The sequence below is a fragment of the Catharus ustulatus genome, chromosome Z (genome assembly GCF_009819885.2).
Source record: "Catharus ustulatus isolate bCatUst1 chromosome Z, bCatUst1.pri.v2, whole genome shotgun sequence".
NCBI classification, from domain to species: Eukaryota; Metazoa; Chordata; class Aves; order Passeriformes; family Turdidae; genus Catharus; species Catharus ustulatus.
In genome coordinates, this window is record NC_046262.2 from 2,214,188 (window position 1) to 2,279,567 (window position 65,380).

The 65,380-nt window shown below is 43.8% G+C and overlaps 3 protein-coding genes across 13 annotated transcripts; 2 read left to right on the plus strand and 1 right to left on the minus strand.

The window, feature by feature from the left end:
- Window positions 1-10,341: 10,341 nt before the first annotated feature.
- IER3IP1 (immediate early response 3 interacting protein 1) lies at window positions 10,342-14,364 on the plus strand. Its single transcript, XM_033086093.2, has 3 exons — window positions 10,342-10,527; window positions 11,979-12,080; window positions 12,870-14,364. The coding sequence occupies exons 1-3, from the start codon at window positions 10,437-10,439 to the stop codon at window positions 12,923-12,925; spliced, it is 249 nt and encodes an 82-aa protein (XP_032941984.1). The 5' UTR covers window positions 10,342-10,436; the 3' UTR covers window positions 12,926-14,364.
- Window positions 14,365-16,049: 1,685 nt separating this feature from the next.
- Window positions 16,050-28,931, plus strand: HDHD2 (haloacid dehalogenase like hydrolase domain containing 2). Its single transcript, XM_033086092.2, has 8 exons — window positions 16,050-16,067; window positions 16,384-16,455; window positions 18,054-18,274; window positions 20,577-20,785; window positions 23,014-23,098; window positions 25,687-25,903; window positions 26,645-26,708; window positions 27,854-28,931. The coding sequence occupies exons 3-8, from the start codon at window positions 18,174-18,176 to the stop codon at window positions 27,955-27,957; spliced, it is 780 nt and encodes a 259-aa protein (XP_032941983.1). The 5' UTR covers window positions 16,050-16,067; window positions 16,384-16,455; window positions 18,054-18,173; the 3' UTR covers window positions 27,958-28,931.
- KATNAL2 (katanin catalytic subunit A1 like 2) lies at window positions 18,249-58,481 on the minus strand. Of its 11 annotated transcripts, none has more exons than XR_004420796.2 (18): window positions 58,344-58,481; window positions 52,350-52,420; window positions 51,801-51,967; window positions 49,736-49,778; window positions 49,200-49,323; window positions 48,142-48,237; window positions 47,526-47,624; window positions 46,672-46,749; window positions 43,931-44,029; window positions 43,296-43,359; window positions 41,950-42,068; window positions 39,827-39,918; window positions 38,171-38,281; window positions 32,701-32,863; window positions 31,228-31,330; window positions 30,650-30,860; window positions 19,823-19,933; window positions 18,249-18,313 (listed from the first exon to the last, which is right to left on the minus strand). XR_004420796.2 is itself a non-coding variant. In XM_033086087.2 (17 exons), exons 3-17 carry the CDS (start codon window positions 52,412-52,414, stop codon window positions 30,721-30,723), a joined length of 1,563 nt encoding a protein of 520 aa, XP_032941978.1. In that variant the 5' UTR covers window positions 52,415-52,420; window positions 52,549-52,631; window positions 58,344-58,430; the 3' UTR covers window positions 30,449-30,720. The 11 variants fall into 11 exon arrangements, 7 of the variants coding, with proteins under 7 accessions (XP_032941978.1, XP_032941976.1, XP_032941975.1 ...); XR_004420797.2 differs by lacking the exon at window positions 18,249-18,313 and adding an exon at window positions 18,354-18,370; XR_004420795.2 differs by lacking the exon at window positions 18,249-18,313 and adding an exon at window positions 18,484-19,688.
- Between the last annotated feature and the right edge of the window lie 6,899 nt (window positions 58,482-65,380).

The following is a 65,380-nucleotide window of genomic DNA, read 5'->3' on the forward strand; positions in this document are numbered from 1 at the left end:
CAGAGGAAAATTCACAGCTGTGGTCATTCTCTGGACTGTGGATGCCTGAAACCCTTCCAAAAAATCTCCAGGGGACACGGAGAGGTGCTTGGGTCCTGTTTGTTACTCTTGTACTGACGTAAGAGGAGCTGGAATTGTTGTGCCCCTATTTGTCTAGGCACAGCAAAAAAAACCTGTCAACCTCTATTGTTCTGAAATACCTGCCAATGTGGATTTTATTAATGTTTTCTTTATGCCTGCATTAACGAAGAAAGGGTCTCCACCCTGGAGCACCACTCCTTCTCTGACCACAGAGCACAGGCAACCGCAGCCTTCCATGAGATAACTCGTGCAGCTGCCAGCTCAGCCCCCGTCTGGCAGAGGGAATTGGGGTTCTGCAGAGCAGAACGAGGTCCAGAGCTGTGCAGATGTGACCTCCCTAGCAAAGGCATGGAAAGGGGTAGGTGCTTTGGAGATAAAGCCATGTTGTCCTCCTGCCCGTGGTGCAGCGAAGCCAGGCTGCAAGAAACACCAAAATGAAACATTTTTTGAAGCCCTGAACTGGCCATCTCTGTTTGACAGCTCAACAACAGCTCCTTAAACTCCTGCCTGGTTCCTTTCAGTGCAGAGAGCCAGGTCAGACCATGCAACACCCAGGCTGGGCTCAGATTTGGCGCAGCTGGTGGGATTCCCCTGCCTGGAGAGCAGCCAAACCTGCCCTCTCCACCAATCCTTCTAGAGAAAACCTAAAGGCATCCCTCCTGGCACACAGCATGTTTCTGCAGCAAGTCCTGGCCACCAGCTACAGAGGTGGTTTTGCTGGAGGAGTTCATGCCCATCCGAGAGGGTCCCGTGCCCCAGGGAGCCCCGAGAGGCTCCTGGGTGGAGCCCAGCTGTGCCTCCTGCTCCACCAGAAAGACTCTGAAAATAATTGCTTACCCAAAGGATGGTGAGTAAAGCCTCTGTTAGATCCACCTCCACACTTTATTGATTGTGTACACACGGAAGAGATTGCCCTGCCCTATAAAAACCACGGAGAGAAGGAAGCAATCAACAGAGGCAAATGAAGTGAGCAATTAGCCTGCAACCCTTCAGACCAGCTTGACTTTCAGGCAAGGTTTGAGCAGTGTGATGCTGACACAAGGATCTTCAGCAGTCACAAGGTAATGCCCAAATTTGTAATTTATTTCTGCTTTATATTTTAAGTTCCATTTTCTTGACTTCTTTTTAAGCACAAGGGTGACACTGAGGTTTTCCTTAGGACATCTTACAGATGGGGCAAAAAGATTTGGTGTCTTGAGGGGTTGGAGGACTCTCTAGTAAGCAAGTTGATTTTCCATTCTCAGTAACACTCACCTCCTTGGGGAGAGGGAGAATTTCTCCAGGGAAAATTTCAAATGACATCCTGTAGCAGAATCTGGGCTGACAATTCATTTTATTCCCATGCACTGGTGGACAAGAGCCTGGACAGTTTACTGAGTGAACACTTTTGGTGGCAGTAAAATAAAAGGCTCTGTGTCCTGGGGCAAATTGGCCAGGATTAGATAAAGGCATCTGCTAGACATGTCAGAGCATGTTGTTGCTGTTGTTGGGTTGTTTGTCCATGCCGAAATTCCATCCCTGGAGTGTCCAAGGCCAGGCTGGACAGGGCTTGGAGCAGCCTGGGACAGTGGAAGGTGTCCCTGCCCATGGCAGGGAGTAGGACTGGGTGAGCTTTAATGCCCCTTTCAACACAAACCATTCTGGGATTCTGTGATTCCATAAAGATAAAATGCCATGGATAAACATGAAGTCAAACTCAAGACAGTGGAAGCTCATTGCCTTAACAGAAGCATTCAGGTTTTGTGTGGAATTAACTTCCTTCTTTTGGATCTGCCCCTTAACATGTCTTGCTTTAATTTCCAGTTAGATAGTGAAATACTCAGGTGTAATAAGGGAATCTGAACTGAATGCACTGGTTTTGAACATTAAACTGAGATCTGATTGCCTCTTTGCTTGATTTTTCAGGATGGCCCACGCTGGTGGCGAAGATCTGTACAACTCTGCAGTTTCCCAGGAAGAAGGTGTTTTACTCTCCAGTTTGTTTCCATCAGTGTTTAAAATCAGCTTTGCAATGTTTATTTGTGTGGTGACACTGCTGAGCATGCTAGCAAGTCTGCCAGGTTATAGATGCAGGGTGTTGAGTGGGCTCAGAAGGAGTGGAGGAATCAGACACGGCAGACATGCTTCTGCTGGGGTTTAGGGTCGAAAGAATGGTGGAACTGAAAGGAGGGGCTGCAGCAGAAAAGAGTTGGAGCTTTGGAAGCAGGGGTGTAAGCCAGTCTTCATTCCTTTAAGTTTGGAATTATATACAAGAGTAAAGAAGGGTGGAAACAGATTGGAAGGAGTGGAAGTGGATGGAAAGTGCTGGCTAGACAGGCAGTAAGATTCAGGATCCTGCTTTACTGTAAGGAGGTGGATAACATGTGAAATGAATTTGTGGGCTAACAGTGCAGGGCAGACTTTCCCACCCAAGATCCAAGGGGCTGCATTTCAGTCTCAGTCCTGAAAGGCAGTTCTGCTTTGTTCTTTGGTGCCTAAGAAGTTGTTTAACTGAGCTGTGAGATTTTTAAAGTAAAAATAGCTCGAGGAACACACAGCTGGTCACCTCCCTTCCACTCATGGTTTGAGCAGAAGGAGTGTCAGTGCTCTCATCCTGTGATTTCACAAAAGGCTGTCTTTCCTCAAGCTGCTTGTTGGCAAAACTCACCTGTGATTTCCCTCCAAGGCTCACCACCCTCCACCTATGCCATTGTCATGGTGTCTCTCAGTGGAAGCCTCCTGCTGCTGGTTGCCATCAGCATGGCAATAAGTGTTCTCCGGAGGTGAGTGTCGGGGGAGAAGAGAGAAACCAGGGTTGCCATGGGGATGTGTGCAGGGATGAATTCCGAGTCAAGAGTGATCAGGCAGCCCACAGCCACAGCCTGCCACGTCCCAGTGGGGCTTCTTGGGATCTTCCCAGGCTCCTCCATCAGCCCAGAGCTGGATGGGATAACAGTGGATGGAGAATCACTAGAGTGAGTGCTTGGGTAATAGCAATTTAGGGCAATGACATTTGGTTTTCTTTTATATTTGGTCCAAATTCTTCTCCCCACCTTCAGATTTTTTATATTTATCTATCTATATCTGTATCTATATCTACACCTATATATATATCCATAGCTATATCTGTCTGTGAATATATAGATATACAGCTATATAGATATATAAAGATATAGATATAGATATAGATATATAGATATAGATATAGATATAGATATAGATATAGATATAGATATAGATATAGATATAGATATAGATATAGATATAGATATAGATTAGATATAGATATAAATATAGATATAGATATAGATATATAGATATAGATATAGATATAGATATAGATATAGATATAGATATAGATATATAGATTTAAATTTTATAGAGAAAAATTAAGACACCCAAGCTTCTGATTCCTCTATAATGACAATGTTTTCATTGTTTTCAATGACCTGAAGTCTTAAAAAGAGGAAGTTTTCTTGTGGTGTCTGTTTCTATAAAGAGAGGGGAAATTATGTGTTTTGAAGGGTCTCTTCAGTTTTAGTTTGAAGGCGTCTAGCCAAATGAAGCAGGGTGATGAGGTCATAGGATGTGGTTTTTTAAAAGGCAGAAGATAAGGGAAAAAGGAATTTGCTACCTCCATAATTAATTAAATCACCAAATCAGCTCTACCCAGCTATCAGTTTTCTCTACTGCCATAAATTACATTCTGTTATTGTCTTCAAGACACCAACAGCTCCTCACGCTGATCAGACACCCAGTTATTTGTTCTTTCTTTTATTTCTGTTGTGCCAGGCATTGCACATCAAATTATTCCTCCAAAGACCTCAGAAGACCTGGGATGGTGGAAAAAGTGACAGTGGCAAACTGCAGCTCTGACAAGATTTCGACAGTGGATTTGGCTGGCCCAATATGCATCAACTACATTTGTTACAAACAAAATGTATGCCCAGCCAGAGTCTGCCATCTCTGAAGAGACAATTCCCATTTCTGATGCTTTGACAGCACCACCTAATTGAGTGCCAGAGCAACGAGAGCCCACAGCTTCTTCCATTTGCAGCTTTCTTATGGAGAGAAAAGGGGATAGAGGACTCAGGGGATGTGTGATAGTGGGTGGATGGACTGACAAGTTGCACTTCATTTTCTCCACCAAAGTGCTGGACTGTGAACTCATGCCACAAAAGTATTAGAAAATGCAGGAAATTGGGTTTTTTAATGGAAGTGGAGAAATAGCACAGATACACATACCTTTTTCTCTGTGACGTGTTGAGTTAAAAATTTACTGCAGAAATTTGTGTCTTTTTCATATTGCCTCTTTCCTGCAGGGTGAGTCATGGGGAAAAAACACAGGAGGGGGAATTCTGGTTATTTTTACAAAGATTTCCTAACCTCTGTGACTCACTGAGAACCCCAGACCTTATGCTGAGACCAAGGTTTCCTATTATCTGCATGACTCCAACTTGTTAATGCTAACATTATTGGACAGGTTGCAGCCTCCAGAGCCACCAGGACTGTGATTTGGCTTTCACCCACCCACTTTTACAGCCTGGAGAAAGAGACCATCTATTAATCTTTAAACTGAGTGCTGAGACTTTCGGGGCACTGATGACCTCTGGTGTGACACCTGCTCACCTGGCTGTTCTTCTGGTTCAGGTGGTGGCTCCAGGGATCAGGCTGGGCTGGGATCTGGCTCCAAGAGGGATCAGTGTGATCCCTGGATCTGGCCAGCCTGTTCCAGCTTTTTGCTAACTGCTGCTGGGAACCCCTAGGCTGCAGCCTGTGATTTTCCTCCTTCTCCAGGCTTAGATGGGGCCACCATCTCCTGGGGAAGCTTTGGGATACACTAGTGCCCCAGAACATTCCTATGTATGATACCTATCAAAAAAGAGACTTGGGGCAGGCACAGGAAGGTGAGGCTGCCCCCACACAGATTCACATTTCATAGCCCTGGGGGGAAATCTGTGCCACAAAGGTGTTCAGACTTTGGTCACACCACAGCTCCTTGTGCTTGTCCCCAGGAGGGCTCTTTGAGTGACTTTTCTGCCAGTGGAGGTGGAAGCCAAACCTGATTCCAAAGCTGTGGACACACATCAGCCGTCCCTGGCCCTTAGATGTTAGCTGTATTCCCACTCAGAATATTTTTACTGGCATCATTTCCCTGATCCAACAGAAACATATCTGTGCAAGTCCACGGTGGCAAACACCAATCCTGAGCCTGTAGGAGATGTGTCCCTTGGGTGTCCCTCCCTCTTTCCTCACCTGTGTGTAGTGAGCTGCTCCTCAGACACCCTTCTCTTTGCACTCCTTAAAGCCCCTGCCTTTTCTCCATGCTGCTCACTGCACAGAGACTAAATCCCCCACCTTTCAAAATTCATGGAGCTGTTCCCCATCCTCTAAATCCCTCCCTAAGACTCTCTGCTGCCTCCATGCCTAAAAATCCTGCCTGTCTGTCAGCAGTGAGGCAGGGCTAGGCAGAGATTTTAATTCCCTAAAAAAAATCCATTTGTTTCCTTGCTGCCCCACTCCCCACATTGCCCTGCTTTTGATATCCACTGTCTTCCAGCTGAGACATGGACTGGAAAATTCCTGTGCCTACCTTTGAAAAATACCTGCATGGCACAGAACATGACAGGATTTTGTTCTGGACTGGTGTGTTCCAGTGCAAGTGCAACACAAAAAGTGCCAGTAATAACAGAACAATGTCATGTCACAGAGATGATCTTTGAGCTCCCTTCCAGCTCAAAGTGTTCCCTGATCCTATGACCATTCTGTACTCCTGGTGGTAGCAAGATGAGCAGCAGCATGTGTATGTCTCTGTCTGTTTCTGTGTCTGAGACAGAGAGTACCAGGCAACAAATTGCATTTAAAGGCTGTTATGGTTACGGAGTCAAGTAACTTAGGAAAACAGCATCGATAAATTTAGGTGTAAATCCAAAATTGTCTATGGTTTTTCATTTTGTTCCTCAATCCCCAGGCAGTCCTTTTGTGTATGAAGCCCTATTAATGTCATCTCAAACCTAAGGAAGGCTGTCAGGCTGTGTTTTTGGAGGGGTGGCTGTTCACTTCTCGAATGAGCAAGGGCAGAGGTGATCCATGAGTCATGGATAAGGCAAGGATCTTTCCTGTTCATAGCTGCTGACAGGTAAGGACCAGGCACACATCCTCCCAAATGTACAAAATCTTACTGCATTCCCAGTTTTGGTGCTTTTTTTTAAAAAAAGAACCAAAAAAACATCTGGACATTAAGCAGTGCTTACCAGGGACGTGTTCCATCAGCTGGATGCACCATTAACTTTACAGCTCTTCAACACTGCTATGGGTGTGATGAGTAAGGGATGACAAAGGCTTTAGTCCAACTGTGAAATTTAGCTATTGGATTTATTTATAGCACCTTGCTGAGGCACAGAACCTAATTTTTTTTCACATGCACAAAGTTTTTCAGTTAATGAGGTTACTTATGGCAGGTGCAGGTAAAAAAGCTGCCACCAGCAAAATGCATTTCTTCACGTCCAGCTTGGGATCGTTGGGCTCAGTTTTCCAGACTCTTCTGTGTCCCCAAAGTTCTCTCACTGATATCTGTATATCTGGGTATGTACAATGCATGAAGATTGAAATGGTTAAAGCTAGTTCAGAAAATAAAGTCAGAAGATGGTGGCAAGCGAGGTGAAGGGTATAGAGGCTGAAGTCATAATAGATGTTCCTTTGTCCTGTTATTTTCTCATCAGGATTAGACTCAGTTAACCCCAAAATCTCCCACGCAACAAGCATGGTTCATTAAGTGTAGGGGTCAGTGAGACCCGGGGAGATGTGCTCTGAAAATGTTGAACAAGAAATGGAATGCAAAAAACACCAGTGCCTCCACAATATTTCACCAGCCTGAAGTTTAATCCTTTGACAACTGTAAGGTGGTTTAAAACTCTCCTTTATGGTGATTGACTGCACCCTACAGAAGACACCACGGGAATTTACTGCACTGAAACACAACACCTTAATGAAGCAAAAAAAAAAAATAATAAAAAAAAAAGCCCCTTTCCTTCTAATGCAAACAACTTTATCTGTTTTTCCCTTAACGTGATTCAGAGAGAAGACTCCTGTGGTTGCTAAGTTGCCATGATGGATTTCACTAAGGGGAAAATCATGTCAAGTTTATGTCAGCTTGATGGCAGCTACTCTTTGGAAATACATCTTAATTATGGGTAAAAATACTAAGCCATAACTTGTGTACTTATTGCAAAAACCTTGGTTTTTTTTTTTTTTTTTCAGGGCCATAACTCTAAGCACTAGCTCTTCACTGAGAATAGCATTTATTTATTTATAGGTTGGATACCATAAGGAGGTAGCCCAGGAAACGCTGCTTGACAATGGTGGTTATTAGATCTCTATGTTAGTGACCCCCATATTTGTCTGTATTTATAGAATCACTGTCAGAACACCCTAAGCTATAGATGAGTACAAAACATAGCTCTCTTTGTAAGATCATCGTATCTCACCGCTCAGAACTTCTTGAAAAGTAGTAGTGACCTTCCAGATGAAATTTTTGAGGTCAATATTGACTTTCTCTGCCTGTATGCAGTTTGGTAAACTCAAGATAAGATTTGTTGTTGCTGTTGTTTTTGCTGTTTACCGAAGGGAAAAGATTATTTGAATTATAAACTTCCCCAAAATTTTTGGGAGGAGGGGCCCTGGGCAACTAGGAATTACTCCATCTAAAATTGTTAGAATGGTGGGGTTTAGGAGTTTTGCAGTCATAGCAAATTTAAAAACCTAGATGAGAAATAAAGAAGCTGTGCTGTGTTGGAACTGCAAGTGCGAGTGCACATGTGCCACTACACTCGAGTGTTCCCACTGGCTGGTGACTTACAAAGTTAATCATACACACAAGAGTTTTCAGAACCAAAGCCAGCACTTGGGAAAAACAATGAGTTTTCACGTAAGCAAACCCTCCGGTACAGGCTTCAAAAATATTGAGCTCACTGGAACTGCAATAGATGTTTTAGTCACTACCCTGTATTGAGACTATGTTCCTTTTTGAAGCTGAAATGACAAATGCTTTTGACCAGATGATAGAACTCTGATGAATACACTTGATTCTCTATCTCCCCTGCATAATAGCAGCAATTTTGGGAGTAAATTACAAAGAAAATATGCTGTGGTTCTGATGGCGGGGTGCTCCATCTTTATTCTAGCATTAAAACTGTAACGTTATTTAATAGTAATGATTATTAAGATGCACAATGTTGTGACACTGACTGTGTCAGTGAAACCGGTGTTTCAAAACACCAAAGTGGGTGTTTTGAAAAGGAAAGATGAACACAAGAAGCTGAGCTGAGGGTTTCTTCACAGATATTGATAAGTGGTGAATAATTTGTCCAGACTGTGGCAGAAGTCTGTGGCAGGGCAGGGAATCGAGATGGGGTCTGTCCAGTCCACCACGCTGAACACAAAATTATCACCTCTATAGCAGCGGATAATAACCATCACCATACAGTGATTATGCAAATCACCGTGCCCTGATTGAGTAATAAAAGCTACCAACCATCCGGAGTCAAGGGGTTTGCGTACTGCGTGATTACTGGGAAATAAAATCAGGGGGATTATGCAAATCACCCCCTTCACCCGATGGGACTCAAGGAGGTAAAGGGAAAATAAATATCTATTTGTGCATCAATAACTAACTACACTGGGATAACTGTGTGGCTAGAATACAGGGATAACTGTATAACTACAGTAGCTGTAACAGGGATAGAGTATCCCTGAGTCCCAGTTGTGATTATTTTGTTATTTGACTGCAGAACTGCTGAGCAGCCCTGATCAATCCAGTATAAAAGGTAAAATTGCTTTCTTTTGGATCCTTCTTTGGATTCTGCAGCATTACTGGGATCTGGGCTGACTTCCTGCTAGAAACCTCGCTCAGGACAGAAGGAAAACCAGCGTATCGGGAAAACACACAGCGAAACCCCGCTGTCCGCAAGACTCAGGGTAAGCTTAAACTCATGTATTTTTTTCACTGTATATGTAGTGTTTATGTTTTTTTTTATTAATTCTACTGGTGCTGGGTCGCTGGTGACGGATGGCCACGGGGGCTGCCCCACGCCGGGCGAGGTGTCCCTGCCAGCTGCCAGCACGTCACCGCGCTACCGACGGGGAGGATGAGGATGAGCCTTACTCCCGCTCCGAATCCAAAGGGCACTTGCTACGAGGAGAGCAGAGCCTCCCATGTCACAGCCTGCGCTGTGAGGTCCATGGGGCTCCGAGAGATCCACGGGCCTGAGAAATCCACGGGGCTCCGAAGGACCCACGGACCTGAGAAAACCACGGGGTTCCAAGGGATCCATGGACCCGAGGGATCCACGGATCCAGCGGACCCAAGGGGCTCCTAGGAGCCCATGGGCATCCGACGGATCCATGGACCCGAGGGACCCACAGGGTTCCACGGGTTCCATGGACGCGAGGGATCCACGGGCCCAGTGAACCCAAGAGGCTGTGACGGATCAATGGACCCAAGGGATCCAAAGGTCTCTGAACGACCACTGGACCCGAGGGATCCACGGGGTTCCATGGGATCCATGGACTGAAGGCATTCATAGATCCGACGGAGCCAAGGGGTTCTGGCTGAACCACGGGGCTCTGGGGGATCCATGAACCCGAGGGATCCATGGACCCGACAGACCCAAGGAGCTCCGAGGGACCCACGGGGTTCTGAGGGATCCACGGACTCGAGGGCTCCACGGGGCTCCAAAAGATCCACGGGCGCGAGGGATCCGCGGATCCAATGGACCCAAAGGGCTCCACGGGACCCACGGGGTTCCGAGGGACCCACGCAGTCGAGGGATCCACAGTCATCCAAGTGATCCACTGGCCAGAGGGATCCATAGATCCAACGGACACAAGAGGCTCCAAGGACTCCCGGGGACACCGAGGGATGCACGGGGCTCTGCGAGATGCACAGATCCACAGGGTTCCGCCGGACCCCAGGGGTTCGCAGGGATTCGGGGTCCCGAGGGATCCGCGGGCGAGCCCAGAGCGGAGCGCGGCTGCCGGCTCCCGGAGGCCACGCCCACAAGACACGCCCCCGCCTAACCCCGCCCTCCGCGCTGCCGGGTGACCACGCCCCCACAAAACCACGCCCCATAGGGCTGGACGCACCAAGCCACGCCTCCTAATTACCCCGCCCCGTAGAGCCACGCCTCCTCCATGCACAGCATAGGAGAGGCCACGCCCCCATCAAGCCACGCCCCCAACGCTGAGTGAGGCCCCGCCCCCTCGCGGCCCGTGAGGGGAGGCTCCGCCCCCAGCCCCGCCACGTCTCTCTCGGGCGCCGCTCCCGCTCCTGCTCCCGGTGCGGCTCCCGGTGCCGCCCCGCTCCGCCCCGCCGGGCCATGGCGTTCACGCTCTACTCGCTGCTGCAGGCCTCGCTCCTCATCGTCAATGCCGTGGCCGTGCTGCACGAGGAGCGCTTCCTCCGCCACGGTGAGCTGGGAGGGCCGCCCGGCCTGGGGAGGGATGGACGCGGCCCCCGCCGCCGCTCCCTGCCGGAGGGGTTTGGGATTCCGTGTGGGTTTGGGGGTGAATTCCCAGCCGCTTCCGTCGTACCTTGTCTCCCTGTCTTCCCTCCCCCCACCCCACACACAATAATTGTCCTTTTTTCCTGTCCATTTTTAACTGTTTCACGCCCCTTCGTGCCGCGCCTCGGAGTGTTCGGTGTCGTGCAAAGGTTTTTTTTTTCCTTGTCGAGCCTGGTTCTTGGCGAGATGGCGCCTCTCGGTCCGTGGGGTTCCCAGGGCTGGGCAGCCTTGCCCTTCAAAAGAAGCCAAAGCCCTGCAAAATAAACAAAATTCACCCACGGAAGTCTGCAGAGCCGTGGGATCAGAAAAATGGCCAGTGATCCACGGTTTCTCAGTTCATCCGTGTGGAGAATCCTGGCTTGTCCACGTCAGGCTGAGCCAGGATTTTTTGGCAGGAGTGCGGAAGGGCATCCCTTTCTCCTGCTCCACAGTTGGATCTGCTCAGTTTGGGTTTGGGCTTTCCTTTTGCCCTCCTGGAATTAAGAAAGGGAGATGTGGGGACTGTGGGATGGCTGAAGCCACCTTTGAGACTTGGGACTAAAACTCATCCCAGTGGGAAGCAGCAGCTGTCAATGAGCCCAGCTAATTGTGAGGGAGAGTACTCACCCACCACCCTCAGTTTGGTGCCAGGGAGGCGAGAAAGGGAGAGCAAAAATCACTCAAATGTGGTCTCTGGAGAAAAAAAATGCCCAGCTCGGGCAGGGGAGTTGAGGGTATTGAGAGCTGCTCCCCACCCCCCAAAATGGTAAGGCCTGAGACCAGCAGGTCTTAAAAATCCCTGGACACATCCCATGTTCCAGCATGCTGTGTCTAGGCATTGCAGAACTTCAGGACTTCTATTACACTCAGAAAAGATCCCAATTTTTTTTCCTCAAAAGTTCCAGATTTTTTTTTACAGCCATTGCAGAAACCATCACCCCGATTTTGGAATTTGTGCTGTTTTTCTCTCGAGTGGCCCCTTTCTCAGCGCTGAAGCATCATCACTTCACACCCAGCAATTATTTGCTGTTTTATTTTTCAGGACTATGAACAGGTTGCAGTTGGTTTATTTTGACAGCTATTTTTTTTTTTTTAAGCCCAGATGAACTCACATATTACTCTAGGCACGGAGAGAACAGTGGTGTATTAAAAAGTTGAGGGTTTTCTCTACAGAAAAATGGATTTATGATCGTTTAATGTGAGGTTTAACAGCTTTCAGCCTTTTGTATTAAAATATGCTCGTGAAAAAAGGCTAATTGGGCTGGCTGTGTTAGTATAGACTACACTCAGGATAGATTGCTTGTTAAAATTGCAGCCTTTGTCGTGTGGTTTTGGGGTTTTTTCCCTAACGTGTGTGTCTGTTTTTATGTGACCCAGTTGGCTGGGGAAGCGATCAAGGGATTGGAGGATTTGGAGAGGAACCAGGAATTAAAGCACAGCTGACAAACCTCATTCGATCAATACGAACCGTTATGAGAGGTAAGGGCACAACATTTTCTGATTATTATTATTATTATTGCAATCTGAAATGTGTTGTTTCTGCACTGCTCTGCTCTTCCTCTGGACCTGGACTCTGTAAGAGGGTGCAGGCCTCGCCTGGTAAAAGTGTAAAAACATTCCCTGGCTCTGGCTAGTGTTTCTCCTGCTGAGGTTTTGCCTTCCCTTTGGAGTTTGGCAGCTGGCAGGAAGCTTGGTGATCAACCAAAGTGTGCAGTTAGTGTCAATCACCTTGTCTAAATCCAACTTTATGGGAAGTACCTGTGAGGGAAATGTAATTCCGGGGTTTCTGAAAGGCAAGACAGGCTAATGTGCCTCAGAAGATGGGGAGAAAAATACGCTTGATTTGTCAGTTACTGATAGTTCTTCATTGTGAACACCAAAAATGCATTTTGTAGATGATGATAGAGAGGGAGTAACTGAGTAAAACCCAAAACATTTATGCTAAACCACAGCAAAGCCAAGGATAGAAACTGAATTTTAGATGGAGTTATTTGTGTTAAAGTTAAAACAGAACTGAAGGCTCTGGGTTAAAGTTAAAACAGGCTGTGGAAAAATATTTCTGCTGTTGCATTCTACTCATGTCTAGTATCCTAGGATTTGAGCCTGGCTCCTTCCACTGGTCCCAACTTTATAGAGAAAAATTAAGAGTATTTCTAAAATTTTGAATCGGTACTGCTTCTTCTCTGAAGGTTATATGAAGCTCTGTCATTTTGTGATGTGGGAAGGAACGTTGTCACTATTAATTTCTCTTTCCTTTCCCCTCTGCAGTGCCATTAATAGCCCTGAACTCCATCACAATCGTTCTCCTCCTGTTGTTTGGCTGAAGACACCCGCTAGAAGTCCTTGGACATCCAAAGAAACCAGTTGCTGACCACCACTGCTCTGATTTCCCTGGGACGCAGCACGGTTTAGCTGTCAATCTGACATCCAACTTAAAATAATAAAAAGACACTGTTTCTATTTATCCCATTTCCTAATGTTCCCTTGCAGTTTCATTAAGCAGGATCACGGGATCAATGCAACAACGCTGCAAACACATTGGACTGTGACCAGTTCTGTTGCTGCCTGTTCATAGTGTTGATTAATTATTAGAGTTAATGTCATAGGATGTTGCAGTGACTGGCAATGGGATGCAGCTTTTAAATGCCTCGTTACTCAGGGATGAATTTCCTTCAGTACGCTCTCCAATTTGTTTTTAAATTGAGGAAAACAAAAATGTGGTTTTTTCATTTCAGTTACTACCATGGAACTGTTTAAGAGAACATGAATTAGGCTCTGAAAACGTGTTGTAAAGAATACTTGTTATAAAGGATTGAAGTCCAGCTGTGATATGAAGGGAGATAAAACCAGCTGGGTAAAGTCCTGATTCAGGTTATCATTGAAAGCTGAATTTTCCTGCTTTGACTGGGGATTTTTGTCTTCAAATTAGTATTTCATACTGATGGTAAAGTCAGTTGCAAATGGGTGCAACTGCAGTGCAAAACTTAAAATTAAAAATTAAGAAAAAAAAAAAAAAGCTGTACCTAAAGCTGGGTAACTCTGTGTTAACTTTGGGGATATTAGTAATTAGCATTTGTTACTCTTCTGTCAAGGATTGTTATTATACTTTTTAAAATGTGTATTAAACTTCTGCGTGGTGATTACTGTGGTCCAAGTGGGGAACCATTTGTATTCTGAGCTTCCTGGGACACGGGGATGGGAATTCCAGGGGAGATTAACACCCTGCGCTTTTCAAATGCATTTCTTTGTTGAAAAACCCGCGAATTCGCAGCCTCTTCTGTTACTGCTTCTTCCCCTCATCATCATCATTTGTTACATTAACTGCTGTGAAAGTGCAACTGTGTGTGTGTGACTTTGCAGTTCTGTTGCAGAGAATGCTCCTAATTGCTCTTCTACCATTTTAAGACTGCTGAGTTAGGTCTCAGCTGAGAAAAGATGATTCTCATGTATCTTTTTAGAGAAGTTAGAATTCTTTGCCTGTTCCTCTGCTAAAGTGTTTTACCTTAATTTCAAAAAGGGGAGGCCAAGGGAAACCTGGCAGTTTCAGTATTTTAGAGCAGCTTAGTCGACCATCTCTTGATCTCTTGTCTTGATGACTAAAGCAGATGCTGTTGTGTACGAAGAAGAGTCTGTGAAACATGTACATGCATTTAATGGTCTTCAATCAGTTTTTTGCAGAGTAAAGTACATCCAGGAGGAGAGTTTCATGTTTCCTTTTTCTTAGTGACTTTTGTAAATAAATCCTGAATTTCCAAGTTAAGCACTCTCTTTCCTAACTCTCTCTCTGTGTGCAGTGGGGATATCTCAAAACTCTGCTTCATCCTGTTACTGCTCTCACATGAAATGTGTCATTTTTCCCTCATCCCTGTGGCACTCGGCAGTATCATCTCTCTGCTCTGGAGCTGTATTTTGGTTTGTGTAGCAAACCCGATGCGACGTGGGAGAAGGCAGAACAGGATCTTTAAATTTAAAAATGTGTGGGTCTGTTAGAAGTAACTTATTCATGATCTTTGTGTCAGAGGTGACGAGGGTACAGCCTGGCACAGTTGTTTTCACAGCTCTGTCTTTCGTGGAAACGCGGCAGTGTGTGTGTGTAACATTTTGTATCCCTACGAAATTTTTTGGGAAGAAAAGCAGTGGTTGAACGATTTGAGGTGCAGAGTGTCTGTAACTCCATTCCCACATCTACTGACTGTCAAAACTTAATTCCTTCTTACCGAAATAAAAGCCAGTAAAGACTGAAAGCAGCGGCTTTAAAATAAATCGGGTGAACAGTGATTTTCTCCTCCTTGCTGTGCTTCCAGAGGGGCTGGGCGAGAAGGAGCAGCGGGAACCCCGCGCTGGAGGCAAAACTGGGACGAGCTTCACCTGACAGGTGAAAAATAGCGATGCAAAGTGGGGCAGAGCCGAGGATGGAGCAGGGAGAGGGCGAGGGGATGCAGGGATGGCCGGGAATATCCACACTGCTGCGGTCCCGCAGGTCTGGAACGGCTCTGCAAAAACAGGAATGTGCAAAATAAAGTTATCACATCTATATACACCTCAGTAATAGCTTAAATAATATATATGAATTTTATATGCCTCAGATTAAAATTCATAATACAAAAATATACAAACACATACAAATGTAGAATTATAAATATAGGTATAAAAATATATTTATATATGGATATAAGTGGATTAGTCACTATGGACGTATTATGGATGTAATTTAAAATATCTAATTGTAGATATATAATGGGAATAATTTATTTCCAATATCCTATATATATTTATATATAAATATATACTAGTTATTATGGGTATAATATATCCATATATATATCATATATATGGATATGATAATGTATGTTGTATGTAACATGTATGTATATATATATATATATCGATATATGGATACATTATTATATACAGAATTCATGCGGGGCATAATATGTCCATAATATACAGATTATTGATCTATTATTGACAAATATTTTATGGATATCCATAATGTACGGCTACAGATATAAACATGTCCATATAGAATATAAGGGATATAATTTATATTGTTTATTATCATATCCACATAGGATATTATTATAAACTATACATAGGATAAAGAGGCTGTAACAGGTACAATAACAGGGATATAATGGGTATAACGGGTGTAATTTATACAATTTAGAACCATACCCTCGTCACGATGCGCCCCGCGCCCTCAGGCCCCTGCGGGCTGTCCCCGCGCTGCCTGTCGCGACTGCCGGACACCGACCGGCGGCAGGCCCGCCAAAGGCTGAGGTGGGAATTTATTTATGACAATAACCACTACACTCTATTTTTTATTTTCCGTGCTGGCTCACTACACTCTATTTTTTATTTTCCGCGCTGGGGGCGGGCGGACCCGGCGCGGGGCTGGGCGGGCGCGGCTCCCAGAGGACCCCGCGGGAGGCGGGCACAGCGCGGCGGCGGCGGCGGCGGGAGCAGGTCGGTGCCGGGGGGAGCCGCGCTGGCTGCTCCCCCCTTTCCTCCACTTGGGCGCGCCCGCCGCCTTCGGCCGCGAACGGGCGGGCGGAACCATCCGCGTCAGGGAAAGGGGAGTTCGCCGCTGTCGGGACTCCCCCGGTAGGGAATGGACCAGCCCTTGTGCCTGGTGTGAGCTGGCGGGAAGGGGCGGTACCATCCCCGCGACACGGGGGTTTTGTGGGACGGGGGGGGCACACACCTGTGCCGTCAGCATCCTTCCATCGAGAGACAGATATAATCATTACATTTTTATAGAATATATCCCTCTTTTCCTTAGGTTGTGTCTTGTTGTGTTCCTCGTGTCCTTGTCCCAGAGACCGGGGCTGGGGGGTCCCTTTGTCCTGACAAGGTGAGTTTTGGTTGGGAGGTGATTTTGAAAACTGAGCTTCCTCTGGGAAGGCCTTTCAGGACTTCTGGCCAGTCAGCGAGCTTTTTATTTAAAATTCGGCTGTGCTGGACACTGGCTCTGCAGATAACTTCCATATTTCCCAGGTAAATACAGTGTGGACAGGAGAACCGATGGAAATAAAAATAAAATAACAGTAACAGTAGTGATGGTAATAATAATAATAATAGTAGTAATTTCTGTTGAAAGTGATGAAGCTCCTTTAGGAGTTCTGTTTTCATCTATCTGCCGTTAATATTTAACTTTGGTTTTCGTATCAACAGATGTACAGTAAAAAAAAGCATTTTTATTTATTTTCTTATTGCAGGGGTAATGGTAGTGGAATATCAAAGTTTCCTGTTGTGTACCTGAGACACCAGGCTCGTATGATTCTTTACAAAACTGCAAAGTTAAAACTGGCAGAAATTTATTAGGGCAGGTCCAGTCGTGGTGTTGGCTCTGTGTGCTTTTTTAAAGTGCAAACATGCTACGTGATGTCTGTAACCAAACCAAAACACAAAATTGTGATTCCTTGTAGGGTTGGCAGGTCCCACAGTGGTTTGGGTATGAAGAGACCTTAAAATCCATCCAGTGCCACCCTGTCAGTTTCCACTGTCCCAGGTTGTTCCAAATTCCATCCAGCCTGGCCTTGGACACTCCAGGGATCCAGGGGCAGCCACAGCTGCTCTGGGCACCCTGTGCCAGCCCTGCCCACCCTCCCAGGCAGCAATTCCTTCCCAATATCCCATCCAGCCCTGCCCTCTGGCACTGGGAGCCATTGCCTGTGTCCTGTCCCTCCATCCCTTGGAAATTCTCTCTCTCTGCCTTTCCTCTCAGCTCCTGTCAGGTGCTGGAAAGCCAAAATCAGATCACCCCAAAGCTTCTCTTCTGCAATCCCGGCTCTCTCAGCCCTTTCAGATGGTTGTCTAATGAACAGGAGAAGATCTTGCTGCATTGGAGCTGTGTTGGGCATTTTCTGAGAAACAGCTCCTCATGGAGCAAAATGCAGCTCTTGCAGCACAGTGAGGGGAAGTGTTTGTTTCTGGATACAGATCTTTAGCCAGGTGGCTCAAACATCACCTCTCTGTTCCTTCTCTGGTGCCTTTACCCTTCGAATGCTGGCTTTTATTTTGAGTCTGTGCCTTTTGGAAGAGCGTGGAATGACCCTTCAAGGTGCTGGATACACACGAGCCCTGAGAGCTTGCAGCCTGAAAATGTGCAAAGTCCTGTCTCTCACCCCTGAGTGGGCTGTGCATCACCTGAGGTCTCCCTTACAAAAATAAAATCAGCAATATCCACTTTGGCAGAGCATTTTGAGCTTTGCAGCCAGAGCACTGTGTCTTTATTTTCGCTGTTGGTGTCAGTGGGGACTTGCTGAAATGTTCCTTCTGAGGATTTGAGCCAGCAATCCCAGACTTAATGACCCTCATTCAGATTATTTTATTTTATTTTGATGCACTCAAAGACCAAACAGCACCTGATTCCCACAGAGCCTTTGGGAACACCACGCCACCAATTCCACGGGGTGATTTCTGACATCCTGCCTTTTATCCCCGATGCAGGGGGGTCCATCTCTCACGGTGAGCTGTGCTGTGGGTGGTGAGGTGCCCGTGGAGCTGTCCCTGGGTGCTGTCCCTGCTCTGTGCCCGGCAGCTGAGGCTCCTGTGCCCGAGCAGGGCACGATGTCGGCGCGGCGGGCGCTGAAGGCTGTGCTGGTGGATCTCAATGGCACCCTCCACATCGAGGATTCGGCTGTGCCAGGAGCACAGGAGGCTCTCAGAAGGCAAGTTTCACTCTTTTTTAGTTCTCTAGAAGGTGGTGCCTGCACAAAAATGGTGGGGGAGTGGAGCAAACTCCGTGAAAAATGAGGTTCGCCCTCCTGGTAAATTTTAAAAGGTTTACTAAAATTAGAAAGGTTTAATAATTAATTTAATAAAATTAATTAAGGTTTAATAAAATTAATAAGAGACAAACAAGCAAAAGGTTACACAGACAGGTGTTTGGCCTTCGGCCAAGAGCACACACTAACTCAGCAAACACTTCTTTAAATGCATCAACATGTTGCATATTTATAGACCTTAATGCATTATTCAAAATCATCCCCCCCTGAGCCTGTAAATCAAAGTTTTTTTAATTTCTCCTTGTGGCTCCATCCTGTTGGTACTCCCTGATAAAAGAAGATCAATACATTCCTTCCCTGGGGTTCTGGTGTCCAATAATCCAAGAATTTCCTGGTTATCTTTTTTACCATTCTCTGAATTAGTTACATGAGCAAAAGCTTTTCACATCACCATGTTGTAATCCAAGAAAAATATATTTATCACACTATTTCTAAGTTTTGTTAATAGCAGAACTAAAAGAAGCTGTGTTCATACAGCAAAGTTTTCCAACATTATACATATAGCATTAATTTTAATATTTGTGAAAAGCCAATAATATAATATGTACTTATAACACAGCCAAATTTATTACTTTTTTAAAGTTTCTTTCTACAAGGCAGACAACCTCATTTTTTTTTTGTTTTGTAGGAATTTCAACACATTAATAAGCAAGATAGTTAATTCTGTCTTGTGGTGAAAGGGTGCCTAAAGACACTGAGGCACAGCAAAATTATTTATTCCTTCCAAGTCAGTAGTGAAATAGGACACACAATCCTGCCAATATTTGTGGTGTTTTCCTGGAGAAGACATCTTGCAGTGGATGAGGAAAAATCCCAGAGTGATAGGTGATATTTTGGTGAATGAAGGAGGACACTGAGATTCTGGGGCACTTAATTAATCAGCATATAGGAGCAGAACTGAATTCTTTTGGAGCTGAGTGGGTTTTACAAAGCTGGGCTGTTGCTCAGAGGAAAGGTTCCCAGAGGGATTAGGAAGCTGCATTTCCCACAGGTAATGCTGTGGAAATTATTATATCCTTAAGATGTAAAATTGCAAGGAAGTAAAAACTGCTGAAACACTGGGTTTCATTTGTTGCATTTTCACTCTGCACCGTGGTTCCTGCTGCAGGGGCAGCTTGTGCCAGGTGAGAGTCAATGTTCTTGGAAATCCATATAGTGTATATGTGCTGCCACAGGTGTGGAGAGCAGGTGTCAGGGAACAGCCAGCTCTCAGAGGTTTGAAAAAAATTATTGTCCCACTCTCTTTTCTGCCAGTCCTTGTTGTTCCCAAAGAGAAGCTGGAAGGAATGGCATGCAGCTTGGGGAGCAAATGGAGAGATGCCAGTTTTAGGGTTACTATGCTCAAAGTTCCCTATTGAGGTCCAGAGGGGAAAAAAATCATACTAATTTGTATTTTATTGTCAACCAGGGGGTTTTCTTACTAGCTCTTACCTGTGAAGGATCAGTGTGAAGCAAGAGATAAAGAGGAGAAGGAGGTGGCAGGTGCAGGTCTCCAACTTTGTTCTGATGTTCTCCACACAGCCCTGGTGCCTGTGTTTGTTCCTATAGCAACAGAGAAAGTGATGGTGGGGGAATAATTAAAGGGAACACTGTTGAAACTGTCACTTAAAATTATTTGATTGTTTGGTAGCATTTACTGTCAGCACAGGGCAATAACGTGGTTTTATGTGATGCTGGTGTTCCTCAGGAAAGGGGGAAATGGCTGCAGGAGCTGACATAAAACCACCACCAAGGTAACACAGGCTCCTGGAGCATCCTGAACGAGCCACAGCTGCTGGGAAACTCACCCAGCAGTGGAATTCAATATATTAATTCACCAACAAGCTTCTTTTGTTTGCTTATTTTGATCAAGAAGCGGGGCTGACTTATTTATTGTGCAGTTTGAATAAGAAGGCTTTTCAGACTGGTTATCACAGATGTGCTGGCTGCTGCTGTGAAGATGGAGTTGGAATCAGTGTTCTCCTCAGGAATTTTTGTGGTAGATGAGGGGAGGATGGCTTGTCTTGGTCTGGGAGGTGTAATTCTTGCTGTCTCCTCCACATCACACAAGTTTTTGCGTGGCACCAGTCTTCTGCTTCTGTGGCGTTTTCACCCTCAGCCTTTAGGGTGTTTTCAGCCCCAGAGGGAAGCACAGAAGTGAGAACAGGAGGAGCCTGTGTCCAGTTTGCCCCTGTGTCCCCTGCAGGCTGCGCAGTGCCCCAGTGACCGTCAGGTTTGTGACCAACACCACCAAGGAGAGCAAGAGGGACCTGCTGGAGAGGCTGACGGGGCTGGGCTTCGACATCGCCGAGCACGAGATCTTCACCTCCCTGACAGCAGCCAGGAACCTCCTGGAGCAGCAGCAGGTGCGGCCCCTGCTCCTGGTGGATGATAAAGCCCTGCCTGATTTCACAGGTGAGGTGCTCAGGAAACAGCTAATTGACAACATTTAATGAACAGATAAGGAAATGTTTGTGTCTCGATCGTGTACAGACCGCCAGCAGGGTCATAAAGGTCCTTCCTTCATTTTAAATCAAACATCAAACAGCATAAAGCATGAAGTTGTATCTTCCTGAGGAGCAGTGGAAATGGCAGCCAAGGCCTTCAAATAGTCAGGAATTTAGGTAAAACTCAATACTTTCCATTCTTTAATCACCAGGTGATAACTTTATTGGACCTACACCAGTGCTGATTTTTTTTTAGAGCGAAGATGTGTCAATTTGTGCAATACCTGGCTTCCAACAGAGATTTTACTTATAAAGAGCTGAAAAACCAGTGTGTAGGCACACAGCAGGCTGTTTCTCTGTTAACAGATTATTACTAAATGCAAAATCTCCAGGCAATTATTGCTTATCTTATATCGAACATTTAGGTTTCACCCCATGTACTTGGTTCACTGCCCTGACTCCTCTAAATTGTCATCCCTAAAGATTTTGTTAAAACCTGCTTTGCTCCCATTTCCTTCCCTCAGCAGTAACGGGAGCAGAAAACGATGTGTTCTCACTTGGCTGTCAAGAGTAGCAAAGATAACAACGCTTTTAACAGCCCAGTGTTGAAAACTGTGTATTGTACACTCAACATTTTTTAGTTAAAGTCAAGGCAGCAGAAGTATGGATGGTTTGCCCTGCCCTTGCCTTCTGAATCGAAATCTTTTGGATGTGTAATTTAAGTAGATTCTAATCTTGCCAGGATCTGTGAAATTCTTGTTAAATTTTGGTGCCATAGTTTGGTCAGAAATCATCACAGAGGTCAGTGTTCCAGTGTTGGAACCCTGGAAACTGAGAATTTTAGATTTTCTGTGCTGAAAAGAGAAAAGCCTCTGTGAGAGGAATGAAACCTGTGATTTATTCTACCTAACATTATACCCAGAGAAATGTGCCCCCAGCAACATTCTGTATTTGTGCTCTCAGGAAGACTTTCCTGAGGGAGAAACAGCAGAGGCCAGCAGCTTTTTCACTGATAGCGTTTCAATCAGCTCAGTCTCCACGTTTTTTGGGATCTTTCCATCAGTTTTTTAGGAGCTGATGCTAATTTTGTGAAAGAGGCACAGACAGAGGTATCATGGGGGCACGTTGGTGCATTATCTGTACTGCTTGGGTCTGGAGTGGGTTGTTTGGTTTGTTTTTGCTACAAGGGCTTTGGCTTACATTTCCTCAGTGCTGCACTTGGAACATTCAAGTACAGTGGAGAGTGCTTTAAATCCCTGTTAATGGCTGCTATTGAGCTGTTCTTGGCTAATGTCTCTATTAAAGTTGGTCACAGGCAGATGAAGCAATTCTTTCCTGGTTTAAGGACTCAGAGGCTTCTGGGTGGTGTCACGAATCCACTTCTGAGTGCCATGATGATTTGGAAACAAGGGTGTTTTGCTGGCTGAGCCTGCTGAGGGACATGAGCAGGAGACTTCAGCCTGCAGAGCCAGCCAGGAGCTTTGGTAAAGATGCAGAGGGTGTGTTTGAAGGTGAAACAAAATCCTCAGTGAGTGCAGGATGCTGCTGATAACATGCCAATAGTGAATCCCTCCTGCTGGTGCTGCTCTGCTTCCACTGCTGGTTCTGTCCAGGGCTGGGACTGCAGTGGAGCTGTTCCCAAGGGCACTAATACACGATGAAAAAGGGCCTTCCAGAAAAGCCCAAATTAGTCTAGGGTAACAACTTCTGGGCCGTGCTGCAGTACCATTTCTATTGTCAGAATCAGACAATGTGTGGAACAACAGTCAGTGGAGTTTCCATTGACTAGAGGGCATGAAAAACCTGGATGGGATTCACTTGAATTCCTGCTTTACTGTCTTACAAAGCATATAAATATATGTAGAGAGGGATTTTCAGATGCCAAGCAGTCATTCAATTAAAAGAGGGATTTTTGTGTCCTGCTGTATTTCAGTGGGAGTGGTGACAGAATCATCCCACAGCTGCTGTGAAGACTGTCCAGCTCCTGGAGGATGGAACAGTCTGGATAGACCAGCACCTTTTCCACAGATGCTTTCTTTGTCTCTAAAAGACGTAAAAGCAGTCTCTGTGGTATGACTGTGTTAGAAAATGCTTTTTTCTTTCGCCTTAAAGTGATTAAATGCACTTTGCTGTCTGTGGGCTGCTAAGTGTGAATTAAATCCTGCCCTGCTGCTCAGTCTTGTTCTGATTTCCCAGGGATTGGCACGGATAACCCCAATGCAGTGGTGGTGGGACTGGCTCCTGAGCACTTCCACTACGAGATGATGAACAGAGCCTTTCGGTAAGGCAGCCCCTGGCAGGGCTGGAGTGGGGGCTGTCTTGTGCTGGGCTCTCTTCTTTTTGGGAAGAAAAGCGTGGTAGGAATATCACACATCATGCAGTGTGTGAGGGAGTCACTAATCTTGGTGGGTTTGGGTTCTTCATCAGGAACTTCAGGCAGTCCAGACCTCAGCTTTACAACTTTCAGTCTAAGCTGCAGAAGTCACAGCTCTCACTGAAGGGAAAAGTCAGCAATTCATCAAGGGACAATACACAAAACCAGGGTTGTGGGGAAGCATTCACAGAATTATTTGGGTTGGAAAACACCTCCAAGCCCATCTAGTCCAAGCTGTGCCCAATCCCCACCGTGTCCCCACCAACTCAGAGCACTCAGTGCCACATCCAGGTCTTCCCTGGACACCTCCAGGGATGGGAACTCCAAACTTCCCTGGGCAGCTCCAATGCCTGACCACCCTTTCCATGGAGAAATTCCTCCTCCTGTCCAACCTGTAACTGCCCTGGTACAGCTTGAGGCTTTTCCTTTTCTTCAAGAGGTGGTTTCTTGGAGTAGGAGGCCAATGCTGTGTTAATCTGCTGCCAATTCTGTGTTAAATCAACAGATGTTGACCCAAACCAACCCTGTCTGCCTCACTAGTGCACTTTGCCAAAGGCATTGATTTTGGAGTTTTACTTTGGCTCATGAGCAGACTCCTAATTTCACAACTGCATGAGTTTAGCCCATTAAATATCCCAGTGCTTACATCATTTTATTGATTTGTATTTCTGTCCTGAATATTTTAGTTTAATAATATCCATTGTTTGCTTCAGGCTGAAGACTAGGACACTTTAAAAAAAAACCCAGGTTGGGTTCTGTCTGACCTGTAACACCTCACTGATTTGTTCTGGGTGTTTCCCCCAGTCCTCTGTAGGGAATAAACTTTTGCTGGTGTCAGGTCTTTTAGGCCTGATGGAAACACTGACCACTGGCACACTCTTCATGTCGAGCCTTGCCCTATTCCTTCTCCTTTGCTGCTCAGATAATGAAGCCACTTGGGATTTGCATTGGAAATGGAATTGCATTGGGATTGCAGAACTCTGAGGTGTATCTGATTAAATGCAGGTATCTGTGTAGATTCCTGTGTCTGTGCTGGCGATCTGGGCTCTGGAGGGATAAGGGAGACACTTCAGGGCATTTTTTTACCTAACAGTGCTTAAAATAGGACAGTTGAACTGTGCCCTAGGAGTGCCTTTTCCTCTGCACCAACTGTGAGGAGCCCAGGCTGACTAATTACATGGTAGGAAGCTATTCCATTGACACCCAACATTAACTCAGGTAAATCTAACCCAACATGAGTCCCAAAATGAGATACTCAGAGTCTGGCCGTTCTCCAGGCACCACTTGAAATGACTGAGACTAAATTTCTCTTCCCTTTTAAGTGGGATTTTGATGCCATGTTTAAAAGAATTCTCTCAGGTGAGATCTCTCCTGCAAACTGCTGAAGGTAGTGGTTGTGGTGATGCTGTCAAATTAAATTTTTCTGTGTCCTAGAGGCATCCTCCCATCGTGAAAATGTCTGGCTGCTCACAGAAACACAACCCAACTCTCTTCTTTCAGCTTGCTTTGGAATGCATTGATTCAATAAGAGTGTTTTGTGATAATTAAGTGAAATGAAATATCATTTATGTCCTGCTCAGAGCTTCCAGGCTGCTCTGCAGACATTCTCCAAGGAGAATTCAGCTCACCTCGGTTAGCCTCTTACAACAGGGGCAAAGCAAGACTTTGTTTTCTTAAAGGCTTTTGTTTAGTAAATCAGGGGTTGAGGGGAAAATAAATCCTCCTTTCTGCCCCAGAATAGCAGCCAGTGTTTTACACTGTTGTGGTAAAGATTAGAGTGACCTCCATTATCTGGGTGAAGTGTAAAATCAAAGGGGAAATGTTTGGCAGTCCAGATGCTGTCTGGGGGGCTCTTGTTGCACTGAAACTTGGGAGGGGAAAACTGCAGTAATATTGTTGTGCTTGGTGGCCCAGGAGCATTCCTCTAGTGCACCTACACAGCTTCCCTTTGCTGCAGGACAGAGGGATGCAGTGTCTGCTGCAAGGAAGAGAAACATGAGGATCAAAGATGAGGTGCGGGTTCTGTGGAAGCGAGCCTGCTCGAGCTCCCACGGTTATGAGAAAATTCAGAGGGACGTGAATGTGTCAAATGGCTTTGAAGTTTTCTTAATGTAACTTGCTACTGTAACTCCTTCAATGCTAAAATATAAAGTTAAGCTCAAATAATTCATCCTGTACCTGTAAGAAATTCTTTCCTGGGAGGGTGGGCAGGCCCTGGCACAGGGTGCCCAGAGCAGCTGTGGCTGCCCCTGGATCCCTGGAGTGTCCAAGGCCAGGCTGGACAGGGCTTGGAGCACCCTGGGATAGTGGAAGGTGTCCCTGCACATGGCACGAGAGTGGGACTGGATGAATTTTTTCCAACCCAGACCATTCTGGAATTGTGTGAAAACCACTTGAGGCCTTCAGTTGTAAATATAATTCCTTTAATACAATTTTTGTACTCTCTTTTTCATTCGTTCATTCTCTACTCTCTTTTTCATTCGTTCATTCTCTAGGTTGATTTTGGAGGGGGCACCTCTCATAGCAATCCATAAAGCCAGGTATTTCAAGAAGAAGGATGGGCTGTGTCTGGGACCTGGACCTTTTGTGACAGGGCTGGAGTATGCGACGGACACCAAAGCCACCGTGGTGGGGAAGCCAGAGAAGACCTTCTTCCTGGAGGCTCTGCGGGGCACTGGCTGTGCCCCCGAGGAGGCTGTCATGATTGGAGATGTACGTGGGCACAAACCCCTCCTCAGCTGCCCCCTGTGCTGTGCAGGGCCTGCAGAGGGGGCTTCCAAAGGATGGAACTGTCATTTCCAGAGAGAAAACGGAGCTGGGGAAGGGGCTGGAGCCCCAGGAGGGGCTGAGGGAGCTGGAAAGGGGCTCAGCCTGGAGAAAAGGAGGCTCAGGGGGGACCTTGTGGCTCTGCACAACTCCCTGCCAGGAGGGGACAGCCGGGGGGAGTTGGGATCTTGTCCCAGGGAACAGGGACAGGAGGAGAGGGAATGGCCTTAGGCTGGGCTGGGGAGGTTTGGATCGGATATTAGAGGAAAATTGTTCATGAAGTAGGATCTTGAGCCCTGGCACAGCTTCCCAGGCATTGGTGGAGTCCCCGTCCCTGGAGGGGTTTTAAAGCTGTGTGGATGTGGCATTTGGGGACACGGGTTAGTGGTGAGCTGGGTAGTGCTGGGGAATGGTTGGACTCAGTGCTCTTAGAGAGGCTTTCCAATGCAAACAATTCTATGAAAGTTCACAGGATTTCGTGTGTAATCCGTGGGTTTTTTGTCTCTTACTTCAGTCACTGTTTGATCAGGCAGAGAGCACACAGAAAATCACTTCTATGACAGTGTGACCGATGGGGCAGCTGAAAGATGTGACTCTGTGTTGCTGCTTTTAAGTGATGTGCAGAGCAGAAAATGTTATGGAAGTGTCTGTGCCCACTAATCCACTGCTCTCCTGCTGTGTTCCCAGGACTGCAGGGATGATGTTGGTGGTGCCCAGCAGGCAGGCATGCGGGGGATTTTGGTAAGGACGGGTAAGTACTTGATGGATCAGTCATTTCAGGAGACAGTGGTGCCTTCAGGGATCCCACCCTGTGCCCTGGGGCCAGCCCTGCAGCCCTGCTGCTGTGTTCCAGCCCACCTTGCACATCCCTGCTGGGGTGGTGACAAGGCAGCAGAAAACAGGGTGACAACAGGGCTAGAGCACAGCACAGCCCCCCAGCTGATGGCAGGGTCACCAGAGTCATAGACGGGGACATCTACTCTTGTAGGGGTGAATTCTTGCTCTGACTCAAAAATCCAGAGCAGTAATCACAGAACAGAGGGAACTGTTACTGCCACACCTTAGATTGCCAAAATCAGTCACAGCAGTGTAACCACTGATCGTGCAGGAGCTGTGGTCACACTCCTCAATAATGACAAGAGGTCACTATAATTTTGCTTTGTGTGCAAGTGGAACCTGGAGGAATTGGCAGGTTTTGTTTGTGTTGTTGATGGACCCATGGGCTGGGTAAGGTCTCTTTGAGGTGCCAGGTGCTCATACCAGACAGTGTGATATGTTGAAAATTAAGGGAAGTAATCCTGCTTTCTTCAGAAGAGTCTTCAGAGAGGCACTCTTCATCAAGAACTGTAGTGAGAGAACAGGGAGTATTGGGCTCAAAATGAAAGACATGAAACTTAGATTAGAGATTTTAGGAAGAAATCCTTCCCTGGGAGGGTGGGCAGGCCCTGGCACAGGGTGCCCAGAGCAGCTGTGGCTGCCCCTGGATCCCTGGAGTGTCCAAGGCCAGGCTGGACAGGACTTGGAGCAGCCTGGCACAGTGGAAGGTGTCCCTGCCCATGGCAGGGGGTGGACCTAGGTGAGCTTTAAGGTTTCTTGCAACCCAAACCATTCAGGGATTTTTTGATTATTATTATTATTTAAAGAACCTACAACATGGACATTTCCTAGTATAGCAGAGTGAACCAGTGCAATTAACATTAGTTTTGGTCCACAGTTGCCCCAGGTGGAATGAATGTAGGGCTCAGCATTTGTTTAGGGAAGCCTTGTGGGATGTTTTTTGCCCAGATGAGCATTTTCCTTGTTGGTACTGCTATCACAAGGCTGTAATTTTCGGGGGAGGGGGGAAAGGTAGTCAGAGGAGTTTGGTAAAGGGATCTTTGTGTTAATCTGTTACAGGTAAATACCGCCCAGCAGATGAAGACAAAATCAACCCGGCTCCCTACTTAACCTGTGAGAATTTCCCAGAGGCAGTGGAACATATCCTGAAGCAGATGCTGTGAGAAAGGGAACAGCTAGCTTGAAGAAACATCTGTTTCACACAATTTCCTTCATTCTTGCTTCAAAAAATAAGGTCCCAAGATCGTGCATGCTTGGCATCCATCACAAACCACTCTGGGCTGTGAGGGGCAGGGGATCCATGTGGGCCCAGCACAGTCACACACACAGGGAGTGTTGGCAGTGTTTCCTTATTTTCATTTTTCAAAGAATACTTGATGAAAAGCCCCGTCTGGAAAGCGTCACCTTCTGCAGAATAAGTTAAACTGAAAACATGCACTGGAAACACTCAAGTAAGTAAAGCTCAAACACCAACAGAGCCTCAGTGGGCCTGTAGTGATTTCACTGACATCTGTGCTGTGCACTGACCTAAAGGTAGAGATTATGCACATTGAGAAGTGACTCCTAAATATATCATCATTGCTTAATAATAACTACTGTGCCTATCTAGAGCAGATCCTGTTATTTGCTTTTCAAATTTTACATAAAATTAAAAACTGTCAGCATTTTACAGATGTTTTAATTAGATGCTGTTATTAAAAAGAATGATACAGAAGCAAAACTCTGGTATTAAATGCCTTAGAGACTGTGACTTTTTAAAATTAGGCTTCAGCAGGGTCCTATTAATGTTGCAGTTGCAAAATTTCACTGTTGTTGGGGATTTTTTTGTTTCTTTTTAATGTTATGGAAAAAATCCTTCACAAGCCATGGGGACAGATTCCAGTTTTTACAGTTGGTTAGCAGAGCTGTAAAATGAAATTTAATTCTGTAGCGTGCAATGCTTTTCCTATGCACTACATCCCCCAATATGAACCAACTTTGTAATGATGGTAAATGGCTTTTCTGGTCCATTTGCAAACTGTAATAATCAAAGTCCTTTACAGTTGTTTTACAGTGCTCCTGTGTGTTAAATTATTAGATTGTAATTATGCATTACTGGAGTATTAACCTTATTGAAAATACAGTTTTGTGTTAATGAGCCATGCTCGTTCTTGTTAAACAAAACCATGGTGATGAATGAATTCCTCGCATGTGACAGTGTCTCTCTGCAGCCTCCCTTGGTGGGTGGTTGCTACATTCAGATTTAGTCTCTGTCAGGAACAGAAGGGGTGGATGGAGGAGATTTTGCAGTAGAAATGCAAATCACAGAATCATTTGAGCTGGAAAAGTGTCTGAGATCATCAAGTCCAACCATTCCCAGCACTGATCCATGTCTCCAGGTGCCATATCCACACAGCTTTTAAATCCCTCCAGGGGGACTCCACCACTGCCCCAAGCAGCTGGGCCAGGCCTGGACAATCTTTCCTAGGAAGCAATAATTCCAAATATCCAACCTGAACCTCCCCTGTTGCAATCTGAGGTTGTTTCCTCCCATCAGGTCACTTTCTGCCTGGGAGAGGAGACCTCTGAGGAACAGAAGCCATCTTTAGATAATGTCTGCCCTTGTACTGCCAGCTTCAGTTTTGCATGAATTCACACATCTGGGGTTTGTGCCAGCAGTTCTGAACCTGCTGGTTTCTGCTTGGAAGGATGTAAGGGAGGTCTGTGGCCTTGGGGGAGAGTCAGGTGCAGCAAGTGGGAGATGTATCAGCAAAATCCTGTGAAGACGTTTCCCTTGGAGACTTCCAATAACGTGTGACTGATGCAGGAATTAAAATGGACTGTCAGTGCCTCAGAGGTCCTGCAATGTGCTGGAGAGAGTGCACAACCCTGGTGCTCAGAATGCAGACACACACCAACCCAAGGGAAACAGGGAGGGAAAGTGAGTTGCTGTGCAAGAAGGAGGGTGAGGGAAAGCAGTAACAGGAACTGGAGCCTGAAAAAGTGATGGAAGTGTTGGGATTTCTGATGAGAAGAGTGCAGGACACTGTGTGGCCACGTGTGTGAGCAGGACAGTCCAGAGTGGGGCATGCTTGGCACTGCCCTGCCCAGCTCACTGCAGCATCCACAGCGCAGGGGAAGGTGACACCCCTGAGGAAGGGCCTGGAGCATCTCCCTGCCCAGGACAGGCTCAGGGAGCTGGGGCTGCTCAGGGCTGTGAGAGGGGCCCTCAGCCCTGGGTGTCCCTGGGTGTCCCTGGGTGTCTCTGGGTGCAGGGAGGGGCAGAACAGGGCCCAGGCTCTTCTAATTATTAATTATCCTAAATTTGCCGATTTTCTGCAGTTTTTCTAATTCCTTGCCTTTTTGACTGTGGCAATACCCCGAACCAACAGGAAAGTAACACTTCAAAGCTTTGAACACAGCTGAAAATAGTGACAAATTAGGCAAATTTACATGCCCTGCTAAGATAGTGAATTTCACTGAAAACTCCTATTTTGTGAAATACTCCTATTTTGTGTTTCATTGAGAAGGGTGCAGGTCTCTGCTGGGAGAGCTACACTGACTGTGATCCTCTATGAAGTGTCAGAAATGGAGAATTATACTAATTGTCTATCTGCTTTTAAAATTTGCTCCAGTTCTACCCAAAATCTATCATTAATAAAGACTGAGAATCAGTAAATCTTTTAAGTTTTTATACATAAAATTAAGGCTGGAGGCCTTGTTGCATAGGAGCTGCCATCACAGTAATTCCAAGAACTTTTGTGATTAAAGAATAACCACCACCCCTTCACCCACCCTTGCATTTTGAAAGTAAAGATTTCCCTCGGATACATGTCACTGCATTTTGTTCCTTGAAACAACAGCACTTCCCATCACCTTTGGAGGCCACTCTGGATGGCAAATGGCTTGGAGGTTTTTGATTTTGGGGTTGGTTTGTTTTCTTTTTGTCAGACTGACTCAAATTCCTTCTGCCAAGCCGTGTACTTCTGGCTTAGGTTCTTCACTGATGGCTTGGTGTGGGTGATCACGTCCAGGAAATCGGCTGTTGTGATTGTGTCCAGTTGGATCATGTGCAAGTTACTGTTACCTAAAGACGAGAGAATTGAATAAATCCTGTTACTATTAACAAAAAACACTCCTTTATGTCCATGCCTAGTCCAACACTTAATATAGGAAAACAACAGACTAAATGTAGTGAGATAAATTAAAAATTGTAGTGAGATAAATTAAAAATTGTAAATTAAAAATTAAATTAAAAATTTCAGTGAGAGCACAGATAATGACAGCTCTCTAAAAGAAACCCAAATTTTTAGAAATTTAGAGGTTTTGGAACTGTAGTTTAAAACTTTTCCAGACAGATATCAGAGCTCCACCTGCTGGAGTTAAAATATTTGTTCCAAGAGTCACAGCAGCAAACCAGCATTTCCCAGATTCTCTGCTCAGAGCTGAGGTACCTGGCTGATGATTTTCAAGAGCATCGAAAATTTTCCTCACTGGTCTCATGGCTGCCTCCTTGCACACGAGTTTTATGTCTGATCCAGAGTATCCATTTGTTTCCTGTGATGGAAATCAGAATGGTACATTACAGCTCACAAATCAGACAGAAATGGAATTTACAGACATAATATATTATGTATGCATTTACATAAAAATTTGTGAAGTCTATTGCTGTCTGAAATGTATGTTTATATACACATAGAAACACACACAAATATAATTTTTTTGTAGTGTCCCCTCAAAATTATGTAGCTTGTTATTCTTTGAATGCTTACAATACTTCATAGGATGGAAAACACTGGGCATTTTCTTACTAAATGCCAATTTTCTGTAGGTCAAATAAAACCCACGTGAGTCCATTCTCAGCTTTCCTTTTAATAAAACAAATGTATTTCCTTATGAACCCAGTACTGTCTCTGTAAACAGATGTAAGAATCTCAGCTGGGTAAACTAAAATATTTAAATATATACTCTAATGTAAAACCAGCACAGGGCTGGGACCTTGAGCAACCTGGGCTAATTGAAGGTGCTCCTGCTTACAGCTGGAGGTTGAACAAGATGATCTTTGAAGTCCCTTGCAACCCAAACCATTCCAGGATTCTGATTCCAAAGAATCCAGGATATGACAAAGGACTACATGAAGGAAATTGGGGTATCTAGTGAATCTCTTTGCTGTCAAATCCTCTTTTCTGCCACAGCAGTGGAGCTGTGACAAACCTTCCCTACACAATTAACTGTTCATTACCCTGATGAATTGGGAGTGCTCCCAGCTTGGTGAGAACAGTGATAAAATCTGCTGTTGCTGGAAGTCTCTCTGTATTTAAGGCTGCAAAGCTGGCCCAGCAGAGAGGACCAGGACACAACATTTTGCAGGCAGAGCTGCATGAAGCCAGTGATCCCCACATGTGTGTGCCATGCTCAGCCCCAGATCCCACCAGGGTCCCTCTGGCTGGACCCCAGGTGAGCTCAGGTGTGTGCCCAGCTCTGTGTGTGCCATGCTCAGCCCCAGATCCCACCAGTGTCCCTCTGGCTGGACCCCAGGTGAGCTCAGGTGTGTGCCCAGCTCTGTGTGTGCCATGCTCAGCCCCACATCCCACCAGTGTCCCTCTGGCTGGACCCCAGGTGAGCTCAGGTGTGTGCCCAGCTCTGTGTGTGCCATGCTCAGCCCCACATCCCACCAGTGTCCCTCTGGCTGGACCCCAGGTGAGCTCAGGTGTGTGCCCAGCTCTGTGTGTGCCATGCTCAGCCCCACATCCCACCAGTGTCCCTCTGGCTGGACCCCAGGTGAGCTCAGGTGTGTGCCCAGCTCTGTGTGTGCCATGCTCAGCCCCATTTCCCACCAGTGTCCCTCTGGCTGGACCCCAGGTGAGCTCAGGTGTGTGCCCAGCTCTGTGTGTGCCCAGCCCAGGAGCAGCTGCAGCAGTGCCCACCTGGCTCAGCAGGCTGTAATCCAGATCTGTCCTCAGCTTCACCCCGCCGCTGCTGCTCAGAGGGGGCAGCCAGTGCTGGATCATCACCCTCCGTGCCTCCTGGCTGGGCAGGTCCACCAGGATCCTCTTCTCCAGCCGCCGCAGCATGGCAGAGTCCAGCTCCCTGCAAGCACAGCAGGAGAGGGAGCGTCTCAGCACATCTCTGTGTGGAGACATGGCTTTGACAGCAAGATCCTCGCCTGTAGCTATGCCAAAAAAAAATATTATTTAAAAATAATTAATTTTTCAGAGTATTCCTGTTCAGTGATGTGCTTGTGACACTGATGCTAACAGTAATAATCAGAAGTTGTGGTTTTCATCCCTCGTGCTGGTACTCATCTGCAGCATGTCTCATCAGCAACAGCCTCTCCCTTTCCCCCTCTGCTATTAAGAAGTCACTACAAATTGCCTGTCTGGGGCACTCTCAGGACTAATTAATTGCTACTTAGTAAGGGATGCTCAGTAGGTATAAAATCCAGACTGAAGGTCTTGGATGTGAGGCCATATTCTATTGTGGTAGAACAGGACACCAAACTGAGACTCCTCCTGCAATACAAATTACAAATATTTTTTAGTATTTTTATTTTTATATTTTAATTTTTGTAGGGTTTTTAAAAATTTATTTATATTTTTATTAACAGCCACAAAGGGCATTATCCTTATGAAGAACATCACATGCAGGGTGAAGAGGCTGGATAAATACGTCAGTGAGCCAAAAACCCTGATTCTGTCAACATCAACACTGGTTATGATGTTTTGTCTAAAAGAAGATAAGAAAAAGGTCCTGTACCAATCTTCCTCTACCGGCCCCATTCAGTCACAGACTCCTTAATCCACTTCAAAATATTATTTAGTCATCATACCTGGCAAGGGGAAGCCCATTTCAAAGTTCTTGTGCAGGCAGAAGAACAGAAGCCCTAAGCATCATTTCCACCTGTGCTGGCTGAGCATGAGGAACCAGCTGCTGGAGGGTTGTATCTGCAACATGGGACTGCAGATACACTTAAATAAACCTGCCCCTATCCTCAGTTCCCTTGGTGAAATATTTTTCCCAGCAAAGTCAACATTAAAGCAACAAATGGAGTTTCTTGTCTGAAGCTGCCTTTTAGTTCACAGGGAGTTCAAAGGCAGCTCAAGAAGGATTTGTAGCCCAACACCAGACCTGATTTCTGCCACCTTTGGTGATTTGTCCTTATTTATTTATTACCAAATTAAAACTGAATACCAAATCATGCTTTCTATGGCATAGCACATGATAAAGAAACCCAAAAATGGGCTCCCAATTCCCCTCAAAGGTACCTGCCAGGCCTTAGCATGCCTGGCTGTCAGTTCTGTAGGAACAGAAGTGTCCCTCTCCCCAGAAATGTCTTGGTTTGGGAGACCTTGTTCTACATGTGCTGAACCAAAAAATGATCACAAAAATCAGAAAACCAGAAGCCCAGAGGACAACAGGAATTCACTCAGATCCACCCCTGTGCTTCTAATCAGGGCCTCAGAATTAAATACAAGAATTTTTTAATCAACAGCTGTTGCTATATTGATATCATTATCAATATTTTAGGCTGTTTCGGTGCTGTCCAATGTTCAGTGCAATTGCCCTTGCCTGGGGTCCCACCCAGCACAGACAAAGAACCATGTTAGTCTCCTTTCACCTTCCAAATGTATTTTTCAGCTCAACTTTTAAAAATTGCCTTGCTTGGCTGGAAATAATTACTCTGGCTGGTAACACTTTGCTGTTATTTACCCACATTAATACCCACATTCACACCATCTGCATAAAAAGGGCAAAAGTTCTCAGGGTATTAGAGATGCCCACACACTAAAAAGCCTTTGCAGGTAAAGGACAACCACAGCCAGCCTCTGCAAACAGCCTGTAAATCCTCCAAATGATGGCATTTTCCATCACTACTTCTGTTTCATGGGCCCCCTTAGCCATGTTCTGTAAATAAAACCAGCAGAAATCTCTGCTCTGCCCAGAGAAGCTCTGCCGCAGCTGCTCTGTGGCTGCCCCATACCTGAAGAGTGCAAAAACAGAGTACTTGAACAACCTGGTCTAGTGAAAGGTGTTCCTGCCCGTGGCAGGAGAGTGGAACTAGACGTACTCTTAAGTCCCTGCCAACCCAAACCATTCTGTGATTCTATAATTCTGTTTATCCAGAAGGTTACAGTGACCTCTTGGCTGAAGAGGGAACGAAAGAAACAATGTTTTTTGTTATCTTGAGTGTTTAGGTTGTTGGTGAATTGTTTTGTCAGTCATCAAATGTAAGGTTAAGTGACATTAACCAGAGCAGAATACAAAGCACTGAGCCAACCTAAATACTCTCTGAAACAGCAGCTAATGGAAGTACTGAGAGATGCTCATGAAAAGATAAACAGAGCTCTACAGATTCATAAGATGGATGACTTTTTGCAATTAACATTAGGAGGCATCACAGATTCACAGAATGGTTTGGGTTGGAAGGACAGAATCTATTGGTGTGCACCACAGCCTTACCCATCCTGAGGGAAAGGATGAGAAGAAAACAGCACTGCAATGAAAGCTGAATTAAATGTGCTGATACATTAGGAAACTGTGTGATTAGGGATCTCTTTATTCCTTCACTAATGAGGCCTTTATTTTATTTACTTACATTCAATCATTTCAACAAGTAATTTGTCAATAGAAACACCTTGCAGAAGAGCAGCAGAAAGCAGGGCTGGGCAGCAAGCACAGGCTGAAGAGGAAGATCAATAGCTGTAGTGCAGCTTAGGACAGTGTAAAGAGCTTTGTTTAGGCTTCTTTTCATTCTTCTAAAAGCAGCTTGCTACTAATTTTTTTTTCCTGATCAATAAATATCCATGTTAAACAAATCTCTTGAAATCCAGCTTAACAAATGTTTGCAAGAGCACAGGGCTGTGGTGTGAAGCCACAATTTTGGTAGCAGTAGGTATTTTGAAATTTTGTTACAAAATACTCCTGTGGAGATGAAGTCTGGGTCTGACAGTGGGGCAAAATATCACTAAATACTCTTAAAAATAGTTTGTAAATATATAGTTGGGATCTTAAAAGAGGTTCAAAGCCTGCTGGCATCTCTGGAGGCAGATAATCCCAAATTGCTCGAGGCTGGAGAACTGCAGTGATGTGAGAGCTCAGGCTTTCACCAGGCCTTCCATCCCCCTAACACCTCTCTAAGCATTTTCCCAGCCCCTTTTTAAAGCATTTTCTCTGTGGTAGGCACATTTCCACCAGACAAGAGAGAAGGTCCAAAAGGAAGTTCTAAAGTCTCAGATATAAAACTTTCAGAAACGAACACCTCAGCTGCCACACAGACTGACAGCTTTCTTTCAGGGCAGGTCCCTCAAAACAGAAACCTTGTTGCTTTGCCTCAATCTTAAAAAAATGTTGTCATTTTGGATGTTTCAAGGATGCAATTTTGCAGAAATTAGCACTTCAGTCTTACAAAATATCAAGAATCAAATATGACAAATACTCAAAACCGAATTCTGTGTATTTCACACAACTCCCCACAAAGCTTACTGATGGTGTAAGGCAGATACAGGGTAACAAAACTCATGCAGAAATCTCTCTGCATGGATAATTGTCTCACAGGATAATTTAAGAGACCACAGAAAGGGTGCAATGCACTGCTCAGAGCTTCTTCTAAAAGAGCAACAATACTGCAATAATGTAAATATTTATAGTGTATTACTCACAAAGAGAAAAATGTATTAAGACTGTATTAATTCTCTTTCAAACTTAACTGTCCACACAGAGAACAGTTATTTTTTTAGCATTTTCTTATACAACTGGAACACAAATAGAATTCAGCTCAGTTCGTTTTATATAGATACTGTAAGAAAATGGGGTGCACTGATTTAAATTCATGAGTTTGTCCAAGATATAAATCCCTGAAACCAACACACAGACTATTATGGCTATATTAAAAAAAAAAAAAAAAGCCCATGGTGGCTCTGTACTCACTTTTGGGCCAGGATAGGGACCAGCCTAACTTGGTACAGCTACCTTCTACACAAATTTTAGGTATTCACATAGCCATTCTCTCATTTAAAGAGCCTGAAAACCCTGGACAAGACAAGCTAGGCTTACCTGCCACATGGGACTGACTGAAATTATTACCTTTGAGCCTCAATTCTCAGGCAAAAACTCCACTTTTGTTGCTTAATTCTATCTGCCTGTTCCCTGGACCTTTTTATCCAGGCCTGACAAAAAGGGGATCAGCTGACAAGAGGAATAAAATATTACCACAGACTTTGTGAGAGAACGTTTGGTGGTACGCACAACCAATATACACATTTACACACCCAGTGACAATTCAGATTCAAAACACTCCCAACAGCCTGATGAACACAACCCCAGAGCTCTCCAGTCACAAAGACAAGCTTTTCCAACACTTATCCCCAAGGCAATTTGTAAGATTCAGCAAAAAATCACTGATCTTGAGAAACAATCCATAAATGAAGCCTGTGGCTCTGTGGGTGCAGAGCCCTCACCTCCCAGCTGGTTTTAGGTGCCCTGCTCTGTGTTTGTCACACTACAGAGCTGGGCAAGTGTCATCTCCCTGAGCAAAGCACCTTTAAGTCAAATTTCAAATTTTGCCCCTTGAACTGCTGCTGAACTGCTGCTGACACAAAGTTATTCCAGGAACACCTCCCACTGGGCTCCAACAAATGACACCCAGACCATGGCTTGAAGATCCCTGGAAACAGGACTGCTGTTTTCTCCAGTTCTGACCCCAAGCCTGTGCTCTTCTCCGTGTGAGAGGGGAACAGACCCACTTAGGTCCATGTGCCTTTAGGGACAGGGGTATCCAGAAAGATCTCAGTGCAGTGAGGACCAGCAGCTGCTCTCCTGAGCATCCACAGCTGTTCCACTATAAATGTTACCTCCCTTCCTCACCCTCTCCTCTCCATCCTCTTTCTTTTTCCCAATACATGTCCTGCCCAGTTTGAGAACCAACATGATGAAATTCCACAGTTCCATTCTTAAACCTTTTTCTTCCATACTAAATTGTGTTGAAGAAAACGAAGAATTTTTTCCCTCAACTTTTCAAAGCCACATTTGATACCAATAAAATCCAGCATTCCTATTTATGGAGTATCCTTCTAAGCACCAGATGTTTTAAGCACCTTACAGTTCCAGGCTGAAAACCCTTCTTAGCTTAAACATAGTAAATAACTTGCCTTTAAAGTCAAATACTCCATTTTAAATATTAGCAGCTGGTACGACCAGCATATGTTGACTTTATTATGGATTATTCTCATGTGACACAAATAGCAAGAATTGAAGAGTTTAAAAGTAAAAGCTCCAAATTAATCTTTAAATGCTTTAACCAAATATCAAGGCTTTTTCTGCAAAAGTCTAAATAAAATCTTTATCTGTGCTTAGAAGCTCATGAAAATGTATTCAAAATGTACTCTCTGGATATCTTACCACGGCAGATTGGAAGCTGCTAAAACAAATACAAGATCATCAGATCTGGCCAAGCCATCCATCTGCACCAGTAATTCTGTTTTCATCCGCCGACTTCCTTCGTGTTCACCACTACCAAGATTCAGAGAAATATTATTTGCTCAGTGCATTAATCATCTTTATTTATACAGTGTCATTCACAGCAACTGAATCCTTGTCACAGTTTTGCCCCAGTTCAAAGCATGATTAAGCTCCATTAGCTAACATCTAAGCATTAAAATCAAGCTTTCTAATGATTACTTAAATGGACTCTTTTCAGTGCATTAAAGTGAGGAGAATTCACTGTTACTGAATCCAAAGAAAATATTTATTTTTATTTTTTTCTTCATGTCAATCTCCATGCAAGACTAACATTTACTGCAAAATACCTAGGACTCCAATTGATTAATTGACTGATTGATTGTTTGTTTGATTGATTGATCAATAGCAGGGAATTCTTATAATGTAATAGTTGTCATTAAATAACTGGTGCACCTCTCTTCAGGGTGGCATTTTTCTGTGAGTGAATGTGAAATGGCCACAAGAAGACAAACCTACTACTGAATTCAACATTTTGCAAAATGTTCTATTGAAAGAAAACAGAAAAATATACCATATTGATATGAATTTAGAAATGGGCCAGAGACCACACAGAAAGAATCCTTCTTCAAAAAGGAGAACTTAAGCATAAGTGCTGAGAATTCTGGCCCTGATACAGGTAATGTGTTTTGCAGAAAACCAGCTGGAACTCTTGGTTCCAGATGTGAAGCTCTTGGAAACTCCTGGATCAAGCCCAGGGAAAACATCAGGACCTTAGATGGTAAGGGCTGCAGTTCAGGTTTAATGACTTATTTCTGCAAAGGCATTCAAACATCAATGCCAAGCCAGTATTTAATAAGTACATGTAAAAATAAGTAGAACATCTAGGATAAAAGTCCTTATTAGAATATATAACCCAGTGATGTTAATGAGAGCTTTTAAATGTACATATGAAGGGCAAATTTGGCTCATAATTTGAACCTATTAAGTGAGAATGACTGCAAGTAGCAGCTTTACAATAGGGCATATTCTATTTACAAATAGTAGGCATAGAATATTGACATACAATATAATATAAATAAAGTGATCATGTAGTTCAATGTACAGAAAATCCCCTGTAATGGGCTCCTAACGGTTGTAACAATATTTTTGTATTTCTCCAGCTTCTTTCCCACACCTGACCTTTTTAGTGTGTTTTTAACTGAAAGCTGTCTACATCTTGGATTCAAGTAACAACACACTTCTGCTCCTGCAATGGCAGGTGCTGACAATGCCACCAAAATCTGCCACTAATGCAAATGCCATTCCACTGTGTACACTCCCTATTACTCTGCTGTGCCCATGTTCAAACTGTCACAAAATAAGCTGCTTCTTACTTACCTCTAACAACTCACCTGTTGTTTCCCTCACCACTGCCCTTTATTCCCATTTCAAATCCCTTTAAGGTACAGCACAACTGGTTACAACACCCTGAACCTCCCTCCCTCTTGCTGTCCCTGTAGCCCCTTGCTGATCCTCACACAACTTGTCTAGCTTCTCTGCTGTGACACAACCACTGCAGCTCCCTCTTTTAATCCCCAAAGTGGCCCCACCAGTTACCCAGGAGCAGTGCCTCTTTGACTCATAACTGACTCCAGCTCATCCAAGAAAATCGTGGAAGGAGCGTGGTACCGGGCGAGCTCGAACAACACCTGTCAGAGAGAAGAGTAAATGTGAAAGAGAAACTAACACTAAAGTGAACTGGCATGGAAGATAAATTAACAGCACCCACACCCCAAGGGATATCTGCTGGGAAAAAGCTCTGGGTAGGCTGAGGGTCCCTGAATCCTCTCAAAATCCGAGAGGTTTGTAAAGGAGATATAAAGAACACAGCCTTGTAATCCTGTCTTTATGTGTAAATCTTTCTGTCTAAATCCTATCAGAGTGCCCTGAGAATAATGGGATAGAAGAAAATGATCCATCAGAGGATTCTGAGAACTCTTAAATTGTTACTGAGATTAAACATGTGCCTTTTGTTGTTGCTGCATTTGTACTTTTTTAAAAAATAAGGATTTGAGGGGAAAAAAATGGAGGTCAGCTGAAGCATAATGAAAGAAAATGCACTGATTCTTTTGATAAAATCAAGCACTCATTTTTTTTCCTGATCAAAACAATCATAAATTGCTTGAACAACCACAATTTAAAAAACGAACTATTAAGCTGAAAACAAAAAAAAGTGGATCTGCTCTTTGGAGAATGAAGTTTCATCTAATTTTCTGTAACATGGAGGGGCCTGTGTTAGGAGTAAGAAAACACTGTCAGTTCTTCTTGAGTAAATTGGGTTTTGAGTTTATAGATAAGTATCACTAACAACATCTATTAGTCCAGCACTTTCAAATCAGAATACTTAAAAAAATAAAATTTTAAAAGATACATATTATTTTCATCACTTTGAGCATGAAACACAGAGTTTGTTTGCCCAGAGTAACAAGTAGACCATGACCAGTATACAATTTTACTAGAAATATAATACATAAAATATATAAAATTACAGAATTATGGTGTAGAACTGAGAAAAACAGGATGAGAGGATATGCCTCCAAATGACCACAAACCCCATATCTGCTTTCCCCTCACCAGCCTCATGTGATTTTAGGATATATAATCACACAATACTTTTCTTAGAGGTCTCCCGACCCACAGTCTTACCTCATTTTTTGATTCTGCCATAAGTTTAATTAATGATAAAATGTCACAAATTCACTATCAATGCATGTGCTGTTCACAGAAACCTTCTGGATGATGGTGGCAGAAACCAGATTGTCCCCACATACTCCTACCACAAAAGAAAATTCCAGGAAGCAACTGAAACAGATGTCAAGAGGACCAGTAATAGAGAAAGGCAATGTCAGAAGAAAAATAGACCATTTTAAAGGACAAAAGAGGCAGGACGAGTAAGAGTGCTGCAGCCATTGCCTACATTTCAAGAGAGAGCAATAATGCCATTTGCAGAGAACAGTTTGCTGTGGTTATTTGCTTCCAAGAACTCTGCATTTACCCGAAGCGCAGCCCAAGAGATGAGGGTAAGGCAGGCTAAGAGCTTGTGGATTTCCACTGAGATCGTAGATGTTATGGAGAGATTCAGATGGACAAGGATGCTACACTGGAACCCCCAAATTTTTTTGTACCATGGGTGAGCCATGCACATTCCACACTAGTTTGTACACAAAAATGCATTTACTCATTTTCCAGCAAAATACCTTCCTTGAAACAACATTACATCTGCATCTGACTGGAAGATCTTTGTGACAAGGGAGATCTTTGCCCATTTTGTGCCATGAAAAACTTGGGAATCTAAATTATATTTTGCAGGATGCCTAGGAGCCAACCTCTGTAAAATTGATGTGAAGTGTTCTGAAGAGATCACTAAGCACACACTAGTTGGGAACTCTGATTGTCTGACTCCTAACCAGGCAGTCAAAGATCTTTGCTGCCTTCAGAACATCTGCTCCATCTCACATTACAGAACTGAAGGCCCACAGCAAGAATCCATTGTGAGATTTCTGCAGAAGTGACATTGCTCCTGCTTTCAGAACTAGGTATAATCAAAGTCATGTTTTATCTAAGTCAGGAAAGATTGTGAGTATCAGAGGAATGCTTGTTTCCAGTTCTGTGCTGAACCAAATTCTTCATGGGGGAGCATGATGTTTGCTCAAAATAATGAATGAGAGAGTAATTCTTACCCGGACAAGTTTTTCTGAATCCCCTCTCCACTTGCTGACAATGGTGGATGCTGATATGTTGAAAAAGGTTGTATTGCACTCTGTGGCAACTGCCTTAGCAAGCAAAGTTTTTCCAGTGCCTGCAAAAAACAGCGTTGGAGAAATTCACTTTCTAAAGGAATGAAATGCAAATGCTTTAATAAATTCCTCTCATCCTACTACCAGTCAGGTAAAAACAGTAAAAAACTCATAGATTGGTTTGGGTTGAAAGGGACCTTTAAATGTCATTGAGTCCAACACCCTACAACGACCAGAGACACCTTCCACTGTCCCAGGCTGCTCCAAGCCCTGTCCAGTCTGGCCTTGGACACTCCAGGGATCCAGGGGCAGCCACAGCTGCTCTGGGCACCCTGTGCCAGCCCTGCCCACCCTCCCAGGCAGCAATTCCTTCCCAATATCCCATCCAGCCCTGCCCTCTGGCACTGGAAGCCATTGCCTGTGTCCTGTCCCTGCATGCCTTGTCCCCAGTGCCTGTGCAGCTCTCCTGGAGCCCCTTGAGGCCCTGCCAGGGGCTCTGAGCTCTCCCTGGAGCCTTCTCTTGTGCAGGGGAGCAGCCCCAGCTGTGCCAGCCTGGCTCCAGAGCAGAGGGGCTCCAGCCCTCAGAATATTTTGTGTCCATTTCAGGATGGTTTAGAGAAACTCAGTTAACACAGAAGTGCAAATGCATTCTCCAAATCCTGAAGTAGTGCATGCTGAAATGGTCAGACACCTTCTGTGGCAGGAACATCTAAACATTCACAGAAAAAATGGAGTTCATTGCAGAGACAGGCTTTGCAACCTGACTCAGGTGGTTCTTGTGCCCTCTGCCCCCTTCCAGCCACATCCTTGTGTCAAAGGGGGGCAGAGGGAGCTGGGAAGCTGCACCAACAAGGAACACATCCAGCTGGAAGAAGGCAAAGCTTCCACTCCTTTCCCACAAGAGCCTCTAAAAGCAGAAGAAAGGAAGGACACTTCTCACTACAGAGGTAAAGTCCATGGCAGATTTATTGACACATCATAGGATCATGCCAAACTTGATTAAAATGGTCCAAGATGAGTAAAAACAGGATCTGAGTTTTCATTCTGAATTGTTAGTGTAAGTACTGTCTCTCAAAGATTCGGGTATAAAAATAGCCAAGGCTCATAAGAAAGGCCAGGTTTGAGTGTCAGAGATGGATGGACATAACCATCCAACATTCCCTCCTTTTAATTTATGTACAGAACATGTTATTTTTTAACCACCTGATCTAATTAACATTGATGATTTATCCACGGGAAAAACAAGAGGCAGTGACAAACACAAGGATGTGGTAAAAAGCTCTCCATACCTGGTGGTCCATACAGCAATAACCCCTTCCAAGGGGACAGAATTCCAGTAAACAGCTCTGGATACTGTAGAAGCAGAAAAGTAATTCAGGGATTAAAAATGTATCATCTAAAACAAACTGCAAGGGATTGTAGTCCCTACCTTCACTGCTCCAAGCACATTCAAGAAACATAAGAAATGTTAAGAGAGACATAAAACCACACCAAAACAATGTGACATGTATGATATGAGTACTGAGAAAAATGCTGTATTTATTATTTGAAATCTGGTTTCAGTGGTGTTTTTTTTCAAGTGCAATGGATGTCACATTCTCTTCTGTAAGTCATTTTTCATGGAATTGATACAGGCCAAATCCAGCACTTCTTACAATGCCAAAGGTGCCAAAGAATTGGCAATTTTAATTTTAATTGCAATTTACAAATTTACAATTTTAATACCAAATAGTAATTTTCCTGTAGAAGAATGCATGTGCCGTTTCAGATGGAACAGGAATAGTTCCGTCATGAAACAGGAACACCAACAGTTCTAACACAAATGGCCTACAAAAGCACAGAAATACTGAGAGCTCTAAAACACCACAGTAATTGTGGGGAAACAAGCTTTTTTTTTTTTTTTCAAAACTATTTAGCACCTTACCTTTATGGGGTAAACAACTGCTTCCTTGACTAGCCTTTTAGCTGCATCCAGCCCTATAATATCATCCCACTTCACATTTGGCTTATGAAGATAAATGTCCTGCAACACACATCACACCTTGTTAGCAAAACTCCTTCTTCAGTTGACAATGACCTCTGGCAAAGTAAAAGGATTGACCCAGGGATAAAATAACAGTGCTGTTAAGTGATACAGGGTGTATTATTTAACCCTAGGTGCCAGGGACCTCCTAGGAAGGAAGCATACATAGCAATCACTTCCCCCCAGGTCCCAGTTTCCCTGATGTATTCCTACCAAATGTAGAAGTGGTCAGATCTTCCCCAGATCTGTTTTCTGCTAGTTTGATTTAGGGACCAACCAACATATCAAGAGTTATTGTGATATGAAGATCACCAACCCTAATATTTTGTCTCTATTGCTGCAAATATTGGATGTTTAAAAAAGAAATAAAAGCAATCATAGTGACACATTGGTTCAAGTTTATCCCCATCAATGGACTTCAGTAATTCAAGTTACATCTGAATCTTTGAGCTGAAACACCTTTTGACATTCATTCCTCAGTGAACTTTTCTTTCCTCTTTTTTAAACGTGTTTAATTAGTAGTCACAAGTTCCACAGCTCACTCATGTGCAATATGAAAATACTTTTTTTTTTTAAACTTGAAGCTTAGTAACTTTGTGGTTTCATCTATTACTTAGTTATTACCCATTATAATGTTAATAACTACTACTTATGTTATTAGTCATGTTGTAAGTAACACTGAAAAATTTCTATTTCCTCCATGCTATGCAAGATTTTGTATGCTCAAAGAAAAGCTGTGAGAAACTCTGCAACAGGAAGAAATTTTCCCCCTAAGCATCTATCAAAAGATAGACAGTAATTAGTCTATGCCCTGAAGCACTCACTAAATTAATTTCATTTAATTCATCAAACTTTCCAAATCTTCTACGAATCTTTCCATTTGCCCTCATAATATTTTTTGGCTTTGTGTTCCAGGGGCTAATCGTTCTGCAAAAAATATCGTATCCTCAGTACAAATGCTTGGGATAAAATCTGCTCTCCAACAAAAATAGTCCACACAGACTGAAGAAAAATTATGTGGTTGTGTCCAAGGGGAAAAGTTTATTTAATATAATTAGAAAAAATTATTTATATAGAGTAGATTACACTTTCCCTTTCTATTAACAGTGAATTAAGATGAATCAGATTTCTGCTATTAAGCAGAGACTTCCACAACTGTTTCCAAATTAAATTAGATTGTGATATGAAATAGATATAACATGCTATTTATTTTTATTGATTTATACATTGTTGGTTACCATAGCAACTAGGAACATACCATAATGGAGCACAATTCAAAAAGCCCACCATAATAAAGGGAAAGTAATTTATTACTGCTTTTTTGTTAATGTAGCAGCAAGAACAACATTATTTTAAGGTCTACCATAAATAAAAGACCAGATAGGAATTGAAACCAATGAGAATTTTCTTACTTCAAGGTTGGAAATTTCCTAAGACATTTCTTAAATTCTGTTAAATGTCAAATGCAAAACTTGTGGACCAATAATTTTGATTATACACAGATATAAATATCAATCTAAAGAAGTCTTCCAGGCTTTTTAGGAAGATGATTATAAGCAGGTTTACCCAAGTTGATACCACTTGTGATGTTTATATGCAGAAAGTCACAACACTACAAACACTGTGGTGCTATGAATCCTTTTGGATGAGTGACTCAGGACAAGAGACACCAAGGGGCTGGAGCGTGTCCAGGGCAGGGAACGGAGCTGGGAAGGGGCTGGAGCCCCAGGAGGGGCTGAGGGAGCTGGAAAGGGGCTCAGCCTGGAGAAAAGGAGGCTCAGGGGGGACCTTGTGGCTCTGCACAACTCCCTGCCAGGAGGGGACAGCCGGGGGGATTTGGGATCTTATCCCAGGGAACAGGGACAGGAGGAGAGGGAACGGCCTCAGGATGGGCTGGGGAGGCTCAGGAGCAATTCCTTCATGGAATGATTTATCAAGCTTTGGCACAGGCTGCCTAGGGCAGTGTGGAATCCTCATCCCTGGAGGGATTTAAAAGCCATGTTGAGGTGACATTTGGGGACATGGGTTAGTGGTGGCCTTGGCAGTGCTGGGGAATGGTTTGACCTGACGACCATAGATGGCTTTTCCAACGTAAATGACTCTCTGATTCTAAACCATGCAGGAATACCAGGGCTTAATAATAATTTTGGTAGATGTTATCTAGTAGATACATTCAGAATTCAGATATTGCTGACACTGGCACCCCATGGACACTGACTACAGCCCTGTGCCTGGAATGGAAACTTCACTCAAAGGGTGGAATCAAAGTTTCTCCCAACATCTGATCCAGCTAGATAAAACATTGGATAATAGTTGGTTTTAGCTAATATATTTAAATCTCTCTTTCCAGTGAACTATTGTACTTTTTTTGTAGATGAGAGGAAAGCCATGACAGCCTGCACAGCATGATTAAATTACCTGTTCCCCATTAGAAAGGAAGGGTCTTAATTATTTCCTCTCACATCAGAAAGAAGCATCATTACTTGTAAAAAATTATTTGTTGTGGAGCTATGTGGAGAGAAAAATAACTTGCATATTCAAGAATAAGCACTATCAGTGACAGTAAAAGGAAACAAACAGCATTCCCAGATAACAAAGATAACCAACATCTCTCTACAACTGACATGGAGATCTGCTCTTACTTTGCTTACAACCATTGCAAGTTCCCTCATCTCACCAGTCATGCCAATAAAAGCACTAAGAGGTTTCAATAATCGTTCCTAAAAGAGAAAAACGTAAGTTCTTGTCAGACTGCAAGTACTTTTAGACAAATGATGAGATATTTTAAAAAACCTGATATATCATAATAATATCAACTTTTAAAGCTGCAGTAATATGTGTAATAATAAAAATTTTGAAGTAAATAATATTTGCATTAAGTCATCTTTTCCCCTGACAAAATCTAACCCAAATCAACTTTAAAATGAGCAGCTTTCTTATCACACTTATAGTCCTAAGTATGTCCTACATAGATTAAAAGGAATGAAAAATGTAACTGTAGGTCACTGCTTTGTCTCATTCTCTTTTTGAATAGTTTCTTCCAGTGTAGCAAGTTGCCAGGCAGACAAGCACCACAAAAGCTGGATGCACTATCTGAGAAGTTCTGGCTTGTGTCTGGAGTGTTTACAGAAAATTTATCTCAACCATCAAAATTCTGTTTTTGTCTCAGCTGAGGCAAATGCTAGAGACATACTGAGCTGAAAGGAACCAAGATTTCACCCCCAGAAGTTCTGCAGGTGTCTGCAATTTTTTTTCCATCGTAAGGTCTCAAATATTTGTTGCCTGCTTTCATGTTCAGAATAAAAAACTGTCATCAAATTAGACCACTATCAAGTATGTCTGTCTCTTCAAGGAGGAAATACACCTCTTAGAAATCCAGGGCCTTTTTTAACACTTGGGGAAAAAAACAGCATTGTTGTAGTACTTTATTTTGTTCCTGGTAGTGCATAACTCAAGTTCATACTGATTGGATGGAAAGATCAACAGAAACACTTACTGATGGATCTGGATCACAATTAAGGCTGTTCAAGGGAATTCCATCTGGTGACACTCTGACAGCATCCTGAATCATCTTGTGGAAGTCAATTATTTGGCCCTAAAGGAGAAAAAAATGTTGCTGTAGGCTTTACCACAGTGGTAGCATTACTCTTAAAAATACACTGGACCAAATTTTGCTTGCAATTACAGCAGTGTTTTCCCATACATTGTTTTTCCATACTGCACATATAGTCTATGGCAAAAATTGACGCCCAAACCGTGGTAGCAATGGGGATAGAAGACACAACTCAGTCAATTCAATAATAACTGCAGAGCCTTTCATTACCTTATTTAGGAATTCAAAATTTATCTTCAATCATAGCTATTTACCACTGGGTTTTAAAAAAATAAATACTCACTGCATATGTTTGAAATAGTATTTAATCAAAAAGTGCCCTCTATGCAAAGAATTATAAAACTTTTTATACAGAATTATAAAACTGACTCTTCAGCTGACTATAAAGAAACATTTTATATAAAAATAGACAAAAAACCCTGCCATTTGATATTTTTTAAAACCTCTGTGGTTTTTTTCCACATACATGTGATAAACCACATACCAGGTTTCCACCAACCTTTCTTGGGTGAGAGCTGTCTCCTCCAGTTTTGCTGATTCCTGAGATGCTTAAGCCAAAATCAGATTGATCCAAAGTATCTGAACCATCACTATTCTAAAGAAAAATGTCTTTTAAAACAAATGTGTTGCCAAGTAAATGGATCAAAGATATTACATTATCATTCCATCTCTTCACACATGCCCAGATGAAGTTCCAAGAGAAACAGTCATCATTTAAACACCACTATTAATTTAATCAGACTTCACCTGACTGGTGACAGCAGTGAAATCCATGGCTCTCGAGCTCAGCAATGAAGTTACTCTATGTACTGAGCAGAGAACTGCATTTTACATAAGAAGAAACTCATGAACAGTGGAAATGACAGGTAAAAGGCACAGCATGTCAACTCAGAAATGAGGAGATATTTTAGGATTATGTATTCACTTCACAGCAGTTATTGCTGTAAAATCCAAAAGGCAATGTTTTGGGGTATTTTATGGGCAGCAACAAGTCAGAAAAGAGTTCCTCTTGAAGCAGAAATATAGCCAGGCCCTTTAAAAAAGGTTGTAATAGACATAGTGCTTGCCCAGCAATTTCTTGCTCCACCCTCTGTAAAGGGATAATAATATAGTAGATTTCCCAGCAATCTCACCAAAATGAGACTTTTAAATCTGAATATTAGAGAGTCAAATTACTCCCCTGGTCTCAAACAACTCATGCACTGTGAAGATGCTTACAACTGACACCAGACTTTCTTCTTTATTTGTTTGTTTTGCTTTCTGGCACTAAAGGATGAATATATTGATATTAATAGAAAAACTGTGATTTCTTTCAGTGTAGGTTGGATTATATGCCTCCTTTTCCTCTAATTTTTGCTTGTGACTGCCCCCAAATTCATGGCCAGAAATTCTCTCAAAGTCTTGTACCTATAATCCTTAAGTGACATAATCAGTAAAACGCATTAGTTGCACAATTATTAATCGTGTAACTCCCATCCTCTTACTGCCTACAGAGTCCCCAGACAAAAATCACAATAATTTCAGTTGTACTGCTGCCAAGACAAAACATGTTTAAACCTGTCTGGGGCTCTCCTTGGTGGAGGATTTAGGTTCTGCTGTACTCCCAGGAGAAGTTTTTGACACTGGTCGTGGCGCTGTCTGTTGTTTGACCCTTGGTACATTCTGAGAAGAAGCTGCTGTCCTAGAATTGAGAAAAATAATGCAAGACTTCCATGACTTACTTGTTTTTCCTTCAAAATACCAAAAGATTAAAACCCAAAGCTTTCAAATAAAGCAATTTTAGGCCAACTTTGGTCCCACTCAAGTTATGGTGTTACTTTCAATCACAGCACAGTTCAAACTTAACTTTTTTCAAACACCCCACCCCACATTATCCACACTGCAGAAGCTCTGTAAATTTTCTGCCTCTCCATTTGGGAAAGAAGTCTCCAGTTTCCTCTAACACATACAGAAAAAGTGCACCACACAGTCAGGAGCATGGCTCTAGGCTTTGGTACTCCTCTGCTATCACAACATTATCTTAACCACTGTGCATATTTGCTTTTACTAGGAGAATTTTCTGCCCAGAAAAACACCCCACACATATCTCTCACCTTCTTGCTCTTCCTCCACTTCTCAGCTGTTGTTTATTTTCTGCTGTGGCAAAATTAATATTCAAATGGAAAATAATTAAGGATATAAAAGAGGGCAATTTGAACCTTCTTTTCCTTTTAAAATACATTTTCAAGCACACAATAATGACCTTGGAAATAATAATGCATAAACAGGAAGAGCGTGAGTATAAGCACTGCAAATTTGCAAAAAGTTATTGAAAACAAACTGGTATTGGTGAGAGTGGTTTTGCTTTTTACATTTTAGCTCATTTAGACTTTGGTTTCTCTGCTTGCATTTTAAAACCAGTATCATGTTCACAGTAAAATGGACACTACCAGAAATTAGATTAAGTACAATAATTTAATTTATCACACAGAATGCTTATTTAATGCTAATAATTCTTTTCATTGCTGATTTGGGAAATATTAATTTGCTTTGCTCCTCTGAAGAGGAATCAAGTTCAACATAACAAGACAGAATAAATGTCACATTGCAATAGTGGTTATCAAACTATGATGTCTTTTGCATTTGTATAATTTGAAACAATTTCTGTGAAAGGAGAGCTTTTTTTTTTTCCACGAAATGTCAAACTTGCAAAGCCCAGATGTGAACTCATAAAGCCACGGGTTTGTGTGCTACCAATACGCCCCTGGCTTGCTCCAAAACACGTCTCTCTTCAGTGTTCTCTGCACAATGCACTTCCACTCATGATTGTAAGACACTTACATAAAATAATCCTTCCCAGACAGCTCTTTCCTTGAAGGAGCTTTGGAACACGGTGTGTTCAGGGGCAGCAGAGCCCATGGAGCAACCCGTGATCTTGTGGGTATATCTACAACACTTCCAACTGGAATTCAGCATGGAAATGACCAACTTCCTACTGTAGGACTTGCCAAGAGTGCTGCAAAGAGTTCAGTAGGAAGCAGCATCACACCAAGGATTTGGTTCAGATATCCAAGTCTGGCCACAGGCACAATTTAGGGCATGGTGCAAACTGTGTGCAGTGCAGAAGAGGCTGCTTATGCTTTAGGGGAAAAGGATGAAGCCTCCCTGCCAGCATGGTCACAAATCTGAGCTTGGGTAATAGCAGACTACTCCATGCCCAAGAAGCTTTACTGACCAAAAAATGCATCATGAGAGCTTTTAAGAGTCCAAGAGTGGCTTTTTGGGAATTCTTTTTCACTTAGATTCAGTCTTGACTACTGCTCAGTTGACTATGATGTGAAAAAGTGCTTTGTAACACATTTTCATCCTCGACTCGTAACAAGTCCTTTCTGTTTTGTCCTGCAGGGCTGTTCTTCCTCTTTGCATTAGCACCAATCCATAGGTTCTACATGCCTTTTTCAAGCAAATAATCAAAAAACCCTTCAAGCTGGAAAACACCTCTAAAACCATCCTATCCAATCATTGCCCCACGCCTCCAGTGGCCACCAGTGACCCACAAGTTCCACATCCATGTGTTTTGGACACTTTCAGAGATGCTGCTCCACCACTTCCTTGAGCAGCCTGTGCCAGGGTTTGACAACCCTTTCCATGCAGAAATTTTTTCTAATGTCTAATCCAAACCTATATCCTTCAAGCTCTTAATCCCTTATTCTCATACACTTGTTGTAATGGCTCCTCCAAGCTACATTTTCTGTTCAAGTGCAAAACCATTCAGGCTCTCAAGGTCACAACAGAACGCTCATGTCCTGATTTGCTTTATTCTACTTATTTACTATTCTCTCCCCATGAGAAGAGAGTGGATAAACACATCTTTGTTTATAAGCCATAATGCCATAATGCTTTGTGCTTAGCTGACATTTTCCAGTACCAAAGCAGCTTTCAAAAGACAGAAAATGGCCACCTTTTAGTTCCTTTATATGAAGAAAGAAGGAAAAGCAGAAGGGCTCAAAGCCACATCTGTCAATTCTGGTGTCTCATGTGCTAGAACTACAGATCTGTAACTGTAATGGTTGAAACATTAAATGCTAACATACGTGACAAGGGCTGTGAGCATAGCAGGAAAGTACACATTTTAAACTTTGGAAACAAAAGCTTTCTTTTTGAAACAGAGCTACATACCAGTGTCCAGGACCTTTTTGGTAATTTTAGGATACTTTTGAAATTTTACAAAATAGTAGCTTTCATATTCCATCAAAATTGTCTCAAGATCAATGTTGTCACAAACTTCAAAGCCTCGTAAACCTAATTTTGTCTCTTGTTCCAAAGCATTTGCAGCATCAACGTATCTGGTAATTTAAAAAAAAAACAAACAAAGATCAAAAAACTGAGAGTCATCATCTTACTCTGATTTCTGAGAGAAGAAGAAAACAATGGCACTAATAAGCATACAGTATCTTTAACCTGTGCACAACCCTATTTTTATAGAAGTATAAACTCTATTTTAATAAGCTAAAGTATTTTTAAAGTATATAAGGATTTTTGTTTCAGAAACGGAAACAATTTAGCAAAGCAAATTGTGAGGTTATCTCATAGTAGTTTACCACTTCCTCACATCAACCCAAAGGCCCACACTGTCCATTCAGCCAGTAGAGGATGGAAAAATGCAGTACAGCAGGTCAGATACACACAACTCCACAAGGGTAGAGCACTACTATCTAAAAAACATACCCTTCCTCCATTAAATAATGCAAAATTAGAATGAGGAGATTTTTCCGACGAGCTTCTGTTCGCATTTCCTCCTGTGAATTAAGACAGAACTCTAGATCAAATGTAATATTCTCTTTATTGCTGTAAACAGCATCTAAATGTAGCCTCTGGAAACAAACAAATTAACACAACAGCATGTAAGAACTGTAAAACAACTCACTGTTAATAAACACAAGGAAAGTGGTTTTCAATCTAATTTTTCTTACACATTATCAGGGCTACTGGATGGGTAGAAACCTTTTCCTAGAAAAGAGAAAATTACTTTAGGATTGAACAAGTAACTTACTTCCCTTACTATAGTTATGGCTCCAAACATGTTCAGACTGCTATGAATTTCAGGGCAGGACTCTTGCAGACCTCAAGGAAGGAAACCTTGTGCTCCATCCTGGCTTTGTCCTTCCCTTGCAACCAGAAACCTGTTCTCTGAGTGCCTGGAGAAGGGGAGCTGGTGAACACATCTGGGATCTGCATGACTCTACTACAAAGAGCAGCTGCAACACTTTCCGACACCTCCCATTTCACAGGCCTTGATGTATAAACACAACAAATGAAAATGCAGACACTGGAAGAATTTGTGGATTGGGATAACGTGAAACTTGCACTATTTTAACACAGGACTCAACATGAGGAAATTTCAGTATGGAGTCTTAGCACAGACTGGAGAACCCAAAGTCATTCACAAATAGTTCAGCAATAAAAACAAGGCAGCAAAAACACCTCCTTGTCCTCATTCAGTGAAGGTTCATCTGAGAGACTATCAGATGCAATATCAAGTAGAGCAAAAGGGGCAGTGGAAAGAGAATCATGCAAGATGATGGAATAAACCCCTTACTCGGATGAAACATGCCATATATGCTCAGAGTCTGCAGAAAACTTGAGATTTTTGGGTCATAACAAAAGTTGCTGCAATGAAAGCTCTAGAAATCAGCACATTGCTTTTGGTCTGCCTCACTGGGACTTGTAACTGTGACCACAGGGAAAGTAGGCATGGCCAAACACAATTAGCAAATTAATGACTTCCCTTCTCTTTCAGGTTAGGAGGCATTGGGAGTTGGACTCGATGATCCTCATGGGTCCCCTCCAACTTGAGGTGTTCTCTCTTTCCTGTGATTCTGTGATTACTTGTGAGGACCCAACGTGAACATGAAGGAGTGGCCCTCAATGGATGGGAAAACAGCAGCAATTGCTGTTGCTTGCACAGCACACATACACCCCTGATCACACTGCAAAGTAAAGCTCCAGGCTCCCACTTCCACCCCCAGTTTCCTCCCCTCTATCCCGACTGAGCAGCACCTGCATCCACCCCCAAGAAAAAGCTCAGCCCAAGTGTGCTGCCTGGTGACAAACACAGATTTCTGTCCTCTTCATAAAGACCATTTCTCTATTTTTTCCTGTCTCTTGGAAGAGAGAGCAATCAAAGCAAACTGCTGATAGCAGAGAAAAATTTATTCCAAAAATCAAAGGTGAATTTTGGGTGGTGCAAAACAAATCTGTTTATCCACCATTCCTTTGCTTGGTTAGACCTTGCACACAGCACTGGGTATCACATGGCATTCCACTGCTAATTTCAACACTTGAGATAGCACCATGAGCTATTGCTTTATTTTAAAATAACATCTGCCAGCCTGTAAAAAGTACTGGGTAGAACTGGGAAAAAGTATCCCAGTCCAGCAGGTATTTCCTGGGCTGTTTGCCTCAGTCGTGGGGCCATCTAGTGTCATGACTAAGGAAGAGCTGGGGTTTTCTTTTAATGTTTCCTGCAGAGTCAACGGGTATTGGCATTTCACACAAAGCAAAAAAAATTCATAGAATGTTCTTTCTGGTTTGCTAGAATGAAGTCTAATACTGGCTGGGGAAAAGGAAAAAAATCATAACCCCTTTCTACCTTTACTACCCTTGATACCCTCTTCAGAAAGTGTTTCCAAAAGGATGTTACAATACCACTGCAGTGCTGGTACAAAGATTATTTTTCTGAACCATTTTGGGGTGAAAGGCTCTGTGTAAATGTTCTGTAGATGGGTAACTCTTGAATGAAGCAGACTGGTTCCTGGAAGGTGCTGCAACAATAAATGAACCAATTCTGAGAATTGCCATGAGCAAAGAGAGAACACATACACTCTGAGACTGAAAGGGTCTTTTCCTTTTTAATCTTTTGATATGCTGGTGCTTGGAAAGCTGATTTTTGAATTGTCATCCTTTCACCATTTCTCCTGGATGACCTGAATCTTCCAAAACACATCTGGAGTTGTGAGAAGGAAGCTGGAGTCATCACTTACTAGGATTCCCACCTGTTCATCCTTTGAAATGCAACTGCTCCTGAAGGTTTATGCTGAGAAAGATTAACTGTTGTGTTTGCTAACATATCAAAGGGCAAGGCTACAGCTACCTTTGAGTATTTAAAAAGCAGTATGCAAACAGAGCAGCTGCCACAGAAGACAAACACACCAAGTATTTCATGTAATAAACATGGATATTCTGACAAGAGAGGGATTGCCTCTGCCTGATGGATTGACAGGGTTCATGATCCATGCTTGGAACTTCCCTTGAAAAGAATTTGTGTTCTGGCATGTCATCTGCTGCTGTTCATCCCCTTTTGTTACTTCTGCTATCCCTAAAGCATTTTTAGTTCTATATATAAATAGCGATACAGTGATTGGCATAATCTCAAATAATTTAGTACAGACTTGCTTTGGGGTTAGGGTAACATCGTGTCTACTTCTGAGCCACCAACTTCAGCCTTGACACAGCAACATTCTTGCGGTGGCACTGACCAAACAGAAGGAAAAAGGAACACTTACATCCCAAAAAGAGCTCCATCTAAAAATGAGAAGAGAGTTTAGACTGAGAGGTTAATTGTGTCTTTAACCTTTGCTCAAAAGAAAGCAAACAGTAATGGCTGATTTTGAGAAGTCAGACATGTGTCCAAAGAAAATTAACTAAGCTGTTAATCAGTTGGTCAACTGACAATGACTTGTACTAGGTTGGGCCTGAAAAACGAAACTGAGATATCTCTGGTAGCCCAGTTCTGTGAGTGTTCTATAAAACAAAGAAAAATCAGGCATCTTTCATCTTTCAGCCATTACCAAGTCATGAATCTGGTGAATCAGTGGCACACAGATCACTGCCTGACCAGTCCTACCGATCCCTTTCCTGCATTTCGCCATTATTTTAGCCATTATTTTAGCACATTATTATTTCACCATTATTTTAGCACACACTCTTTCCACGAGGCAGATGAGCCTCTGTGTCAGTGCCACCAGCAGCGTTCTCTGTCTCCTTACAAGAGCTCTCTGCCTGCCCTGGTCTGCTGTCCTGAGCTCCTTTTTGTCCTTTAGGGACAGACCCACTGCACTTATGTCCACCAAAAATCCTGCCTGCCACAGTCCAGGGAGATGCTAACACTGCCCAGGGCTTCTGCTGCGCTTAGAGAGGAAATGCCAAATCTTACAGAGCATGAAAAAAGCAGGAGTACTTAACAGTGCAAAGTTACTTAAAATTCAGTTTAGCTCTATAGTGATCTAGCCTTCCTGTTTAATTAGTATTTAGAATTGCATGTTGTTTATAGCCACTGGTATTTCAATAGATGTTTAAGTGTTTAAAGTTTAATAAGCTTCTGTTCTTAAAAGAACAAAAAACCCATATGTAATTAAATTTTCAATTACTATAGGGGATTTTGGGGTCCATGAAATTAATAAAACCTTAAGGCACTTAAATGTGATCTTGTTTTAAAAACTAAATAGTTGAGCACTTAACTAATTAGTTTCAACACTTACAGTGTTATTTTCTTTATTTCTACCTTAACAAAAGAGTAGCACATATTCCTTTTTTTTTTTTTCCATTTTAAATTAAACTCTAATAGTTGTGCATCTTTAGGTGCAATTGTTTGTTTAGTAATTTCCACACCTTTCACTAAAATGCATTTGCATTCTAAATCAACCAAGTCTCTTGAGCAATTTGCTGAAATTAATGGACCTACTAAAAGATTAATTTAACTCAGTAACTTTTCATTATCATTTGACCCTATATAATCTGCATGAATATGTTGGGATGTAAAATAAAGAGCTACAAAAGTAAGTCATCATCTGGGGAGCTTGGGAATAAGAACTATCCTGCTTTGGTGGATGCAGTCTAAGGACATCCAACGGGGGCAGTCAGGATGTGTTCAGAAAGATCTCTGATCAGGAATTCAGGCAAGAGGCAGCCACGTGTCTGTGCGATCACACAGGGAAAGCACCAACCCTTTTACACACACAGAGCCTCTTCCCTCCCTATCTTTGGGATCCCAGGGCGATGACAAGCATGGAGTTCCTCAAAATCAAGCTGGCATCATGTGCCAGGGCAGAAAGGCTTGATGGGCTCACCTAGTTTTTCTCCTCCCTCCACCACACTGCATTCCCACAGTTTTACATTCCCCACAGCCCTTTGGATATTTGCACCCTCGACAAGCTTTCAGAAGGCTGAATGTTCAGCTCTGGTCTGGCTTGCTGACTGTACTTTTTGAGAAACACAAGCAGAGAATGAAACTGGTGAGTTTTAAACAATGTATAACTTGGCTGCCATTGAATAGAATTTCCCAGGACAAAGAAAGGGCGCTTTGCCCTCTTCTCTCTTCCAAATTATACAAGGCTGCTGCAAACAATAGAGTTGCCAAAGTTTTTCAAGGATTACAATAAGCTTTCATAATTAAAGACATACAGCAAGCTCACCATAGAACTTATGACTAGGAACAAGAGGCAAAAAACCCTCTTGGCAGCTTCAGGTGGTTCTTCAAGTCACTAATCAAAAAAAGAGGCTCTGAACATTTGCTCCTCTGCGAAACAAAATGACTCCCTTGTCCCTATACCCAAAATATAGACTGTTATCTCCAAATCCGTGCTGCCAAAAGCCTATGGAGAAGCCAGCTTACCAGAAGCACATTCCTAGGCAGATATATCTATCCTATTAACACTTCCTAAGGAGAGGAAACTGAGGGGCAGGCACTCTTCTCTCTGGTGACCAATGACAGGACCCAAGGGAATTCCATGGAACTGGGTCAGGGGAATTTTAGGCTGGATTATCAAGAAAAAGGTTCTTCCCCAAGAGGGTGGTCAGGCACTCAAAAAGCTCCCCAAGGAGTGGTCCAAGGCTGCCAGAGCTCCAGGAGTGCTTTGACAATACTCTCAAGAACATGGTGCGAGTGTCAGGGCTGTGCTGTGCAAGGCCAGCAGTAAGAACATGATGATCCTTGTGGGTACCTTCCAGCCCAGAACATTCTATGATTCTACAAGAGGCTGATGTAACACCTAAAGCTCAGTCTCAGGACTCCTCCCAAAATGCTTCTTTTGTGAAGAATCCTGTCCTTTTTCCTCTCAAGTGGGAAGAGGGATTGGTGTATGCATGCACAGCACACGACAGCCTTATGGGAAAGGCTTTTAGCATCCCTGCAGCCTCTCTCCCTCTGGTGTAATTTAACCAGCAGATGGAACCAAAAGAACAGGTTATGATATTCAGCACACTCTTGCTGTTTCTGGGCTTTATAGAGCAAGAACCATAGAATCATTGAATCACAGGACGGTTGGGGTTGGAAATGACCTTAAGACCATCCAGATCCCAAGCGCTGCCATGGGCAGGGGCACTTTGCACCATCCCAGGTTGCTCCAAGCCCCGTCCTACCCGACCTGGCACACTACCAAGGATGGGGCAGCACAGCCGTGACTTTTTGAAACAAGAGCGAGTGGAGGAAGGAATACGGATCTTCCCCTCTGGCCGCGCCTACTGCTCTAGAACCATTTAGACAGGGGCTTTGGGGGACCCACACCCTCCCTCGCCCATCAGGCCCAAGCTCGTCCCCGCCGCCATGACAACGCAACCCCCGCGCATGCGCACAGCGCCCCGCCCCCCGTTGACATGGCAACCACGACGCGCAATCGCGACACGCAACCGCGACGCCCGGCCTCCCGCCCCGCCGGTTCTCACCGCTTCCCTCGCCTGGTGGGTGGTTCTCAGTGCCTGGCAGGAGAGCTCCATGGCGGCAAGGGATGCCGTCGGGAAAGTGACCGGGAATGCCGCCGCGAATAACGCACCGAGCGCCCGGACCCGCACCCCGCAGACCCCCGAGGGGGGCAGGCGTGACCCGCCTTTCCAGCGCAGCCAATCGGAACGTCGGAAGGTGAAAGATTGACTGGAAATCTGCCCAATCACGAGTAGAGAAAGCGTGGGCGGAAGGCGACGCTGGCCAATGGGCGCCGGGCTCGCCTGGGTGGCGCGGGGCGGGGCGGTTGGGCGGGGGACCGGTTCTGAGGGGATGGAGCGGTCTGGCCCTGAAACAATCCAAAAACGACCCAAACCAACCCAAAACAATCCAAACCATCCCAAAACATGGCAGTTCAAGCCAAACCAGCCCCAAACAAGCCAAACCATGGCAATCCAACCAAACCCCACCCCAAGCAAGCCAAATCAAGCCAAAACAACCCAAACGAGCGGAGGTCCTGCGTTAAACATGCCCAGCTCACCCACACAGCTGAGGTGTGCCTGACAAGCAGCAGAGTGCAGTTTGCCTTTCACATCGAGGATGGGCATTAAAATGGAGACCAGCACTGTAAGGAACACAGGGCTGTGAGAAGCGCTCTCTTCTCTGGTTGCTGCGGCCTCCTGGGCTTCCAGGTGGGAATTATTGGAGAGGTGAATTGTGCCTGTTGGACGTGGTCCAGCTTCACTCCAGCTGGAGAAGAGCCTATGACTGGGCAAGGCGAAACCTAAATCTCAGTCTTAGGATCTCTACCAAAACTCCTCTTTCGGGAGGAATCTTGTGCTTTACTTGCACAGTGGGGAGAGGAATTGATGGACGCATGCACAGCGCCTGACAGCTTTGTGAGAAGGGCTTTAATTCTCCCTGTTCCCAAATCCAGCAGCTGCTGAGTTCTTGGACAGGGTAATGACCAGGTTCTCACATCATGCAAAACCACCTGGTCTAATGGAAGGTGCCCCTGATCATGGCAGGGGGATGGAACTGGATGAGTTTTAAGGTCCTTTCCAACCCAAAACATTCTGGGATTTTATACCTCACTTGCTTAGCATCTCATCCTCAAAAGCATGACTTTTCCAGACATCCAGATCTTCCAAAAATACTCCTCAGTGTAACTGTCAATACCCCATTATGGCTTTGTCCTTTTGGTGTCACTCTGTTCCCACTCTGGAATGTTTCCCCAGCCCTTTTCTAAAACTTTCCCAGTCTGGTACATGCCAGGCTTCAGTGTGTGTTCACAGCTTGGATAGTTGTGCTGCAAATGTAATAACACTCATCCTGTCAAGGACACAATTTAACACATATTTCTTATTACATTTGTTGCATAAAACATGGAGCTTTTTCAAAGTGGATCAGATTAATGTTTCTCTAACTAACTCAGGCCCCCTTCTACTAGAATGTGTCCCTAATTTTGTGGCCTTAACGTGGTAGTAGAGTGGTTAATACCACTTGTTTTTCCATTATCGTGAGCTTCTTTTTTTATGGCTCTGAAAGAGAAATTCCTGTAATTGAAATCAGATTTCAAGCCATCCCAAATTCATCACTGTTAGGAGAACAGCCTGAGTTCAGGGCTGTGCTTGACTGGAGAGTTTTCCACCATTAAGGTTAAAGGGGTCATGCTACCTTAATATGCGGTTTCCTATAGTTTTGATGGATAAAGAGACTCTTCAAATCCTTTGAACAAAAATTGAGGGTAATTTTCACAAATACTGCCCATAAAGGCAAAAGCTCACCCACTGTCAGAGAGGCTGTATTCAAGACTTTGAAATCTAGGCCTATGTCAATAGACATAATTTAATAAAAATAACAATGATCAAGTAAGCAACTTCCTAGCAAAATTTAAGTGTTTTGCTGTTGACCTTATTACCAAAATATAGGTGTAACACTGTGGTATGTTAGGATGGGCAGGCAAAATTAATATTTCATTATCAAAACTGAATTTATATATATATGAATGAAAACACTAGGTTTCTAATTTAGATTTTTCTAAACTTTAATGTATCTATGGTCAGTGTAATTATATATAACTATATTCACCATGTGCCTTCGTTGCCTTTTGCCCAACCTGAAAATGAAACTCGAGATAATGTTAGTAAGGAGGTAATATAACAAAGGGTGTTTAATGAAGGCTTTCAGGAGCAGTTATGGAAAGATGTTCACAAAAGCCACCCCCCCTCAAGTAAGTACATTTTACAGGTTTTAGAAAATTAGGTAATTGATAAAAAGCACCAGTTAGGAGGACAAGTGGTGATGCAATCTCCCCCCAGGTCAAGCCCCTTCTCTGGAGCCCCCCTTCAGCACTAGCTGTGCTTTGTCCATGAGAGTGTATCTCCAAGAGTTTTCTCTGCCTTGGCTCCCAGGAAGAACCAAGATAGGATAGGAGCCTTGAACCCTCTGGGGCTTGGAGCTCTGGAATTTGTTTTGTCTTTCTGCTTAGGGAAAGACCGTGGAAAAGTAATCACTAATACAATAGACTACAGAGCTACAAATGTATGTGTGAAGAATACAGAGAACACATGAAAGAAAAAAAAAGGCAAAACCCAAACAGCATGAACTTGACAGAAGATTATGACCCATCCAAACTCTGTTTTCTCAAAACTGCATAGTAAATGCAGATACAATGCAGGCACATAAGTGCTTTCCTTCTGATAAGCAGAATTGGAAAACCACAGGATATTTTGGGCTGGAAAGGACCTTAAAGACATCAATTTCCTATACCCTGCCTCGGACAGGGACACCTTCCACTAGTCCAGTTACTCCAAACCCCATCCAACCTGAGTACCCAACTTATTGTCTTATAGACAGAGCCCACTTTTTTTTTTTTTTTTTTTTTTTTTAATTAAGTGTGTCTTTCAGCCTTCTTTCAGCCTCTGTGCTTTGACAGCTCTAGATCTCACACAGGAAGGTTGTAGGCACTTAAATACTTTTGCCATTCACTTATAATGTTACCTTAAAAAGTGCATGACTGTGGGATACCAGAGATGATGGGAAAGCTTAAGGCTGACCTCATAAAATTCTTTCCTTTAAACACAGCACACACAAAACAAATCTACTTTCCACTCAGTAACTCCAGCCCCATTCCTGCCTGCAGTTCACCCTCCGTAGTCTATTAGCAGCTGGCTAAGCAGCACAGGAGGGGTTTGATGAGGTATTAATGCTGATAAGAGCAATTGTTGCAATCCTGCTAGCACATGTGGAGGGGTTTATTTTCTGTTGTTTTGGGATTTGTTTGTTTGTTTTAAACTGCTTTTGTGGAAGGCTGTGAGGGTTTATTTGGATGTTCAGATGCCTTTCCGTAGTTAACTCAGCTATGGGAACAGGCAGTGCTTGTATGGACATACACAGCATTAGAAAAGGTTGAAAACAGATGTTGGTTTGTTATGGTTTTTTTTTTTCCCCTTAACAAGCCTCAATTTAGGAGGCAGGTTGCTTAGCACCTATAGGCTCATTCCCTACCCTAATCAGAGCCTGCTGGGGAAGGCAAAACCCCCAGCTACTAATTCAGTGATGGAGTGGCTGGCTGCCTTGGGGAAGGTCTCCACTAATGGCTGCTGTTGAACCTAGTTATAATACTAGTACTAAAAAGTTGGAAAATGCTGCAGGGGAGAGCTTGAGGAATGATTCAGGAGATACAGCAGCATCTTTAGGAGGAAGAAGAAAGAGGAGACGAAGAAAGCGGAACCGAAGATGGAGGTCCAGGAAGAAGTTTCTGGTCCCAGAAGAATCTCTGACACTTGAGGTAGGCTTTGTAAAAGTTTGGTGGAAAGAGAAATATTGGAAGTGTTGAAATTTAGCAAAGATGACTTGGTAGCTGTGGAGTGTAAGCCTGTAGCTGATGTATGTGAGAAGTTGTGATAAAGCAGCAGGATTTTGAAGAACTAAAGTAAAAGGGGAGATTAATTCTAGTTACTGGAAAAACAGAAGAGGGAGATTTGAAAGAAGTTTTTGTGTGGAAATAATGGAATGGCAGAGAAAATGGCTTGTGCCTTAAGAAAAAATTGAGGAAGACCAAAAGTCCTTTTTTTTTGAGGACAGGGCTCTAGAGATGTGTAGTAGAAAGGCTGTGAGGAAAAGTTGGAGGAAAACAACATATGATGAAGAAGCAACACTTCAGTAAAATATTAGGGAAAGCTACTTGTTATCTTATGCATGTGAAAGCTACTTGTTATCTTATGCATGTGAAAGCTACTTGTTATCTTATGCATGTGAGGTGTTTTGTAAAAACAGTGTTTGTTCTTATCCCCTCAGATATAGGGGATAAGATGAATGGAAAGGTTGAAACATGTGGTTAGGAAGCGAGAGGTGAGTGTACACTGGAAGAGAACAGCCTGGCTCTGATCTGAGCTTGAGCACTGATGTCCTTCCCGGTGTGTTTGAAGGAAGGAACACTTGAGGGTTTGTTAAAAGAACAAAAGACGGCTTTGGTCTGGTCATGCTTTAATGATCTAAGAGAGTCTAACCTGCAGCTTTTGCTCCTTTAGTCTGGTACTGAGTTGGAGGGAAAAATAAGCATTTTATGCACTTAGGAGTTGAACTCATGCAGTGGTGTGGCAGATGGCATGTTTTATTAGCCTGTCGATTCCTGGTTTTGACTAACAGAAGGGGTTTGAAATTAATGAACTCCTTATGTTTAAATCTTCAGGATAAGGGGTGTCATAAGACCAAGCACAAGAGCTGTTAGTGCAGAGAACTAGGTATCTGTGCCTATAGTGGAAAGCTTTGGCACGTTTAAGGGTTTATCTTGGAGTAAATAGTAAATAAAAATGAAAGCCTGTCTCAGAAAGCTGTTGCAAAATTACAGCTAATTATGTTAATTATTGAGCTCCTTGGTGTCCAGGTCTTGTAACAGCTTAAGTGTCCATAGCTAGTGTGTATGGCAGGGATCCTCTGGAAAAGCTCAGCTGTTTGTTCCCAAAATTGCCTGCCAGCATCCCTCCTTGCAGAGCCTGCTGCCGATGTTGCCTGTCCCTTGGCCGTAAGTTGCTGTTGTTGTTGCTGCTCAGGATGTGTCGATGGTACAAAACTAGCTGCCTTTTGGTTAATGTGAGCAAATATGCTCTGCATTTCAGGCCCCTTTTCTTTCCCCGTGTCTCTTCGTCTTCGTGTTTGGGTTGTGTTGGCTGCTTGCCTGTTTGTTGGCTGAGTCTTTGCTATTTTTTATTGCAATAAATCGGTTGTTTGGTTTTACAGCCAAGTTGCTGATGAAACTGAATATTGTGAGTAGGTAATTGTTGTGACTAGGTAATGATCTCTGGCTGCTTTGGAAAACAATATTCTCTGCTGCACCTCAATGTTTGTTTTTCTGTAAATGTCCCAACATCTCCCTTGCAGCAGGAAACCCATTATCTAGTTTTTGAAGCTTATTGCTGGTGACATTTTCCCTTCATTTTTTATTAATAAAACGTGCTGCATCATCATTATAACGCAAATTATGAGTGCTCTTGATTGAGTGGATAAACTGGGCTGTAAAATCACAAGCGTTCTATTTAATCCACTTCGATTGCAAACAGGAATGTGTTTTATTTATTTTACTCTGTGATTTGCTGGTTTGGTTGGTTTTTAATAGCACAATTCAGTTAAAGAGAGGAGCGTTAATCCTGAAAGGGAGGAAGCATGGCAGGTGTGTCCAGTTCTGGGCTAGAGGAAAGACAAGGATGAATGCAGAATGTCCAGTGGAGGGAACAAGGATGATGAGGGTCTGGAGCATCTCTTATGATGAGAGATTGCAAGACCTGGGCATGTTTAGCCTAGAGGAGACTGAGAAGGGATCTCACTAATGCAGACAAACATTTCAAAGGCAGGTGTCCAGAGAATGGTGCTGGACTCTTTCCAGTGGTGTCCAGTGACCAAATGAGGAACAATGGCCACAACTAAAATACAAGAAGTTTCACTTCAGCATGAGGAGGAACTTCTTTATATTGAAGGTGGCCCAACTCTGGTAGAGGACGGTCCAGGAAGGTCTGGGAGTCTCCCTCTGTGGGACATTCCAAACCCACCTGGAGTTCCTGTGTGACCTGCTCTGTGTGACCCTGCCTTGTCAGGGGTTTGGTCTCCAGAGATCATCTTTATTTCTGTGATCCTCCCCAGGATCATCTCTAGGGCCACATGAATTCTTCACAACCCAGAACTGCTGCAGGAGTACCATGTAATTGGGCCTGGTACCTACAGGCGTGTGTGTACATAGCTGGGCTGGTTTCCCCCATCTGTACCATCCCGGGGCCCGTTTCCCCTCAGGGTTCCCGGTGTGTCTGTACCACTTCAGGCCCCTTTCCCCTCAGGGCTCCCAGTGTGTCTATAGTACTCTAGCCCCGTTTCCCCTCAGGTGTCTCTGTGCCATCCTGGCCCCATTTCCCCTCAGGGTTCTCGGCGTCTCTGTACCACTCTAGCCCCATTTCCCCTCAGGGTTCCCGCCCGTTGTGTCTGTATACTTGAGCCCCGTTTCCCCTCGGGGTCCCCGGTGTGTCTGTACCACTTCGGCCCGTTTCCCCTCAGGTGTCTCTGTGCCACCCTGGCCCCGTTTCCCCTCAGGGTTCCTGGTGTGTCTGTACCATCCCGGGGCCCGTTTCCCCTCAGGGTTCCTGGTCTGTCTGTACCACTTCAGGCCCCTTTCCCCCCAGGGTTCCCGGTGTGTCTGTACTATCCCGGGGCCAGTTTCCCCTCAGTTCCCCGTGTGTCTGTACCACTTCAGGTCCCTTTCCCCTCAGGGCTCCCGGTGTGTCTATAGTACTCTAGCCCCGTTTCCCCTCAGGTGTCTCTGTACCACTCTAGCCCGTTTCCCCTCAGAGTCCCCGATGTGTCTGTATACTTTAGCCCCGTTTACCCCTCGGGTTCCCCGGTGTGTCTGTACCATCCCGGGCCAGTTCACCCTCAGGGTTCCCGTTGTGTCTGTATACTTGAGCCCCGTTTCCCCTCGGGGTCCCCGGTGTGTCTGTACCACTTCAGGCCCCTTTCCCCTCAGGGCTCCCGGTGTGTCTATAGTACTCTAGCC

Bases quoted from the DNA above. Each gene is read 5' to 3' on its own strand.
- HDHD2 (XM_033086092.2), top strand. From the start codon at position 18,174: ATGTCGGCGCGGCGGGCGCTGAAGGCTGTGCTGGTGGATCTCAATGGC. The intron at 18,275-20,576 runs GCAAGTTTCACT...TGTCCCCTGCAG, and splicing joins GCACAGGAGGCTCTCAGAAG to GCTGCGCAGTGCCCCAGTGA. The intron at 23,099-25,686 runs GTAAGGCAGCCC...TTCATTCTCTAG, and splicing joins ATGATGAACAGAGCCTTTCG to GTTGATTTTGGAGGGGGCAC.
- KATNAL2 (XM_033086084.2), bottom strand. From the start codon at position 58,394: ATGGAGCTCTCCTGCCAGGCACTGAGAACCACCCACCAGGCGAGGGAA. The intron at 51,968-52,349 runs GTATGTTTTTTA...TTAAATTACCAG, and splicing joins CATTATTTAATGGAGGAAGG to ATACGTTGATGCTGCAAATG. The intron at 49,324-49,735 runs GTGAGAGATATG...TCTCAATTCTAG, and splicing joins AGTGGAGGAAGAGCAAGAAG to GACAGCAGCTTCTTCTCAGA.
- IER3IP1 (XM_033086093.2), top strand. From the start codon at position 10,437: ATGGCGTTCACGCTCTACTCGCTGCTGCAGGCCTCGCTCCTCATCGTC. The intron at 10,528-11,978 runs GTGAGCTGGGAG...TATGTGACCCAG, and splicing joins GGAGCGCTTCCTCCGCCACG to TTGGCTGGGGAAGCGATCAA. The intron at 12,081-12,869 runs GTAAGGGCACAA...TCCCCTCTGCAG, and splicing joins AATACGAACCGTTATGAGAG to TGCCATTAATAGCCCTGAAC.